The sequence below is a fragment of the Phyllostomus hastatus genome, unplaced genomic scaffold, assembly GCF_019186645.2.
Source record: "Phyllostomus hastatus isolate PE091 unplaced genomic scaffold, TTU_PhHast_1.1 phas_contig_81, whole genome shotgun sequence".
Classification (NCBI taxonomy): Eukaryota; Metazoa; Chordata; class Mammalia; order Chiroptera; family Phyllostomidae; genus Phyllostomus; species Phyllostomus hastatus.
Window position 1 is genome coordinate 893,470 of NW_025333962.1, and position 50,822 is coordinate 944,291.

The following is a 50,822-nucleotide window of genomic DNA, read 5'->3' on the forward strand; positions in this document are numbered from 1 at the left end:
AGTAACATAAAATTGATTGTATTGGATAGGAAACTAGGAGTCCATACATAAATCCAAAGCTTGATATGTTAGTTTCAAAGTGACTCTCTACAAAGCACTTAGTAATTACAACAGGGAAAAGGGTACTGCTTTGTGCAGTGGTTAAGCAGGGACTCAGGGGTCTACCTGCCTGAGGTCTAACTCCCAGCCCTATCACTTATAAACTGTGTGACCCCAGAAAGTTGCTTGTCCTCTCTGTTTCTGTTCCCTCAATAACTGTACCTTTTTCATAGGGTTATTGTGAGAATTGTTAGTGCTCCTCAAAGATCACCAAGAGCACACCTGTGGTGTTTTATTTGTTGCAGCGAGGGAGAACACATAGCACAGGGTGCTGGGGGCACATGGGCTAAGTGTTATTACTACTGAGTATTTATCATGGGGGTAGGAAATTCATACCCATTACTAGTGCACTGTATTAGACCTCACAATAACAATCAGAGGGAGAGTAATTGTTCCATGTTACTGCTGAGGAAACTGAGGCTCTGATAAGGTGGAATTGAAGGTCCCACTACTGGGTAGGGATTGGAGCAGCGCCTTCTGGCGCTAGTGTTCACTGCAAAGCTTCTGCCAACCCCCAAATGACTTGTCTCATAGCTGTGTCAGGCATTTCATTTCTACCCCCTACTTTCTTGAGAGGAAGTGATGTCCCCACGTAGGTTCCTTGTTCTTCTTCCTGAGTTTTGGAAGAACAGAGGAGGGGCTGCTGAGGGCAATACATGAGGCTATAAAAACCACAGGCTAGAGCAGAGTGGGACAGAACAGGGAAGGGAAGAGAATGGCGGAGATGTGTGTCCCCAAGGAGCCAGATGGCCTTGATGAGGCTGAGCCCCCTTTCTGGCGTGATGGTGGGGAGGGCAGGGCTCCAGGGTCCTGGGGGTTCCAGGTCTGGCCTCCAGCCTGCAAGCAGGGGAGAGGGTCTGGTCTCCAGCAGGGCTTAGCAGGCTTTGAAGTTCAGCTAAATGTATTCTGTCCTGTTTAGAGGAGAGGGAGGTATTCCAAAGCAAGAGATCAGCAGAGAAAGACCCTGGGCTACCCAGGATCTTAAGAAGCTTGCCAGGTACTGGGGTGGGTGGCTCAGGAGCAGGTACTTGGGGAACAGGGCAGCTGGGTGGCCCCTTCCAGCATGGGTGGGTGGGGCAGGGTCTGGCTCTAGCACCCAGCTCTGCTTTTTGTGCAGGATGTCTGACCCAGGCTCCTCTGCTTCTGATGCTGCTTCTCATCTCTTTGGGTCTCTTCATGCTCATGCTGATCACCCTGGTTCAAGGTGAGTCAGGGGCTGGGGCCAGGAGTCCTGAGTCCTTTGGGGTTTTCCTTCTGGGATGGTCTTTGCCCTTTTCTAGTCCTCAGAACCACTAGGGCAGGGATGTTGGGATGCTGTCACCTCATGTGTGACTGTGGGCTGATTATTACCTCTCCGATTCTGTCTCTTCATCTGTGAAATGCAGCTCATCTTCTTCCTGGTGGGTTTGTGGGATGGGCTAGGTTCTCAGAGACCTTGCAACTGAACTGGGTGCAGGATCAGGTATACAGTGGGCACGCATAAAGGAGGAACTCTCTGCTCTGTTGTAGTCTCCAGGATCCAACAATCCTTGCCAAGAGAGATGGAGCATCAGGGGAGCTGCAGCCCGGGTGAGGTTGGAGGCTGGGTTCTGTAGTGGGAGAGAGGGCTCTGAGTTGTGTGACCTTGGACGAAACACTGCTGTGGGACAAAGGAGGGCAGATAAAGTGGGGGAGGGGACTGGATACTTGTGTGAGGTCCTGGGGGCCTGCAATGTTGGGCAAGTCACTCCCTAAGGTTGTTTTCTCATTTGTATAATGGGCTGCCATGGTCACTATGAGAGGGAGAGATGAGGCACTCTCTGCACCAAACACACAGGAAATGCTTAATAACTGAAGTCTTCTTCATCCAGGAGTTGTTCTGCAGGAGCCAATGAAATCAGATCTGGAGGAGATTCACCAGCAGCTGGCCTGGATGAATGACACTTTAAGTAAGGTTCACACACCAAGAAGGGAGCTGTGGGGTCACAGGTAGCCCTGAGGCTCACCTTCCATGGCTACCAGTCCGGAATCTGCAGAGTGGGGATGGGAACTTTCTTGTGGCTTTCTTGGGGGCTGAGCTGACAGGCTGCACAAAGGGGCCTGACTGCAGATCTGATGCTGGTGTTGGGGGCCTAGGAGCCTACTGGCCCATCTCCCCAGCTGGTGAACCCAACCCTGCCCCTGCTCCTCAGCTGGCCTGTGCCGTCCCTGCCCCTGGAACTGGGACTTCTTCCAGGGAAACTGCTACGCCTTCTCCCAGACCCAAAGAACCTGGAAATCTTCTGTCTCTGCCTGTCAGGATATGAATGCCAAGCTGGTGGTTGTCAACAATGCTGAAGAGCAGGTATACTGGGCCTGGTTCCTGTCTGGGGCTGGGCCAGGCAACTGGTCAACAAAAAACTTCCTGTTGCCCTCATTTGCTCCCTGAGAGATGGAGGTGCAGGGGGAGATGAAGTCAAGGAAGGCTTCCTGGGTGAGGAATCATGATGGACTTAGGAAGGTCATGTGAAAGGAGCCCATGTATGGAAAGAAAGGAAACTCAGAGTAATCCCTCCTTTGACACATAAATGGACTGAGACATAAGTTGACACATTCCCACACATTCACAGCATTAATGTACATGTGAACACATACAATTTATGTAGGGGCTACAGGCTAGACCACAGAAAGGCTTCTGTGGGAGGCAGGGGACCACAGGAATGTGGGCAGACATAGAATGGGAGGCCTTCACAAAACTTCCTCCCGATATCCTCCCCCCCTAGAAATTCCTGCAATTTTGGAATATCAGAAACGATAAGCCTGCTTGGATTGGCCTCACTGACCACCACAATGAAGGGTCCTGGAAATGGGTGGATAACAGTTCCCTTCTTCTCAGGTGACCTCCCAGCAACAATGGCCTGGGAGGGGAAGGGTAGGGAAGAGATTTGTACCCCAAACCAAGGGTGCTCAGGTTCTGGGATTGAAAAGCATCACCTGAGAAAGTGAATTGAGATGCAGAGTCCTGCATCTACCTGTGGTGGGGTGGCAGGGTCGGGGAGGGGGTGGTTCTGACTCTCTAAGTTTATGTACGGGCCCAGGAATCTTTATTTTCATTTTGCCAGAGCTGATTGAGGGAGGTGGTGTTTGAACCCACATTTTGAAAATCCTACCTCTGAATTCACCATCCTCTGGCTGGTTCTTGGAAATTTGCCATCAAAAGCCATGGACTAGTGGGTTTGGGGATGGGTTCTGGGTGGGGGAGGGGACTCATGTTTCTGAATGTGTTCACAGCTTCTGGAAACAAGGGGAACCTAACAATCAAGGAGATGAAGATTGTGTGGAATTGTACAATGATGGCTGGAATGATAAGAAATGTAATGCAGAAGTCTTCTGGATCTGTGAGAAGCCCTCAGGGCTGTGCCCAGGCCTTAGAGGGCCTCTGTCCCCTACCCAACCCATGCCCCTGGATGGTCCCCAGTGATCAAGCAATTTGGGCATGCACTCTGCTAGCCCTTCTCTGGCCCCCCACGCATGTCCCCCCCACTCCCACAGGAACTGAGGTTTTTCAGATACTGAGATTCTGAGACCCTCTTCTCCCTGAAGGTCCCTCCCTCCGTAGGCTATAGACCATCTGTCTTCTTCTATTGATAATCTTAGTGCTCCCATTTAGCCCCTATGACCTCCTCTTAATAAAGTCACACACTGCATGATACTTTCCATTGAACTTATTGTATATTCTTTTGCCATTGTTTCAATTACTATAGTCCTATAATATGGCTGACAAACACTAGGACATTGTCTTCTCTCAATGTTTCCCTCTACTACTGTGCATTTTATTTCCCAGATATAGTTTTGAATCAGTTTGTAATTTTGGTTGGGAATATACACATGCATGTATATATCTATCTACTCATGCATTCATGAGCCAGTTATTTATTCAGGCACCTTTAAAATGTCCTTCAGCAAAGTTTTATGATTTTGTCCATATACATTTTGAAAAGACATTACTTTGGGTGTGTGTATTCATTTTTGATTGATGCTGTAACAAATTACCACAAACTTACCGGCTTGAAGCAACCCAAATTTATTATCTTAACAGTTCTGGAAGTCAGACCCAAGATGGGTCTCATTGGGCTGAAATCAAGGTGTTGGCAGGTCTGCATTCCTTTCTGGAGGTTCTAGGGGACAATCTGTTTTCTTGCTTTTCCAAGCTTCCAAAGGCTGTCTGCACTTCTTGGCCAGTGGCTCCTTCCTCCAGCTTCAAAACGACCACCAACATGAATCTTTCCCCCTTTGCATTGCTCAAACTCTAACCTTTCTGCTTCCTCTTTCACATTTAAAGGGCCTTTTTGATTACATTGGGACCACCAGATAATTCTATATGATTTTACTATTTTTAAGGGCAGTGAGTTAGGAACCCTATTTCTATCTTTAGCCTTCACTCTCGTGTTTCCATGCAGCACAGCCCACACATAGGTTCTGGGGATTAGGATATGGACATCTTTAGGGGGCATTATTCTGCCCACCATGTGGTGTTATATTTATTATTGTTGTGCTGAACGGAATACATTTTAATGACAGAGGTGTGTTAGGGGCAATAACCCAACACTGCTCTTGACCTAGACCATTGACGCATATTCCATATGATTGCTCAGAGGTCAGCAGTGGACTGAACCCCAGCTGCCTTCAGCAGCCACCTGCTCAGCAGCACCAACTTTTTCTAATGGTGTCCTTTCCTTCCCTGTGTCACTTTCCTGCTTCCCTCCTAGTGTTATTTGAGGATGACACACCTTGCATTCAAATCCTTGTCTCAGGGTGTCTTCCTAGCAGAACTGAACCAAATTCAGGTTGTGTTGATGTGACTCACTCTGAATGGTGGGCTGGAACCACACCTGATAAGTTGATGGGCTAAGACTGGATCAACCATGCCAGTTTGTGTGTGTGTGTATGTATGTATGTATTTTTTTTCTTTTCAGTTTATTACATGAAGGAGTTACACTAATCCAAGTTAACAGCAGACCCCAAATTGTTACATTATACAAGCTGTGAGGTTTTTAAACTGATAACAAAGGATAAAAGGGAAATTCTACTCATTGCAAGGAAAATCCATATCAAGTTTCAGTGAGCCAAAAGTACATAAAATCCATGAACCTTTAGCTGGTCATCCTTAGCCAGTCCAGTCTCCACAAGGAAATAGCATATGTTCTTGCACTGGTCACCCTGTAGCTGAATTACTTCTCCAGATTCTAGATGTTCAATTACAGTACCATTGCAGGCAAATTTCTTTCTTTTTTTTTTAAAAATGTTGTTTTATTTCTTTTTTCTTATTGTTGTTCTATTGCAGTTGTTTTAAATTTCCCCCATTGTTCTCCCCTGCCCTTCCCACCCACCCTCCTTGCTCCCACTGTCAATTCCCATGCTGTTGTCCATGTCCATGGGTCATTCCTACATGTTCTTTAACTAGGTCCTCCTCCTTCTTTCCCCCATTATCCTCCTCCCTACTCTCCTCTGGCCCCTGTCAGTCTTGTTCTTTATTTTCATGTCTCTGGTAATATTTTTCTTGTTTGTTTGATTAGGTTTGGTGTCTCTTGTTCTGTTGATTAGATTACACTTATAAGTGAAATCATATGGTATTTGTCTTTCATTGCCTGGCTTATTTCACTTAGCATACTACTCTCCAGTTCCATCCATGCTGTTGCAAAGGGTAGGGGCTCCTTCTTTTTTCTGCTGAGTAGTATTGCACTGTGTAAATGTACCATAGTTTTTGATCTACTCATTTACTGATGGGCACTTAGGCTGTTTCCAGCACTTGGCTATTGTAAATAACACTACTATGACAGAGGGATGCATAGGTTCTTTTGAATGGTGTTTCAGGATTCTTAGGGTTTATTCCCAGCAGTGGAATCACTGGATCAAAAGGCAGTCCCATCTTTAGTTTTCTGAGGAAATTCCATACTGTTTTCCACAGTGGCTGCACCAGTCTGCATTCCCACCAATATTGCACTAGGGTTCCCTTTTCTCCACATCCTTGCCAGCACTTATTGTTTGTTGATTTGTTTATGATGACCATTCTGACCGCTGTGAAGTGATATCTCATTGTGGTTTTAATTTGCATCTCTCTGATGGCTAGTGATGCTGAACATCCTTTCATATGTCTTTGGGCCCTCTGTATGTCCTCCTTTGAGAAGTGTCTGTCAGGTCCTTTCCCCATTTTTAAATTTTTTTTTTGTCTTCCTGGAGTGGAGTCATGTGAGTTCTTTATATATTTTAGATATCAAACCCTTGTCTGAGATATCATTTGAAAATATATTTTCCCTTATGGTTGGTTCCCTTTTCATTTTGCTGACGTTTTCTTTAGCCATGCAGAATCTTTTAATTTTATTTTATATTTTTAGAGTTTGTTTTTTTATTGTTGTTCACTTACAGTTGTCACCATTTTCCCCTTATTAATCTCCCTCATCCTACCCACCCCCACCTCCCACATTCAATCCTCAACCCCCATTGTCTTTGTCCATGGGTCCTTTATACATATTCCTTGATGGTCCTTCCCCTTTTTTCCCATGTAAGCCTCCTCCTCCTTTCCCTTTGGTAAGTGTCAGTTTGTTCTTTATTTCCATGTCTCTGGTTCTATTATGCTCATTTGTTTGTTTTGTTGATTAGGTTCCACTTATAGGTGAGATCATACAGTATTTGTCTTTCACTGCCTGGCTTATTTCGTTTAGCATAATACTCTCCAGTTCCATCCATACTGTCCTGAAGGGTAGGAGTTCCTTGCAGAAGCCTTTTAATTTGATGTAGTCCCATTTGTTTTTTTCCCCTTTATTTCACTTGTCCTAGAGGATGTATCACCGAAAATGTTGCTGCATGGGATATCTGAAATTTTACTGTCTATGTTTTCCTTTAGGACTTTTATAGTGTTGGGGCTTCTGTTTAAGTCTTTTGTCTATTTTGAATGTATTCTGGTATGTGATGTAAGTTGGTGGTCTAGTTTCTTTTTGCATGTAGTATTCCAGGTTTCCCAGCACCATTTGTTGTAGATGCTATTTTTACTCCATTTTATGCTTCTGCCCCCTTTGACAAATATTAATTAACCATAAGATATGGGTGTATTTCTGGACTCTATTCTGTTCCATTGACCTACGTGTCTGTTCTTATACCAGTACCAGACTGTTTTGATTACAGTGGCCTTGTAGTATAATTTGATATCAGGTACTGTGATCCCTCCTACTTTGTTCTTTTTTCTCAAGATTACTGTGGCTATCTGGGTTTGATTCTGGTTCCATATCAATCTTTGAAATATATGCTCTAAATCTGTGAAATATGTCATTGGTATTTTAATAGGGATTGTGTTGAATCTATAGATTGCTTTGGGTAGTATGGACATTTTAATGATGTTGATTCCTGCAATCCATGAACACAGTATATGCTTCCATTTGTTTGTGTCTTCCTTAATTTCTTTCTTCAGTGTTCTATAGTTTTCCAAGTACAGATTTTTTTGCTTCCTTGGTTATATTTATTCCTAGGTACTTTATTTTTCTTGTTGCTATAGTAAGTGGGATTTTTTTCCTAGATTCTGTTTCTGATATATCATTGTTTGTGTACAATAATAACTTTGATTTCTGAATATTGACTTTGTATCCCACTATTTTGCCAAAATCAATTATTGAGTAGTTTTTTTGGTGGAGCTGATTGGGTTTTCTATGTACACTATCATGTTGTCTGCAAATAATGACAGTTTTACTTCCTCCTTTCCAGTTTGGATGCCTTTTATTTCTTTTTCTTGTCTGATCACTGTGGATAGAACTTCCAACACTATGTTGAATAAAAGTGGTGAAAGTGGACTTCTTGGTCTGGTTCCTGATCTTAGAAAGTTTTTAGTTTTTGCCCATTGAGTATGATATATGGCCTTTATTTGTTGAAGAATGCCCCCTCTATTCCCACTTTGCTGAGTGTTTTTATCATAAATGGTGCTGTACTTTATCAAATGCTTTTTCAGCATCTATTGATATGATCGTGTGATTTTTGTCTTTAATTTCATTTATGTAGTTTTATTATGTTTATTGATTTGTGAATATTGTACCATCCTTGCATTCCTGGGATGAATGTCACTGGATCATGATGTATGATCTTTTTAATGTATTGCTGGATCTGCTTTGTCAATATTTTGTTGAGGACTCGAGCATCTATGTCCATTGGTGATATTGGTCTGTAGTTTTCTCTCATTGTTGTGTCTTTACCTGGTTTTGGAATTAAGATAATAGTAGTCTTATCAAAAGAGTCTGGGTATCTTCCCTCTTCTTGAATTTTTTTGGAATAGTTTGAGGACAGGAGTTAGCTCTTCCATAAATGTTGGGTAAAATTCACCTGTGAAACCTTTCAATACAGGGCTTTTGTGTGCTGGGAGTTTTTGATTACTGCTTCAATTTCACCAGCAGTTATCGGTCTGTTTAGACTTTTTGTTTCTTCTTGATGCAGTTTTGGGAAATTATATTTTTCTAGAAATTTGTCCATTTCACCCAGGTTTTCAAATTTCTTGGCATATAGTTGTTCACAGTAATTCCTTTTAATCCTTTGTATTTCTGTGGTATTGTTTGTAATTTCTCCTCTTTTATTTCTGATTTTATTTATTTAGGTCCTCTCTTTTTTTCTTGACTCTGGTTAAAGGCTTGTCAATTTTGTTTATCTTCTCAAAGAACCAGATCTTTGATTTATTGATCCTTTAAATTATTCCTTTAGTCTCTAGTCATTTAATTCTGCTCTGATCTTGATTATTTCCTTCTTCTACTCATTCTGGGCTTTGTTTGCTGTTCCTTTAGTTCTTGTAGGGTTAGGTTGTTTATTTGAAAATTTTCTACCTTTTTGCATGTAGGCCTGCATTACTATAAACTTCCCTTGCAGGATTGCCTTTGCTGGGTCCCATAGGTTTTGAGCTGTTGTGTGTTCATTTTCATTTGTCTCCAGAAACTTTTTGATTTTTTCCTTGATCTCACTGTTAACCCATCCATTATTTAATATCATGTTATTCAGTCTCCATGAATTTGAATGTCTTTGAATTTTTTCCTTGAGGTTGGTTTCTAGTTTCAAGCTGTTGTGATCCAAGAAGATGCTTGATATGATTCCAATTTTCTTGAATTTGTTGAGTTACGATGTGGTCTATCTTTGAAAATGTTCCATGTGCATTTGAAAAGAATGTATATTTTGCTTCTTTGGAGTGAAAGTTTCTGTATGTATCACTTAAGTCCATTTGATCTAGAGTTTTGTTCAATGCCACAATATCATTTTTGATTCTTTGCTTGGAAGATCTGACCGTTGTTGACAAGGGGGTGTTAAAATCCCCTACTACGAGTATGTTGCTGTCAATATTTTACTTGAAGTCCTCCAAGATTTTCCTTATATATTTTGGTGTTCCTATGTTGGGTGCATATATGTTTAAAAGGGTTATAACTTCTTGATGGATTGCTCCCTTAGATAGTATATATTTACATGGAATATATTTGTCTCTTTTTATGGTCAATATATAATAAATTTGTCTCTTTTATGGTTTTTGTTTTTGGAAATCTATTTTGTCTGATATAAGTATTGCTACCCCAGCTTTTTTTTCAGGTACACTGCTTAGAATATTTTTTTCCCATTCCTTCACTTTCAGCATGTGTAGATCTTTTGTTCTGAGGTGGGTCTCTTGTAGACAGCATTTATGCAGGTCATGTTTTCTTATCCATTCAACTACCCTATGCCTTTTGATTGGAGCATTTAATCCATTTACATTTAAGGTTATTATTTATAGGTACTTATCCATTGCCATTTTTCTTTTGCTCTTGTGTTCCTCTTTCTCTCTCTTTTTCTTCATCTTCTTAAAGCAGTCCCTTTAGCATCTTTTGCAATGTTGGTTTGGTGGAGATGTATTCTTTTAGCCTTTTTTGTATAGGAAGCTCCTTATTTCACCTTCCATTTTAAATGAGAGTCTTGCTGGGCAGAGTAGTCTTGGTTGCAGGTCTTTGCTTTTCCTTACATGGAGTATTTCTTGCCATTCCCTACTGGTCTGTAGCATTTCTGCTAAGTAATCAGCTGATAGCCTTATTGGGGCTCCCTTGATATGTTACTAGCTGTTTCTCCCTTTCTGCCTTTAATATTCTCTGTCTTTAATTTTTTCCATTTTTATTATGATGTGTCTTGGAGTGGGCCTCTTTGGATTCATCTTGATTGGGACCCTCTGTGCCTTCTGTACTTGTATGATTTTTTTCTATCATCATTTTAGGGAAGTTTTCTGTCATTACTTTTTCAAGCAGGTTTTCTATGCCTCGATCCCCTTCTTCTCCTTCTGATATTCCTATGATATGGATATTATTATGTTTCATGTTGCCCTTCAACTCCCTCAAATCCTCTTCATTCTTGTTGAGTCTTTTTTCACTCAACAAGAGTTCTGTTGAATTTTTGTTGTTCTGCCTGGGATTTTTTTCCCCTATGTTGTCTTCCATCTTGCTGCTTTGATCCTCTGCTTCACCTAATCTGCTTTTAATTCCTTCTACTGTGTTCTTTACTTCAGAAATTGTATTCTTCATTTCCTCCTGGCTCTTATTGATAGTTTCTATGTCATTTTTCATGGTGATGTTGTTTGCAGTAAGTTCCCTGAAGCTTCCCTGGAGTTCTTTGTAGTTCTTACTGAGCTCTTTGAACTTCCTTATAACAATTATTTTGAACTTAATGTCTGATAGTGTAATTGCCACTATTTCATTTATAACTTTTTCTGGGGATTCCTCCTTTCCTTTCAATTGTTGGTTGTTTCTTTGACTCCCCATTTTAGGGGAGACTCTTCTTGTTTGTTTCTACTTCTTAGATTGATTTACTTTGACTTCCTATCTTTGTGGCATTAACTTCTGTGGTAGCAAATCTGTGGGATTCAGTGGTGCAATTTCCTTGATCTCCTGAACTTGATGCTCTTGTGATGCCCTTTATGCTGTTTATATTGGCTCACTGGTTGTAGTTGGATTTTGATTTTTGTTGGGTCATTCTTTGGTGGCTCCTTTTCTCTGGCTGGTGACTGAGGGCCTCTCTGCTCACCATGTCATGTATGCTGTTGTACAGGTGAACTGTTTTTTTTTTCTTTTTCTTTCTGGATTCACCTCTGGGGATGTCAGGTGGTGTCCCAGTGTGGCACTAGGCAGACTGTTCAAGACTACCAGGGATCTGCCATCTGTGGCTGACTCCTTCAGTTGTGAATCTAGTCACTTTGTAATCAGCAGTCAGGTTTAAGTACCCCAAGTGGGGCAGAGCAATTTCTGTGGGCAGGGCTATTGCTTCCTCTGAGGCTGATGCCACTCAGAGGGGAGTGGTCTGCTGTGGCGGATCCTGGCTTTCAGGATCCATGTGTGTTGTTGCTGCTAGAGAACAAATACACATGGACTACAGAAGTCTTGTAGAGAAAAAGGGATGGCATGGACACTCTGAGAGAGAGAGAGTGAGAGGGCCAGAGCCCCCAATCCCTGCCTAGGCAGGCTTTTATTGCTTTTCTGGGTAAATTACATGGAGGGTAGTCCTCATTTACTATGCACAGTTCACTGCAGGGGATTACCTTTTACAAATAACAAAGGAAAGAATGTTGCTAATTACTTCAAAGAGAAGAATGTTGCAGACCAAGGGGAAAAGTGGTTGAACTGGTCACACTCCATACTTGGGAGGTTTAGCTCAGATTTTAGGAAGTCATAATAAGCCCTTGCTGCCTCAATCCAGGGTGAAGGAATTTTAGCAAAAGCATTTCTCATAGCAGCCTAGGTACAATGCAGGCCTTATTCCCCACAGGAAAACCTCCCCATGGGTGTGGTCCTATGTGCCACTTGTTCCCCACTGGTTTTCCACGTGAGTGCTGAGCTACATTTCCATGCCACATGAAACAGTTCCCTATAGTCTGCCTCAGCAAGATGGTTCCTGCAATATGGGAGATGACTTCGTACCAGGATCCTGTTGGCTGGTCTCTCAGTTCCCTCCTCCAAATCTCCAGTCCCAGTCTCTCCTCAGGCATCTCTAGTTCACTCTGCCCTCCCTTTGCTGAAGCCCAGGGTAAGTGGCTTCAAATGAAAATTTATGCATTGGCTCTTTAAAAGGCTATCTGCATCTCCAGCTGTCTGTTCTTGGCAGAGAGAAAACCTGTTACTTTTTGCAGTCAGATGTTATCTGGGTACATTTCGGGATCTGGTGCTGTTGGTGGGGAGCCCAGCTTGGGGTTTAGACCCTACGCTTCTCATGGGGTTCCCCTCAGCTGCTAAAATATTCCTCAGGCACTTCAACTGCTACCCTTGGGAACCCAGCCAACCCTCTCTTGTCTCCTCTGCACTCCATACCAGTCACGTTGTTGTGAAGCTGTTTCTTCTGTGTGATCATGGTTATGTCTTCTCTTCTGCTATTGTTCAGTTGTTTATTCCAGATGATTTCTCCACAATATTCTTCTAATTCCAGATTGGTCCTGGGAGGAGGTTATTGTAGCCTCAACTCACCCCTCTGCCATCTTGGATTTCTTGGTGAAATTCTTCTTAAATGCTTTCACTAGTTTCTTTTTATCATATTCATCAGCAATTCTTTGGAGAGTAGCAAGGGACTTCCTGCTTTTTCTCTATTGAATAGGACATGATCCTCAGTGCCAGCAGGAGCAGATCATCATCCTTACTTGAATCAGCAAAGGGGATGAAAGAGTGGTGTTCTGGGTAGCAGACATATGATATGATTCCTTTACCTCCATGGAAACAGCCTGTGGAAGGCTGAGGCACGGATAGAGCAGGTGAGGGGTACTGAGTGTCATGAAGTGAAGAGGGCTCTAGGGGGAGGTTGCTGAGTCCTCATCTGCAGCTCAATGAATGGGGCCTAGACTGGGACTTAAAAGTGAAAAGTCACCTCCCTGAATTCTCTTATGTTCACTCCCCTCCTGAAGTTCTGGAACAGCAGTAACTTGGGTGCAAGGTAGCTTTGCAGCAGTTTTGGCAAAAGTGTGTTTAGGCATTGACTCTGTCATCCTAATAGCTGAGACTTAAGGTGTGTTTCTTCCTGTGGCAGAATATAGCAGAGTCTTAATATCTTGCCTTCAAAGAAATTCCATAACTTCAGCTAACATCCACAGACTGGTGTGTGAAGGAGAGAACTCTTCCCAACTCAATTTAGGAGGCTTGCACTATTGATTTATTATTAGAAGTAATTCTAGGACTTCCAGTCAAGATGGCAGTAGGTAAATGTGGTACTTGGAACCTCCCAGAACTACATCAAAATTGCAACTAAATTATTGAACAACCATTATTTAGAATGCCTGAAATCTAGCAGAATAGAATCCTATAATTAAAGATATACAGAAGAAGTGACACTGAGCAAAAATGTGGAGGAGGCTGGTCTTGAATTAAAAATTGGGATGGATATCTTGGCTCTAGAGTCCCCCCTGAGGAGCAAGGGGTCCCAGCCCTAAATCAGAGTCCCCAGCCCAAGGTTCCAGTGCCAGGAAGAGAAGTACCCAAAGTGTCTGGCTATAAAAACCAGTGGAGATTGTGGCTGAGTGAGATGGAGACTTCTAGAGTCCCAGGTGTTTCTCTTAAAGGGCCCACAGATGGATTTATTCTGACACACTTGTTCAAAGCTCTAGTGCTAAGGCAGCAGTTCAAAAGGAAGTAGGGGCACAGGAGAGGAACTGAACTGTCTGGCTTCAGGGTGTGGGATGGGAGGTGAGCTTTCTCCCAGATAGAAGTGCTGACAGAGGCCATGGTTCCTTTTCTGAACACTCCCCCGCACAGAGCCAGCAGGTGGGCACCATATCTGAGTCTCCATCAACTTGGCTAGCCCTGTTCACCCCACCTTGGTGATTTCCTGTGATGCTGATCCACCCAAATTGTGGGTCTATCCAAGACATTTCCAGTGGCTTTTCAATACAAATGTTCTCTCCTGACTTGGTGTACAGCCTGATCTTTTCAACATGCCCAGTAGAGGGAGCCACATGCTGTGGATTGCTTACAGCTCCAAACAAGGTGCACAGGGCCAGTCACAGGCAGGGTCTGACATAGCTTCAAATCAGAGTCTTTGCTGATCTCCCTAATACATAGAAACAAACACAAAGAAACAGGCCCCAAATGAAAGAATGAGAGAATTTTACAGAGAAGAGATAAATGGAATGGAGGCAAGCAATTTATCAGATATAGAATTCAAAGGAATGATTGTGAGGATGCTCAACAGCCTGAAAAATGATATAAAAACCATAGAAAGGACCAGTCACAAGTAAAAAATGTAATATCTGAAATAAATAATACACTTGGGGGAATAAAAAGTAGGTTAGGTGAAGCAGAGGTTAGAATCAGTGATTTAGAAGACAAGGTAGGGAAAAACCCTCAATCAAAGCAGCAGCAGCAAAAAAAAAAAAAAAAAAGAAAGAATAAAAAAAATGAGAAGAGTTTAAGGGGCCTTTAGGACAACATTAAAGCTAATAATATCTGCATATAAGGTAAACCAGAAGGAGAAGAGAGAGAGTAAGGGATCAATAACTTATTTGATGACATAATGACTAATAACTACCTTAACCTGGTGAAGGGAAAAGACACACAAGTCCAGGAATCACTGAGTCCCAAACAAGATGAGCCCAAAGAGGCCAACACCATGACACATCATAATTAAAATGGCAAAGCTTAAAGACAAGGAGATAATCCTAAAAGTCATGAAAGAAAATCAGTGCCCTGACTGGTATTGGCTCAGTGAGTTGGGCACCATCTGGCAAACTGACAAATCACAAGTTTGATTCCAAGTCAGAGCACATGCCTGGATTGAAGGCCAGGTTTCCAGCTGAGGGCATGCAAGAGGCAACCAATTGATGTTTCCCTCACCTCGATGTTTCCTTCTCTTTCTCCCTCTCTCTAAAAATAAATAAATATTTAAAAAATGAAAAGCAGTCACTTACACAGGAGCTCCCATAGGACTGACATGTGATTTCTCAACAGAAACATTTCAGATCAGAAAGGTTGGCATGAAGTATTCAAAGTGATGAAAGTAAAACCCACAATCAAGGCTATTTCCCCAGCAAGGCTATCATTTAAATTGAAGGAGAAATAAAGAGCTTCCCATACAAGAAAAAGGTAAAGGAGTGTGTTGCCACTAAATAAGTATTGCAACAAATGTCAAAGAAGCCCTTTAAGAAGAAGAAAAGAAAAAAGAAAAAAATAACAGAGGAACATAGTTAAAAAATAAAATGGCAATAAAAACATATCTTTCAACAATCTCTTTAAATGTTCTAATTGAAAGACATTGGATAGCTGAATGGATAAGAAAACAAAACCCATATACATACTGTCTTCAAGAGACCCATCTCCGAATAAAAGATACACATAGACTAAAAGTAAAAGAGTGGAAAAAGATATTTCATGCTAATGGAAGGAAAAAAATCTGGGGTACCAATACATATATCTGACAAAATAGAATTTGAAACCAAGGCTGTATAGTAAGAGACAAAGAAAAATACTTAATGATAAAGGAAAAAATCTAACAAGAGGATATAACCATAGTAAACATTTAAGCATCCAACATATGAGCACCTAAATATGTAAAGTAAATCTTGATAATCATAAAAGAAGAGACTGAAGAGAACAATAAGAAGATGGTGGCTTTAAGTGACACAATAGATCAAATAGATTTAACTGGTATCTTCAGAGCATTTCATTCCAATGCAGCAGAACATACATTCTTTTAAGTGCACATAGAATGTTTTCTAGGAGAGACCACATGTTAGGACACAAAACAATCCTCAGTGAATTTAAGAAGATTGAAATCATATTAAGCATCTTCTCTGACCATTATGCTATGAAAACAGAAATTAGTCATGAGAAGAACACTTAAAAATACACAAACACACCCTGGCTGGCGTAGCTCAGTGGATTGAGCGCGGGCTGCGAACCAAAGTGTCGCAGGTTTGATTCCCAGCCAGGGTACATGCCTGGGTTACAGGCCATAACCCCCAGCAACTGCACATTGATGTTTCTCTGTTCCTCTCTCCCTCTCTCCCTCTCTCCCTCTCCCCCCCTCTAAGTGAATAAATAAATAAAAAAATCTTAAAAAATACACAAACACATGAAAGCAAAATAACATGTTATTAAACATGAATGGGATAACAATGAGATCAAGGAAGAAATCAAAAGATACTTGAAGCAAATGAAAATAAGAACAACCCAGAATCTGTGGGACACAGGGAAAGCAATCCTAGATAGAAATCCATAGCATTACAGGCCAATTTAAGAAACAAGGAAAAGCTCAAATGAACAATCTAACTTTACACTTAAAGGAACTGGAAAAAGAGCAACAGAAAAGCCTAAAGTGAGTAGGAGAAAGGAAATAATAAAAACAGAGCAGAGATAAACAAAATAGAGTCTAAGAAAACAATATAGATGATCAATAAATCCAAGAGCTAGTTCTTTGGAAAGATAAACAAGATTGACAAACTTTAACCAGGTTCATCAAGAAAAAAAGAGAGGAACCAAATAAATAAGAACAGAAATGAAAGAGGATAAGTAACAACTGACACCAAAGAAATACAAAGGATTGTAAGAAAATAACTAGAACAACTATATGCCAACAAATTGGGTAATGTGGATCAATGAATTAATTCCTATAAAGATACAATCTTCCAAAGCTAAATGAGGGAGACTCAGAGAATCTGAATAGAAAGATTATACATAGTGAAATTGAAGCAGTAATCTAAGAACTCCCAACAAACAAAAGCTCTGGACTGGATGGTGTCACAGGTGAATTTTACCAAATATCCTAAGAAGAACTAACACCTGTCTTTCTCAAACTATTATGAAAAATTGAAGAGGAGGAAAATCTTCAAAGCTCATTTCCAAGGCCAGTATTATTCTAATTCCAAAGCCAGATAAAGACATTACAAAGAAAGAAAAGTATAGACCAGTAGCCCTGAAGAATATAGATGCTAATTTCTACAACAAAATATTAGCAAATCAAATATAGCAATACATTAAACAGATCATACAGCACGATCAAATGGAATTTATTCCTGAGATGCAAGGCTGGTATGATATTCACAAATCAATAAATGTGCTACACCACATAAACTGATGAATGATAAAAATCACATGATCATATTAACAGATGCAGAAAAAGCATTTGATGAAATCCTGCATCCATTTATGATAAAAACTCTCAGCAAAGTGGGAAAAGAGGGAACATACCTAAACATAATAAATATGGCAAAACATATATATGAGAAATCCACTGCCAACATCATACTCAAGGGGCAAAAACTACAAGTGTTCCCCTTAAGACTGGAATAGCACAGGGATGTCTACTGTCACCACTATTACTCAACATAGCACTGGAAGTCCTAGCCACAACAATCAGAAAAGAAGAAGAAATAAAAGGCATCCAAATTGGAAGGAACAAGTAAAATTCTCATATGTGCAGATGACATATACTGTATATAGAGAATGCTAAGATTCCACCAAGAAACTACTCGAACTGATAAATAAATTCAGTAAAGTAGCAGGATACAAAATTAATATTCAGATATCAGTTTCATTTTTATACTCCAATAATGAACTATCAGAAAAGGAAATTAAGAAAATGACCCCATTCACAATTGCTTCAAAAAGAATATAACACCTAGAAATAAATTTAACCAAGAATGTTAAAGACCTATCTAAGTACAGGTCTTTTTTTTTTTAAGATTTTATTTACTTATTTTTAGAGAATGAAGGGAGGGAGATAGAAAGAGAGAGAAACATCAATGTGCAGTTGCTGGGGGTTATGGCCTGCAACCCAGGCATGTACCCTGACTGGGAATCGAACCTGCAACACTTTGGTTCACAGCCCACGCTCAATCCACTGAGCTACGCCAGCCAGGGCTTAAATAAATAAAATCTTAAAAAAAAGATGTCAATGGTATATTTCCAAACTATAGTAAATATTCAAAAAATTTATATGTAACCACAAAAGACCATGAATAACAACACCAATATAGAGAAAGAAGAACAAAGTTGGAGTAATCATGCTACCTAATAGCAAACAATACTATAAGGCCATAGTAATCAAAACAGCATAATACTGACATAAAAATGGACATATAGAACAATGGAATATAATATAGAGCCCAGATATAAGTCTATGCCTTCATAGTCAATAAACACTTGACAGAGGAGTCATAAACATACAATGGGCTAAGGATAGTTTATTCAGTACATGGTTTGGAAAAACTGGACAGACATATGCAGAAAAATAAACTAGACCACTTTATTTTTTAAAAAAGATATATATTTTCTTTAGTTTTAGGGAGAATGGGAGGAAGAAAGAGAGGGAGAGAAACATCAATGTATCATCAATATCGATGCCTCTCACGTGGTCCCCATGGGGACCTGGCCCACAACCCAGGCTTGTGCCCTGCCTGGGAAATGAACCAATGACCCTTTGATTCACAGCCTGTGCTCAGTCCACTGAGCTACACTAGCCAGGGCTAGACCACTTTCTTATGTCACACAGGAATAAATTCAAAATGGATTAAAGACTTAAATGTTAGACTAAAACCCATAAAAATCCTAGAAGAAAACATAAGCAGTAAAGAGGAGGTTGGTGGGTGGTGGAGGGATTGAACAAAATGGAAAAGAATTTTTGGACATGAACAACTGTGGTAATGGCCATGCGGAGGTGGGTGAGGGTAGAAGAAGGTATGGGGTGATAGCTGCTAATGAAAAAATACAATAAGAATTAAACTATTTAAAAGAAAAAAGCAGGTCCCCAAGGAAAGAAAATGAGAAATCTTCAGAAAAAGAATTCTATGAAAAGGAGGCAAGCAAACTACCAGATACAGAGTTCAGAACAATGGTTATAAAACTGTTCAAGGTAGCCCTGGTTGGAGTAGCTCAGTGGATTGAGCACAGGCTGTGAATCAAAGTGTCGCAGGCTCAATTCCCAGTCAGGGCACATGCCTGGCCACGATCCCCAGCAACCGCACATTGATGTTTCTCTCTCTCTCTCTTTCTCCCTCCCTTCTTTCTCTAAAAAATAATAAATAAAATCTTAAAAAAAAGCTTTAAAAAAAACTGTTCAAGGAACTTAGTGAGAACCTCAACAGCATACAAAAGGACATGGAAACTATGAAAAGAACCAGACAGAAATGAAGGATACACTAACTGAAATAAATGTTACAGAAAATCAGCAGTAGAGTAGATAAAGCAAGGAATCAAAAACAGTGATTTAAAATATATGGAAGCAGAATACAGCCTTTTAGAGCAGCAAAAAGGGAAAAAAATGAGGATAGTGTAAGGAGCCTCTGCAACAATTTCAAACATACCTATATTTGTATCATGGGGTTACCAGAAGGAGAAGAGAGAGAGCAAGAAATTGAACACCTATTTGAAAAAATAATGAAAGAAAACTTTCCTAACCTGGTGAAGGAAACAGACATACAAGTCCAGGAAACACAAAGAGTCCCAAACAAGATGACCCTATAGAGGCCCACATAAAGACATATCATAATTAAAATGCTAAAGGCTAATGGCAAAGAGAAAATCTTAAAAGCAGGAAGAGAAAAGCAGTTAGTTACCTGCAAGGGAGCTCCCATAAGACTGTCACCTGATTTCTCAAAAGAAACTTTGAAGGCCAGAAGTGATTGGCATGAAATATTCAAAGTGATGAAAAGCAAGGACCTACAACCAAGATCACTCTACCCAGCAAAGCTATCATTTAGAATTGAAGGACAGATAAAGAAGTTCACATACATGAAAATACTAGAGTTCATCAACATCAACCAGTACCCAACCATTAAGTAATCTTTCTTTCCTCTGCCCTCTCTCTTTCCTCCCTCCTCCCTCCCTCCCTCCCTCCCTCCCTTCCTTTCTTCTTTCTTTCTTTCTTTCTTTCTTTCTTTCTTTCTTTCTTTCTTTCTTTCTTTCTTTCTTTCCTTCCTTCCTTCCTTCCTTCCTTCCTTCCTTCCTTCCTTCCTTCCTTCCTTCCTTCCACAGAAGGGAATGGAAGGAGAAAGAGAGGGAGAAAAACACCAATGTGTGGTTGCCTCTTATGTGCCCCCTACTGGGGACCTGGCCCAAATCTAGGCATGTAACCGGATTGGGGATAAAACCCACAACCATTTGGTTCACAGGCCAGTGCTCAATCCACTGAGCCACACCAGCCAGGGCTAAAGGGTCTTCTTTAAGAAGAAGAAAGAGATAAAATAAGAGTAATAAAATGGCAATAAATATCTGTCAACAATTACTTTAAATGAAAATGGATTAAATGCTACATTTAAAATACATACAGTGACTAAATGGATTACACAATAAGACCCTTACATATGCTGTCTACAAGAGACTCACTTCAGATTGAAAGACACATACAGGCTAAAGTAAAAGGATGGAAAAAGATATCTCATGAAAATGGAAACAAAACCAAAAAAGCTGGGAATATTAATACTTATAACAGCCAAAATAGATTTCAAAACAAAATCTATAGCCCTGACCAGGTAGCTCAGTTGGTTAGAGCATTGTTCCAATATGCCAACTTTGTGGGTTCAATCCCTGGTCAAGGCACACAGAGAAATCAAACAATGTCCCTGACCAGTGTAGCTCAGTTAGTTGAGCATTATTCCACAAAGCTAATGGTCACCAGTTCAATCCCTAGTCAGGACACATGCCTGGGTTGTAGGCTTATTCCCTGGTTGGCATGCATATAAGAAACAACCAATCAATGTTTCTCTCCCTTTCTTTCTCCCTCCCTTCCTTTCCCTCTCTCTAAAAATAAATAAATATAATCTTTTACAAACGGGAATCAAGCAATGAATGCATAAATAATTGAAACAACCAATCAATGTTTCCTTCTCTCCCTCTTCCTCTCTCTAAAATCAGCAAATAAAAATTAAAACAATAACAACAACAACAACAAAACAAAGACTATAGTGAAAGATAAAGAAGGAACTCCAGCAACTCTACTTCCGGCAAGTCTACTTTTAGGTATTTATCTGAAGAAACCCAAAACACATATGTTGGTTGCAGCATTATTTACAATAGCCATGATATAGAAGCAACATAAGTGTCCATCGATAGATGATTGGATGAAAAAGTGGTGCATATATGCAATGGAATATGATTCTTCCATAAAAAAGAATGAAATTTTGCCATCTGCAACATGATGGACCCAGAGAGTATGCACCGGGTTATTTTGTTAATATGTGGAATCTAGAAAATAAAATAGACAACAAGCAGAACAAAAGCAGACTCATAGATGCAGGAAGCATTTTGATGTTTGTCAGATGGGAGAAGAGTTGGGAACATGGGTGAAAGAAGTGAAGAAATTCATATGTTAGATCATACAATATTTGTCTTTCTCTGTCTGACATTTCTTTTAACATAATGCCTTCAAGTTCTATCCATGTTATTGCAAATGGTAAGATTTTCTCATTTTAATGGCTGAATTATATTCCATTGGAGGAATAGATACATAGATACATGGATAGATAATCTCACAACTTCTTTATACATCCATCCATTGATGGACAGTTAGGTTTCTTCTGTATCTTGGCCATTATATCTAAATCAAACCATCATGCTGTATTTCTTAAACTTATACAGTGACGTATGTCCATTATTTCTCAATAAAACTAAAAAAATTGTTCTATAGTTAAAAAAAGAAATGAAGAAATTCAGAAGTGTAAATTAGTGGTTGAAAAATTACTAGGGTGATGTAGATTACAGCATAGAAAATACACGTACAGTTAATAATATTGTAGTGACTGTATGGTGTCTGATGGGCTCTGGTTTTATCAGGTGATCACATTGTAGATTATATAAATGTCTAACTACAGGGTTGTACACCTAAAACTAATATAATATTGTACATCAACCATAGCTTAAAAATAAAAAATAAAAGGATTCCAATGAATAAAAAAGGAAAAAAATAAAACTGCTTAACTCTACTGAAAAGAGAAAGAACCCAGGAATCATTTGGATCAATTCAGTTAATGTTGGAAAGGCTTTTCCCAACACAAATTCTTCTGGTAATTATGACCATTCCAATGATCAGTTTGTGTTTGTAAATATGGAATTAAGATATCCCCATTATAACTTCCAGCCTAGATGGATTTACTCTCCTGCTTGAAGCAAGTAACAATCAAACCAGATAAAATGTCTGAAGCATTATTTCAGACACTGGAAATCAGTGCCATTCTGTGGTCCTTGAAGGAGAAATGGTGGAGGAACCACTCAGGCACAGACTCAGTAGAGACTCTGCATCGAGTAAGAGAAAATCTTTGAGTTAGGAAAGTGCTGGGATGCTTCTATTTCACTTTGTACTGTGAAATAATTTTAGAATTATGAAAATGTTGGGAAAATAGTCCAAGAGTTCTTATACACTTCCTCCAATGATAACATTTTACAAACAGTCCAATGATCAAAACTAGGAAACTCACATCGATACACTATTATTAACCAAATTACAGACCTTTGTTTACCATTTTTCTGGTCCAGGACACTACATTTAGTGGTCACATGCCTTAGTCTTCTGAGATCTGTGATAGGTCAGCCTGTTTGTATATTTTATGTCCTTATTATTTTTGATGAGTATCAGTCAATTATCTGTACATAGGCCTTTAATTTACCTGATATTTCCCCCCCTGATGATTAGACTGAGGTTATCCTTTTTGGCAAAAGCACCACAGAAGTGATGTTATGTCCTTCCCAGTGCCACATCTCAAGGGCTACATGATGTCAATATGTCTTATTATTGGTGATGTTAATAGTTATTAAGGTGGTATTTGCCAGGTTACTCCATTGCATGGAGTAAGTTAATGTTTTCCATTTGGTAATGAATAAATATCTTGTAAGGAGATATTTTGAGATTTAGAAAATAATCCATTTCTCATCAAAATTTCATGCATGAATTTTGGCATCTATCAATGCATCTTGCCTGCGGCAATTGTAGTGTGTTTTTTTTTTTAATGATGACTTTCTATTTCTCTCATTTATTGTACATTTATTAATTGAAATTCTTCTGTAAGGAAGAATGCCCCTTCTCTCTCATTTATTTATATGTTCAGTTATTTATTTAAATCAGTATGTACTCAAGATATTTATTTAATTCCATCAGTTATAATCCAATACAACAATTATTTATTTATTTTGCTCGAATTGTTCCAGGTTTGGCCCTTAAAAATTTCCTCAAGTTGACTACTGTGTCTATTTAAAATGCTCCCATTACAAGATGGTCTAATTTCATTTTGTGTTTTTCCTGTCGCAGCTCTGGATCAACCAGTTCTTTAATGAGCTCTGGTTTCTTTATTAGAAGACATACTGAGAACATTGTTTTGTTTTACCATTTTAAAATGTACAGTTTAGGACCATTAGAAACCAAGACCAGTAGGCTAATTAATGTTTCTTTTAGCATTTTATTTTATTCTTTCCTTTTCATTGAATTTATTAGGATGACACTGGTTAACAAAATTATATAGGTTTCAGGTGCACAATTCTATAATATGTCATCTGTACACTATATTGTGTATTCACCACCCCAGGTCAAGTCTCCGTCCATCAACATTTATTCCCTCCCCCATATACTCTTTTCAATCCCTCTACCCCATACTCAGTTCCCTCCCTGACAGTTGTCATCCTGGTCTCTGTCTATGAGTCTGTCTAAATTTTGCTTGTTAATTCATTTTGTTCATTAGATTCCACATATGAGTGAAATCATATGGGTTTCTCTGACTGGCTTAGTTCACTTAACATAATGTTTTCCAGGTCAATCCATTATGTTGCAAAGGGTAAGAGTTCCTTCTTTTTAATGGCTGTATAGTATTCCATTGTGTAAATGTACCATGGTACATTTTATCTGCTCATTTACTGATGGACACTTTGGCTGTTACCAAATCTTTGCTATTGTAAATAGTGCTGCAATGAACATAAGGGTGCATATGTGTTTTTTGAATTAGTGTTTCAGGTTTTTTCAGATGCATTCTCAGAAGTACAATCACTGGGTCATAAGAAAGTTCCATTTTTAAGTATTTAAAATATTTTATTTATTTTTAGACAGTGAGGAAGGGAGGGAGAAATGGAGGGAGAGAAACATCAATGTGAGAGAAAAACATCAATCAGTTGCCTCTTGTATGTGCCTTCATTGGGCACCGAACCTACAAACCAGCACGTACCTTGATTGGAAATTGAACCCATGACCTTTCACTTTGCAGGTTGACACCCAACTAACTGAGCCACACTGGTCAGAGCCATTTTTTATTTTTTTAAAAAATATTTTATTTATTTATTTTTAGAGAGAGGGGAAGGGAAGGAAAAAGAGAGGGAGAGAAACATCAGTGTGTGGTTGTGTCTTGCATGCCCCTCACTGGGGACCTGGCTTCCAGCCCAGGCATATGCCCCAACTGGGAATTGAACCAGAGACTCTTTTGTTCACAGGCCAGCACTCAGTCCCCTGAACCACACCATCCAGGGCTATTTTTAATTTTTTGAGGTAACTCCCTACAGTATTCCATAGTGGCTACACAATTCTGCATTTCCACCAACAGTGCACAAGGGTTTCCTTTTCTCCTCATACTTGCCAGGACTTGTTTGTTGATTTATTGATGATGGTCATTCTGACAGGTTTGAGGTGGGATCTCATAGTGGTTTCAGTTTATATTTCTCTCATGATTAATGACATTGAGCATCTTTTCATATGCTTATTGGCCATCTGTATGTCCTCTTTGGAGAAGTGTTTATTCTGGTCCTTTCCTAATTTTTTTAAAGTATATTTTATTGGTTATGCTATTACAGTTCTATTTTTCTCCCCTTTATCACCTGTGACCCTGTACCCCCCTTCCTCATTCCTCCACCTTAGTTCATGTCCATGGGTCATACATATAAGTTCTTTGGCTTCTGCATTTCCTATACTGTTCTTAACCTCCCCCTGTTTATTTTCTACCTATCATTTGTGCTTCTTATTCCTTATACATTTTCCCCCATTCTCCTTCTTCCCCCTCCCCACTGATAACCCTTCATGTGATCTCCATTTCTGTGATTCTGTTCCTGTTCTAGTTATTTGCTTAGTTTGTTTTTTATTTTATTTTTTAAATGTACAGTTGTTGATGGTTGTGAGTTTATTGTCATTTTAATGTTCATAGTGAGTTTTGATCTTCTTCTTTTTATTAAATAAATCCCTTTAACATTTCATATATTAAGGGCTCAGTGATGATGAGCTCCTTTAACTTGACCTTATCTAGGAAGCACTTTATCTGCCCTTCCATTCTAAATGATAGCTTTGCTGGATAGAGTAATCTTGGATGTAGGTCCTTACCTTTTATGACTTCAAATATTTCTTTCCAGCCCCTTCTTGCCTGCAAGGTTTTTTTTGAGAAATCACCTGACAGTCTTATGGGAACTTCTTTGTAGGTAACTGTCTCCTTTTGCTGCTTTTAAGATTCTCTCCTTATCTTTAATCCTGGGTAATGTAATTATGATGTACCTTGGTGTGTATTTCCTTGGGTCCAACTTCTTTGGGATTCTCTGAGCTTCCTGGACTTCCTAGAAGTCTATTTCCTTTGTCAGATTGGGGAAGTTTTGCTTTCATTATTTTTCAAATAAGTTTCCAATTTCTTGGTCTTCCTCTTCTCCTTCTGGCACCCCTATGATTCGGATGTTGGGATGTTTAAAGATGTCCTGGAGGTTCCTAAGCCTCTCATCATTTTTTTGAATTCTTGTTTCTTCATTCTGTTCTGGCTGAATGTTCCTTTCTTCCTTCTGCTGCAAATCATTGGTTTGAGTCCCAGTTTTCTTCCTCTCACTCTTGCTTCCTTGTATAATTTTCTTTATTTCACTTTGCATAGCCTTCACTTCTTCCTCTGTTTTTTTAACCATACTCAATCATTTCTGTGAGCATCCTGATTACCGGTGTTTTGAACTCTGCATCTGATATAGTTTGGCTACCTCCTCATCCCTCAGTTTTATTTTTGGAGCTTTGATATTGTCTTTCATTTGGGCCATATTTCTTTGTCTTGGAGAACCTATAACATTGTAAGGGGTAGAGCCTTAGGTATTTGCCAGGGTAGGGCAACCCGTTCAGCTGAGTTTTGGCACTGTATGTGGAAGAGGGATCCAAGAGGGAAAAAGGCCGCGTACCTGGTTCTCTGCCGGCTTTCAGTCACTTCGCTCACTACCCAAAAGCAAATTGGGCTCTTCTGGTGCTGATTCCAAGGTGGGTGTGTTTGTGTACATCTCCAATGAACTTTCCTGTGAGTCTGAGAGTTTCTTCTGCCCCTGCAAGCCCCAGAGGTTTTTTAGTCAGAGGTTTTGAGGCTTTCTTTTCCTGCACTGGAAGCCTGGGTTTCTCTGTCTGTCTTACTCCCAGGTGATCTTTCCAGTTTATCCACACCCACATGTGGGAATGCCTGGTCCTCCAGCCACCGCCTTGCTGTGTGTCCTCTTTGCCTCAGCTGCCCATCTCTGTCTTGGTGAATGTTTTTTTCTTTAACTCCTTGGTTTTTGAGACTTCCATATGGTTAGATTTTCTGGTGGTTCTGAGTGTTTTTTTTTTTTAATTTGTTTTTGTCCTTCTTTAGGTTGTGTGAGGAGGCACAGTGTACCTACCTCCGCCTCTATCTTGGCCAGAAGTCTTAAACCCATATTTTATCTCATGTAAGTATTGTTTCCCTTCTTTTTAAAAAATGTCATTTGCATACAATATTTAAAAAAATCTTTTTACTTCTAGTGTGTGTGTATCTTTTGTTTTGAGGTGGGTCTGTTGTAGACAGTATATATATATGGGTGTTATTTTATTGTTCATTTAGGTATCCTATGTCTTTTGATTAGAGCATTTAAGCTATTTACACTAGAGTGATTATTAATAAGTACATATTTATTCACATTTTATTCTTTATACCTATTCCTCTAGTTTTTTTCTTCTTCTTAAGGAAGAGCCTTTAACATATTTTGTAATATTGGTTTGGTGGTAATGAAGTCTTTTGCTTTTTTTTTTTTATGGGAAATCTCTTTGTTTTTTTTCTGCAATTTTAAATAATAGTCTTGTTAGGTAAATGTCTTTCTTGTAGGTGCTTGCTTTTTATCACTTTTAATATTTCATGCCAGGTCTATCTGTCCTGAAATGTTCCTGTAGAAAAAATCAGCTGACATTCTTATGGGAGCTCCCTTGTAGGCAACTGTCTTTCTCTAGTTGCTTTTAAGATTCTGTCTTTATATTTAACCTTTGCTATTTTAATTATGATGTGTCTTTGTGTGAGATTTTTTGGGTTGATCTTATTTGGGACTCTCTTCACTTCTTGGTCCTATGTGTCATTTTCCTTCACCAGGTTAGGAAAGTTTTCAGTCATTATTTCTTCAGATAGGTTCTCAATCCCTTGCTTTCTCTCTTTTCCTTCTGGTATTCCTATCATGTGGATGTTGTTACAATTTATGTTGTCCCAAAGGTCCCTGACACTATCCTTAAATTTTTAAATTCTTTTTTCTTATTGCTTCTCTGATTGGGTGTGTTCTGTTACTTTGTCTTCCAAATTTCTGTTTTGATTCTCTGCTTTATCCTACCCACTGCTTATTCCTTTTAGTGTATTTTTCACTTTATTTTACTTTTTATTGTATACTTCATATCTGATTGGTTATTATCATTTCTATGTTCTTTTTCATGCTGTTGAATTTCTCACTAAGTTCTTTGAACATCCTTATAACTACTGTTTTTTTGAACTCTTTATCTGGTGGATTGCTACATTTTATTTAGCTCTTTTTCTGGAGATTTCTTCTGTTCTTTCATCTGGGGCATGTTTCTTTGTCTCTCCATTTTGGCTGCCTCTTTGTGTTTGTTTCTTATAGATCTGCTATGTCTTCCAGTTTTGGTAGGGTGGTCTGTTGTAGTAGGTGTCCTTTGGGACCCAGTGGTGCAATCTCCTTGAGCATCTGAGTTGAGTGCTTTAGGAATGTCCCTTGTGCATGTTATGTGGGCCCTCCTGTTGTAACTGAGTCTTGATAGCACTTGACCCATTCATGTATGGGCTCAACCTTCACTCTAGCTGATGGTGAGGATCAACTTCAACCACAATTTATGAGTTGTTGTGTAGATGCTGACCACCTGAAGTGGAATTTGACTCAGCAGGGTCTGGTGCCTGCCAAAATCTCCCTTTGGATTTTCAGTTTGTGAAGCTAATTGAATCCTGCTCTTATGTTTTCTGAAGCTCATCACTAGGTGTTTGGTTCTGGGGCCTCTTGGTAGGAACTCTGTTGCAGGCCAATGTCACACACTGCCTGTAACTGGCCCTGGTAACATATTTAGAGGTACAAAATGGCCCAAAGTGTGTGGCTGCCTCTGCTGGCCCTGCGTGTGTATGCAAAGGGCCAAGCTGTGCACCAAGGCCTGCTCACATTAGCACCACACCTGAGGGCTAGTCAGTAAAACGCTCATGGCACTCCAAGATCTGCCTCCGCTTGCCTCTGCCTACTGGCTCCCTGTTAGTGTCTTTCACTAAAAGTGCCTCTGGTGGTGATCAAGATGCATGAGGAAGAGTCTCAGTGAGTCACCAGGTGGGGTGGGTGGCATTCTTCAGATTGATACAAGTTCAAACTTGGAGTCAGTACTGGCTCTGAGGCCACTCTGCAAAAGTCATGCAGTACACCAAGGCTAGCTGCACATGCCAGGTGCCCACAGATACTCATGGTGTGGAAGGGTCTCAGGGAGTCTTCAGAGTGAGACCAGCAGGGTTTATCAGGCCCATTCTGACCAAGATTTGGCTGTGTGATAGGAGGGTTCTGCACCAATTGGGCATGTGAGAGAAAAATGGTTCCAGTCCCAGAGCCACAAAACTCACAGTGTCCCTGATTCTTCCTGGATCTCCTGGAAAGCTCAACTATGGCAGGGCAAGGCTACCAGGAGTCTGGAGGGTGAAATAGTGGGTCTCCTGTGAGGGGGAGGTGCTGGTCAGGCTCACAGGAAGGTGCATGAATGACTTGTGCTCCAGAGCCACACAGCTCAATCCTGACCTTCCTTCAGTCTGCTGGACCTCTACACCCTGGGCCCTGACAGCTGACTCCTTCTTAGGTTGTGAGTTTTGCAAGGTAGTGCAATAAAGAGGGTGGAGTCACTGCATTTCCCAAGGCTGATGCTGTGTGGAGGGGAGTCCTCCGCCCAACAAAGTTAGCATTTGCAGGGTGAAAGAGGGACTCAGCACAGGGACCCTGGCAGCTGTCTCTTCAGCTATCTCTCCAGAGCCACAAACCCAGTCTTTCCTTACAGGACTCTATTCAGTTCTACCCTCCCTCTCCCCGAGCACAGGGTGAGTGACTGCCAATGAGATTCTGTGTGCTGGCTCTTTAAAAGGGTGACAGGGTTTCTAGCAGATTCTGTCTCTCCCTGGTAGACAGAACCCTGGCTGACTTTCATAGCCAGATGCTATGTGGGTGCTTCTTCCCTATTCTGGTGCTCCAGGCTGGGGAGCTCTCATGGGGTTGAGACCCCTCATGCCCCTCAGGGGGTGCCCTTTGCAGCTGAGATAGCTCTCTGGATTCTCAGCCACTGCTCACTGCTCATGGGAGTGGGACCAGCCCTTTTCATGTCTCTACCTTACTTGACAGTTTTTATGTGGCTTCTTCTGTATCTTTGATTATAAACTTCTGTTCAGGTAGTCTTCAGTTAGTTATTTAGGATGATTGTTCTGTATTTCAGTTGTAATTCTAATTTGGTCCTGGGCAGAGGTGAATACTACGTCCACCTATTCTGCCACCATCTTGGATCCTTGGAGAGGGATTTTTAAATAATAGAATATGATGTGCAACTCTGTGCTGAGATTTTTGAAAATCTCAGTGAAATTGAGCTTTCTACAAATATATATGTTACAGACATTGACTCAGGAAAGAATAGAACACCTGAATGAATAAATAAATAATAAAAGAAAAAACTAAAGATATTATCCAAAATAATCTCTCCCCAAATGGTCAATTCCTAATGGTTATGCCATTTTTCAACTTCAAAAGTTCAAGAAATAGGCGAATATTTCTAAAATAGATGGAAAATCTTCTGATCATTCTATAAACATTCCAACTCTAATATGAAAGCTGACAATCTAGAAAACACTTAAAGGCCAACTTCACAAAACATAGAGCAAAAATAATAAATAAAATCAAAGTTCACAAAATTTATCCATAATTCTGAAAATCAAAGTTCTGCAAATTGAATTTTTTGGGTATGGTTAGCACCAAAAATAGGTTGATAACTAAGTTTACTCAAAATAATGTGAGCTTCTTTATAGTATTTAGTAAATATTAGAATAGTGAACATTAGAGCATTTTTGCTGCTGAAAAATTGATGTGCTTGATTACAAGGCTCTACAAGCCCCATTAAGGGTGTTAAGTGACAGTACAGTATATACCCTGTGTTGTGTATTGTGTATGTATGTGTGCATATTAAAGAAATAATTCACCATGCCTTTAAAGGTTTATGTCAGGAATGCAAGTATGAATCAGTGTTGGCAGCTGGGCCACAAGATCCAACAGAGTTGATCCCTTCCCATCTCCTCATTAAACGATGTCAAATTGATAGCTTGAAATCAGTCATAGGAATGTTTAAACCTCAGAAATTGGTAAAAGCTCCAAGACATTTTTCTTTCCATTTCCAGTACTCTACTGAACATTTAGAAGTCTTTTAAACAAAATTTAGTAAATGAAAGAAAAAATAGTACACTTTTATCTCTAAAAAAGGCAGAAAGTTCTTTGATAAACTCTTGACCTATCCCTGTTATCAAAACTAAGTTAGTAGTGGAAGGATGTTTTTATTGTCTAGGAGCAAACAGTAAACACACAGGGTCACAAGTTCTATAACATACATTTAAATCCTGATTCTTCCATGGCTTTTTGGGGGGGGTTCTTTGAGCCCAAGTTTCTTCCTATGTAAATGTCAATTACCACAGCACCTACCAATGAGGGATTTTTGAAAGAATTAAGTGAAACAATTTTGTAAAATGCTTAGAAGAGTGACTAGCAGATAGTAAGAATCCAGTAAATGTCAGACATTGCTATTAATTATTAAGTGTGAAAAAATCATACTTTCCTAATAATTAGTCATTTTTCCTCAGCCATTGCACTATGGTTAACATGAAAACACAATTAAGGAAAGAATATGTTGACATTATTAGAATACCTGTTGTCATTGTTAGTTAACACTTAGATCTTCTACCTATCACAATATAACAAGAAAAAATTAGAACAATAAGTATCATGAGAAAAGGAGATTAAATTATCTATATTTATGATGATAACCTTATTTATTTTAGAAAATCTAGCTGAAAAACCATTAGAGTTAGTAGAAATTCAGGAAGGTAATAGGATACAACATAAGTACATAAATACTAATAGCTTTCCTATAGGCCAGCATTTGCCAGAAAATATAACCAGGAAATGACTCATTTTATAATGTCAACCCAAACTGTGTATAATGTAGAAATAAAATTGATAATAACTGTAAAGGGTTAATATGAATGAAATAATACATTTTTAAAGGGATACTAAGAAATAAACAGATAAGTTTTCCTGGATGGGAAGAATATTATGACAATATCATCATTGTACAGATAACAAAAAAGATAGATTTAGAATAAGAAACAAAAATCTTTAAACAAACTCAAATATAGTTATTTTGTATTTATAAGTGAGGACCCTCAGTCCTGGCTGGTGTGGCTTGGTGGATTGAGCAGTAGACTGTGAATCAAAGGGTCACTAGTTTGATTCTCAGTCAGAACACATGCCTGGGTTGCAAGCTAGGTCCCCAATTGGAGGTGCTTGAGAGGCAACCACACACTGATGTTTCTCTCCCTCTCTTTCTCCCTCCCTTCCCCTCTCTAAAAATAAATAAATAAAATCTTAAAAAAAATAAATGAGGACCCTCAAATCTGAATGTAAACAGCTGCTTATTCAGTAAATGGATCTGGAACAACTGGCTACTCATTTGGAAAAAAAACGTTTTGATCTTCACTTCAACCCTTACAACCAAATTCCAGATGGATAAAAAAGTTCAATGTAAAAAGCCTGGAATAGCATACCACTAGAAGAAAATAAAGATGAATATTTACCAAAGGAGACAACATCATACTCAATGGGCAGAAACTAAAAGCTTTCCCACTGAGATCAGAAACAAGACAAGGATGTCCGCTTTCACCACTTCTATTCAACATAGTATTGGAGGTCCTAGCCACAGAGATCAGACAAGAAAAATAAATAAATAGCATCCACATTGGAAAGGAGGAAGTAAAACCGTCATTGTTTGCAGATGACATGATAGTGTACATAGCAAACCCTATAGACTCCACCAAAAAACTACTTGACCTAATAAGTGAATTTGGCAAAGCAGCAGGATACAAAGTCAATATTCATAAATGAAAGGCATTTTTGTATACCAACAATGAAATATCAGAAACAAAAATCAGGAAAAAATCCCATTTGCTACAGCAACAAGAAAAATAAAGTACTTAAGAATAAACCTAACCAAGGAGATAAAAGACCTGTGCTTAGAAAACTACCAACACTGAAGAAAGAAATTAAGGAAGATACAAACAAATGGAAACATATCCTATGTTCATGGACTGGAAGAATTAACATCATCAAAATGTACATACTACCCAAAGCAATTTATAGATTCAATGCAATCCCTATTAAAATATCAATGACATATTTACTAAAGATATCAATAATTTCCTGTTTTAGTTTTTTGTTTTGGGGTTTAAAAAATATTTTCAACCCTTGGTAGTAAAAACAGCCTTGTAAATTCCTTCAAAGATTTTTATTAGTTTTGTTTTGTTTTACACTTTATCTTTAGCTCATCTTGAAATTTTGTTTCTTCAGCACAAAAATGTTTCACTGAACCACACCTCTATCTGTGTCCCACACCCACATCCCTCACTAACTCAGACCATGGCCTGCCCTCTTAGGCAGCAGGGTGCTTGGTTCCTGGCCTGGTTTTTCTGTTTTTGTTGTTGTTATTATTGTTGTTGTTTTTGGTTTGTTTTTTTGACCTGTGGTTTTAGCTTGGCCTGAGAAGTCTTGGAAAAGCTGTGCCCTCTGGTGGCCATTGTGGTAATAGCAGTTACAATCTGAAGAAAAAGCCATTTTTTAGCTTAAAATTCTCTAGGGGTATATACCCAAAAGGATTGAAATCAAAGACTTGAACAGATATTTGCATACTCATATTCATAGCAGCATAATTCACAATTTCCAAAAGGTGGAAACCACCCAAGTGTCCATCAACACATTCAGGGGTAAATAAATGAGGTCTGTCGATACAATGGAATATCATTATTTTTTAAAGAAATCCTGATACCTTCTACAATGTGGATGAAAATTAGGGACACTATAGTCAGTAAAAACAAAACAAAACAAAACAACAAACAGACACAAAAAGACAAATACATGATTCCACTAATAGGAGGTCCTACAGGAGTCAGATTTATAGAGACAGAAGATATATATGGTGGGTACCAGGGGCTGTGGGAGGCCATGGGAACAGAGCATCAATTTGGGAAGATGAGAAAGTTCTGGAGGTAGATGGTAGGGATGGCTGCACAGCATCATCAATGTGCTTAATGCCACTAAGCATTATGGTCCATCTCAGCACTTAATTTATACCTGGTAGTATATGAGAAATTTATTACTCTGTTTATTGACTCTTTCCCCTTGCCAAGGTTAAAGTAAACAAGGGGCAGTGACTTTAAGTTTACTTCTGAATCAGAAATTTACTACTCAGTTAGGCACATGATTGGTGCGCTATAAACGAAATTAAAAAATTTACCTTCAAACTGGGCCAACTTGAGTAATAAAAGAGACAGAATTAATAATTATGCCAAGACAAGAGAAATAAAATGAAACTTATGGTCACCTTTCTGAAAACACCTGCTGAGGACAAAAATGAAAGATTTGGAAGGAAAGGCAGAAACGGGGCTCGGCCAGCACCAGAGGCGGGACAGGCTCTGCAGGCAGGGCACTGCCTTAGCTCTCCTAAGCTCCGGAAGGCTGGATCCCATTCCTCCTTTCCTCCCCCACTATTGGGTCCTCCCTCCGCCAGGGCACCAGCAGACTTTATGTCGTGAGTGGACTGCGTGGGGCAGCAGCACGCCCCGGGTCCCAGTGAGCACAGCCGTGGGATGGGGCTCTCCCAGGTTAGCGGCGGCGGCTGCTGCTGTGGTCCCCACAAGCGACTGTCGCCCTAAGGCTCCCTGCCTCCGCCAACAGGGTGGGGACTCCACCGCCCCCCCCCCCCCGCCTGCCCCTCTGGAAGCCGTCTCAGGACCCCAGCCACCTCTAAACCACCCCAACTTGGAATCAGGAATGAGAGCCCTAAGCTGAATCCCAGGACTTCATTTCTTCTGGGAGCTGAGTGACAGCATACCTTTTCAAAAAATTTTTTTAATTGAATTTATTGGCAGACATTGGTTAATAAAATTATACAGGTTTCACGTGTACACATCATCTGTGTATTGCATTGTGCCGTTCATCACTCCAAGTCTCCTTCCGACACCAGTGATTCCTGCCCACCCCACCTTCCCTCTGGTAATCACCACACTGTTGTCTGTGCTTAATCCCTTCACCTTTCACACCCAGCCCTCCCAACAACCCTCCCCTCTGACAGCTGTCAGTATGTTCTCTATGAGTCTGTTCTATTTCGTTTGTTAGTTTGTATTCATTACAGTCCACATATGAGTGAAATCATATGGTACTTGTCTTGCTCTGACTGGCTTTTCTCACTTAGCAACTTAGGTTCCTAATGATAAACAAATGATAAAGGAAATGTGAGACATATATACAAAGGAAAGAAGAATGAAATCTTGCCACTTGAGATAACATGGATGGAGGGTATTATGCTCAGTGAAATAGAGAAACACAAATATTGTATGATTTCACTTATCTGTGAAATCTAAAAACAAAATAAACAAACAAACCAGAAACAAATTCATAGGTACAGAGCACAAACTGATGGTAGGAGGATGCATGGAAAAGGTAAAGAGGATTAAGAAGTACCAACTGTTAGTTACAAAATTAGTCACAAGGATGTAAAATGTAGCATAGGGAACATAAGCCAATAACATTGTAATAATTATGTATGGTGCAGGTGGGGACTAGACTTATCAGGGTGATCACTTTGTAAGGTATATAAATATCTAATACTATACTGAATATGTGAAACTAATATATTATATGTCAACATACATTTTTTTAGAAAAATGGAATTTGATTTATTGTAAGAAATATACTTGCAGTCAAAGTTTATTAGGTAAAGATTTCACTGAGGTATGTTATTTGATAGTAATTAAGCAAAACAAAGCAAGGCCAAAATACCCAGCAGCCACATCTGGATTATTCATTTAAATTCAGTTGCACAAGAGCACCTGCTTCAGATCTCATGTGTATTCTTAGCTACATACTAAAGTTTACAACCAACTTAACTGTGAACTTTGCTAATATTTTTTAACAAATAGATTTATTGGATAATATAAGCTGTAGAATACTTTAGTTTCATTTTACAAGATGATTGATATAAAAATGTAAATGTTATAATTATGTGAAAATAATGAGTAAGGTTTTTTATATTTTTCAATTACAGTTTACATTCAATGTTATTCTGTATTAGTTTCAGATATATGGCATAGGGGTTAGACAGTTAAGACTGTACTTTACAGAGTGTTCCTCCAACATTTCAAGTACAACCTGGCCCCATACATAGTCAATATAGTCATCACAATATTATTGAATATATTCTTATGCTGTAACTTACATCTCTGTGGCTATTTTGTAACTTCCAATTTGTACTTCTTTTTAAAAAAAGATTTTAAACAGAAGGGAAGAGAAGAAAGAGGAGGAGAGAAACATCAATGTGTGGTTTCCTCCCTCATACCCCCTACTGGGGACCTGGCCTGCAACCCAGGCATGTGTGCTGACTGCGAATTGAACCAGGACCCTTTGGTTCACAGGCCCAAGCTCAATCCATTGAGCCACACAAGCCAGGGCCCAATTTGTACTTCTTAATCCCTTCACCTTTTTCACACAGTCCCCCAACTCCCCTACCCTTTGTCAACCTATTGACTGTTCTCTGTACCTATGAATCCGTTTCTATTTTGTTTGTTGGTATATTTTGTTCTTCAAGTTCCACATATAGATGCTATTTGCCTTTCTCTATATGACTTATTTCATTTAGCATAATACCCTCTAAGTCCATCCATGCTGTCACAAAAGGTAAAATTTCATTCTTTTTTTATGGCTGTGTAGTGTTCCATTATGTAAATGTACCACAGCTTTTTTATCCACTTGTCTATTGATGGGCACTTAGGTTGCTTCCATACCTTGGCTATTGTAAATAATGGTTTAATGAACATAGAGGGGCATATGTTCTTTTAAATTAGTGTTTTGGGTTTCTTCTATATAGTCCCACAAGTGGAATTGCTGCATCATAAGGCAATTCCATTTTTAATTTTTTTAAAGATTTTATTTATTCATTTTTAGAGAGGAAAGGGAGGGAGAAGGAGAGAGAGAGAGAGAGAGAGAGAGAAAGAAACACCAATGTGCGGTTGCTGGGGACCATGGCCTGCAACCCAGGCATGTGCCCTGACTGGGAATCGAACCTGAGACACTTTGTTTCCCAGCCCGCGCTCAATCCACTGAGCTATGCCAGCCAGGGCTCATTTTTAATTTTTTGAGGAACTTCCACAATGTTTTCCATACTGGCTGTACCAGTCTGCATTCCAACCAACAGTTTACTAGGGTTCCCTTTTCTCCACCTCCTCACCAACACTTGTTGTTTGATGATTTATTGGCAGTAGTCATTCTGACAGGTGCGAGATGGTACCTTATTGTGGTTTTAATTTGTATTTCTCTGATAATTAGTGACATTGAGAATCGTTTAATTTGTTTATTGGCCATCTGTGTATCCTATTTGGAGAATTATCTATTGAGGTCTTTTGCCTATTTTTAAATAGGATTATTTGTCTTTTTTGAGTTCCTTATGTCTTTTGGATATTAACCCATCAATGGACATTATCACTAGAAAATATCTTCCCCATTCAGTAGGTTATCATTTTGTTTTGTGGATGGTTTCCCTTGCTGTACAAAAACTTTTTGGTTTGATGTAGTACCATTTGTTTATTTTTATTTTGTTTCCCATGCTTGAGAAGATATGTCAGAAAAAATATTGCTGAGTTTCAGCCAATATGGAGGTGTAGGTAGAAGCACTGCACTTCCTTGCACAACCAAAAGAAGGATAACAACCAATTTTAAAACAATAAAAAAGCCAGAAGTGTCAGAAAATCAAACAGCGTGGAACTCCAACAACCAAGGAGTTAAAGAAACACTCACCCAGACCAGTAGGAGAGATAGAGATAGGAGATGGGCAGCCAAGCAGAGAGGACACATGGCAAAGTGGTGGATCATGTGAGCGAGGTGGGGCTGGCTGAAAGGGAAACTAAAGAATCAAAGCTGGCTGTAAAATACTGAGGCAGTTGCCACAGAGGGAGAAACTCCCAGTCTCACAGGAGAGTTTATTGAAAATTGGGGTTAGAGCAGAGCAAATGAGTGGCATTGTTCTCTCTCTGACCTCTCCTCGACAGACAGAGTCACAACACAGCAAAGAGGGTTGCCCCACTCTGGTGAATACCTAAGGCTCCACCCCCTTACAACATAGCATGTATGCCGAGACAAAGAAATATGGCCCAAATTAAAGAACAGATCAAAGCTTCAGAAAAAGAGCTAAGTGATGAGGAGACAGAAAACCCATCTGATGTGGAGTTCAAAACACTTGTAATCAGGATGCTCACAGAATTGATCGAGCTCGCTTGCAAAATGAAGGAAGAAATGAAGGCTATGCAAGCTGAAATAAAGCAAAATATATAGGGAACCAAGACTGAAAGAAAGAAAACTGGGACTTAAATCAATGATTCAGAACTAAAAGAAGAAATAAACATCCAATTGGAACAGAATGAAGAAACAAGAATTCAAAAAAAAATGAGGAGCGGCTTAGTAACCTATGGGACAACTTTAAGTGCTCTAACATCTGAATCATAGGGGTGCCAGGAGAAAAGGAAGACCAAGAAGTTGAAAACTTATTTGAACAAATAATGAAGGAAAAGTCCCCCAGTCTGGCAAAGGAAATAGACTTACAGGAAGTTCAGGAAGGCCAGAGAGTCCCAAAGAAATTGGACCCAAGGAGGAACACACCAAGGCACATCATCATTAAATTACCAAAGATTAAAGATAAAGAGAGAATCTCAAATGCAGCAAAATTAAAGACTTACCTGCACGGGAGTGCCCATAATACTATAAGCTTATTTCTCAAAAGAAATCTGACAGGCAAGAAGGGGCTGGAAAGAAGTATATGAAGTCATGAAAGGCAAGGACCTACATAGAAGGTTATTCTATCCAGCAAAGCTATCATTTAGAATGATAAGGGCAGATAAAGTGCTTCCCAGATAAGGTCAAGTTAAAGGAGTTCATCATCACCAAGCCCTTATTATATGAAATGTCAAAAGGACTTATCTAAGAAATAGGGAATCAAGAACTATGAACAGCAAAATGACAACAAACTCATAAATATCAACAACTGAACCTAAAAAAACAAAAGCAAACTAAGCAAACAACTAGAACAGGAACAGAACCAGGGAAATGGAGATCACATGGAGGGTTTTCAGTGGGGATGGGCATGGGAAGAATAGAAGGGGGAATAGTACAGGGAATAGGAAGCATAAATGGTAGGCAAATAGATGGGGAGAGGTTAAAATGGCATAGGAAACAGAGAAGCCAAAAAACTTACATGTACAACCCATAGACATGAACTAAGGCAGGGGCAGGGGGTAGGCTGGAGGGCTGGGGGCTGCAGGGCAGAGGGGGGATAAAGGGGAGAAAAAATTAGGAAAACTGTAGTACCATAATCAGTAAAATAAAAGAAAAAAGAAAAAACTGCTAAGAGGAATGTCAGAGATTTTACTGCCTTTGTTTTCTTCTAGGAGTTTTATGGTTGTGTGACTTACATTTAAATTCTTTAATCCATCTTGAGTTTATTCTTGTATATAGTGTAAGGAGGTGGTCTAGTTCCACTTTTTGCAAGTATCTGTCCAATTTCCCAACATCATTTATTGAATAGACTATCTTTACCTCAGTGTATGTTCCTGCTTCTTTTGTCATAGATTGGTTGACCATACAGGTATGGATTTATTTCTGGGCTCTCTATTTGGTTTCATAGATCTGTGTGTCTGTTTTAATGCCAGTACCATGCTGTTTTGATTACTGTAACCTTGTAGTATATTTTAAAGTGTATTTTTTTGGTTATGCTATTAGCTGTCCCAATTTTGCTCCTTTTGTCCCCCTCTACCTGGTACCTCCTTTTCCCTCCAGCAATCTCCCCACTTAGTTCATGTTCATAGACCGTGCATCTAAGTTTTTTGGCTTCTCCACTTACTATTTTATTCTTAACACCCCCTGTCTATTTTGTAGCTACTAATTATGCTTCTTAACCCCTGTACCTTTTCCCCATTCTCCTCTTCCCCCTCCCAACTGATAACCCTCCAAATGATCTACACATCTATGATTCTGTTTCTGTTCTAGTTGTCTGCTTAGTTTTGTTTTTGCTTTTTATTTCTTAAAATATATTTTATTGATTGTGCTATTACAGTTGTCCCATTCCCTCCCTTTACTCCCCTCTGCCCAGTACACCCCTTCCATCCACATTCCCCCCTACCTTCATGTCCATGGGTTCATGTCCATGGGTTACACATACAAGTTCTTTGGCTTCTCCATTTCCTATACTATTCTTAACCTCCCCCTGTCTATTTTCTATCTACCATTTATGCTACTTATTCCATGACCTTTTCCCCGATTCCCCCCTCCTCTTCCCCACTGATAACCCTCCATGTGATCTCCAGTTCTGTGATTCTGTTCCTGTTCTACTTGTTGATAGTTGTGAGTTTATTGTAATTTTAATATTCATATTTTTATCTTCTTTTTCTTAGATAAGTCCCTTTAACATTTCATAGAATAAGAACTTGGTTAAGATGAACTCTGTTAACTTCACCTTATTTGGGAAGCACTTTATCTGCCCTTACCATTCTAAATGATAGCTTTGCTGGATAGAGTAACCTTGGATGTAGGTCCTTGACTTTCATGACTTCAAATACTTCTTTCCAGCCCCTTCTTGCCTGTCAGATTTCTTTTGAGAAATCAGTTTATAGTCTTATGGGAACTCCTTTGTAGGTAACTGTCTCCTTTTCTCCTGTTGCTTTTAGGATTCTCTCCTTATCTTTAATCCTGGGTAATGCAATTATGATGTGCCTTGGTGTGTATTTTCTCAGGTCCAACTTGTTTGGGACTCTCTGAGCTTCCAGGACTTCCTGGATGTCTATTTCCTTTGCCAGACTGGGGGAGTTCCCCTTAATTATTTTTCAAGTGAGTTTTCAATTTCTTGGTCTTCTACTTCTCCTGGCACCCCTATAATTCAGATGTTGGAACATTTGAAGTTGTACCAGGGGTTACTAAGCCTCTCCTCATTTTTTTGAATTCTTATTTCTTCATTCTTTTCTGGTTAATGTTCATTTCTTCCTTCTAGTCCAAACCATTGATTTGAGTCCCAGTTTCCTTCCAATCACTGTTGGTTCCCTGTACATTTTTCTTTACTTCTCTTTTCATAGCCTTCACTTTTTCCTGTATTTTTTTTTTACCATACTCAACCAGTTCTGTGAGCATCCTGATTACCAGTGTTTTCAGCTCTGCATGTGGTAGGTTGGCTATCTCTTTGTTGCTTAGTTGTATTCTTTTCTATAGCTTTGATCTGTTCTTTCATTTCAGTCTTTATTTACTTTTTTGTCTCAGTGTGCCTGTTATGCATTAAGGGGCAGAGCCTTAGGTATTCACTAGGGCAGGGCTACCCACATTGCTAGGTTGTTGCACTGTATGTGGGGGAGGGGTCTGAGAGGGAGCAAACTTGGTTGCTCAGCTCTCCGGCAGCTTTCAGTCACTTCTGCCACCATTAACAAGCAAATTGGGCCTTTCTGGTACTGATTCCTGGGTGGGGTGGTTTTATGTACATTCTAGGTCCCTGTGGGCTCTCCAGTGAACTCCCCTGTGAGGCTGGGGGTTTCTCCTGCCTCCTCAACCTCCACAGGTTTTTTTTCAGTCAGAGGTTTTGAAGCTTTATTTCCCTGTGTTGGAATCTTGGGTTGTGTGGTTTATCTTGCTCCTAAGTTATTCCTCCTGGTTTATCTGCAGGTTAATGTAGGACCACTGGCTCCGCCAACCACCACCTTGTCATGAGTCCTCTATGCCTGGCTGCCTGTCTTCGCCCCTCCTACCAGTCTGGATGAATGTTTCTTCTTTAACTCCTTGGTTGTCATACTTCCATACAGTTCAATTTCTGTCAGTTCTGGTTGTTTTTTATTTTTAAATTTGTCGTTGTTCTTCTTTTGGTTGTGCAAGGAAGCACAGTGTATCTACCTGCCTGTTTTTGCTGTTCAGATTCCGTTGTTGATATTTGTGAGTTTGTTGTCATTTTACTATTCATAATTTTGGTCTTCTTTTTCTTAAATAAGTCCCTTTAACATATCATACAATAAGGGCTTGGTGGTCATGAACTTCTTTAGCTTTATATGCTGTCTGGGAAGCGCTTTATCTGCCCTTTCATTCTAAATGATAGCTTTGCTGGATAGACTATTCTTGAATGTAAGTACTTGCTTTTCATCACGTTGAATAATTCTTGCCATTCCCTTTTGCCTGCAAAGTTTCCTTTGAGAAATCAGTTGATAGTCCTATGGGAACTCCTTCACAGATAAACTCTCCACTTTTCTTTTGCTACTTTTAAGATTCTCTCTTTATCTTTAATCTTTGGCATTTTACTTATGAAATGTCTTGGTGTGGTCTTCTTTGGGTCCAACTTGTTTGGTACTCTCTGCTTCCTGGAGTTGTATGTGTACATACAACTTTTTGTACGTGCCAAATTTGGGAAGTTTTTTGTATCTCATTATTTTATCAAATAAGTTTTCAAGTTCTTCCTCTTCTCCTTCTGGCATACCTATGATTCAGATATTGGCACTTTTGGAGATGTCCCAGAGTTTTCTTATACACTCCTCATATTTTTGAATTCTTGTTTCTTCATTCATTTCTGGTTGAATATTTATTTCTTCCTTATGTTCCAAATTGTTGATTTGAATCCTATCTTCCTTCCCTTCACTGTTGGTTTCCTGTAGATTTGTCTTTGTTTCATTTTTTAGAGTCTTCATTTCTTTCTTTATGCCTTTGCTGTACTCAGTGAGTTCTTTGAGCCTCCTTATCACCAGTGTTTTGTTGAACTCTGCATCTGATAGGTTGACTATCTCTGTTTTGTTTAGTTCTTTTTCTGTGGTTTTATTCTGTTCTTTCATTGAGCCATATTTCTTTGCCTCCTCAATTTGGCAGCCTCCGTGTTTTATTTCTGTGTATTAGGTAGAGCTGCTTTGACTCCCTATTTTACTGCATCTGTTAAGTTGCAAGGGACAGAGCTTTAGGTAGCCACTAGGGTAGGGTTGTCTGCTTCACCACTTTGTGGCTCTGGGTGTGGAGGAGGGGTCAGAGAGGGGACAGTTCTGCTCTTTGGCTTCTGGAACATTGTCCAGCACTGGCCCCATTTCCAATCACTTTTCCCACTTCCCATACATGACTGGCGCCTTTGTAGCAGTTGCCCCGGTGCTGTTTCCCAGAGTGGGTGGGTATGCATACATTCTAGGTTCATATGGGCCCTTTAAACAGATTTTCCTGAAGAAGTAGCAGTTTTTCACAGCCCCAACCCACTCTGGCTTTTACAGCCATAAGTTATGAGGCTTTATTTTCCTGGTGATGGAACCCTGGGCTGTGCAGTGTAGCCTGGGCCTGGAATCGCTCACTCCCTCTCAAGGTATCCCTCCTGATTTTTATCCACCATACATGAATGTGGGACTGTCCATTCTGTCACCCCTCTTGTGCCTCACTGTGTCCTCTCCACCCCAGCTCCCCAACTCTGCCCTACCCATCTGGATGAATATGGCTTCTTTAAAACCTCGGTTGTTGAACTTCCATACAGTTTGATTTTCTGGTAGTTCTCGTTGTTTTTTGTTTTGAGGTTAGTTGTGATTCTTCTTGTGGTTGTGTGAGGAGGCAAAGCAAGTCTGCCTATGACTTCTTCTTGACCAGAAGTTCATCTTGTAGTATAGTTTGATATCAGGTTTTATGATACCTCCCACTTGATTCCTTTTCAAAATTTCTGTCACTATTCAGGGCCTTTTATGTTTCTAAATAAATTTTTGGATTATTTGTTCTAGTCCTTTGAAATACACATTGGTATTCAGAAAGGAATTGTGTTAAATCTACAGATTACTTTGGATAATATGAACACTTAAAAATAGTTCATTCTTCTTATTCATGTGCATAGTATATGCTTCCATTTATTAGTATCTCATTCAGTTTTTTTCTTCAATGTCTTAGAATTTTCTGGTTAAATTTTATTCCCAGGTATTTTATTTTTTTGATGCAACTGTAAATGAGATTGTTTCTTACACTCCCTTTCTGATAGTTCATTATTGGTATATAAAAATTCAGCCAATTCTGAATATTAATTTTATATTCTGCTACTTTACGAAATTCATTTACTGTCAATTCTAGTAGTTTTTTGATGGAATCTTTAGGGTTCTCTCTCTATATAGTATAATGTCATGTATAAATAATGACAGTTTTATATCTTCCTTCCCAGTTTGTATGTCTTTTATTTTTTCTTCTTGCCTGATTGCTATGGCTAGGACTTCCAGTAGTATACTGAATAAGAGTGGTAAAAATGGACATCCCTGTCTTGTTCCTGATCTTAAGGGAAACACTTTTTTCCTTGTTGAGTATGAGATTGGCTGTGGGTTTGTCTTATCTGGCCTTTATTATGTTGTAATGTGTTCCCTCTATTCTTACTTTGCTAAGAGTTTTTTAAAAATATATTTTACTGGTTATGCTATTATAGTTGTCCCATTTCCCCTCTTTATCCCCCTCCACCCTGCACATCTCCTCCAACCCACATTCCCCCCCTTTAGTTCATGTCCATGTGTCATACATATAAGTTCTTTAGCTTCTACATTTCCTATACTATTCTTACCCTCCCCCTGTCTATTTTCTACCTACCATCTATGCTACTTGTTTCCTCCTCTTTCCCCCTCCTACTCCCCTGTTGCTAACCCTCCATGTGATCTCCATTTCTGTGGTTCTGTTCCTGTTCTAGTTGTTTGCTTAGTTTGCTCTTGTTTTTGTTTTAGGTATGGTTGTTAATAATTGTGAGTTTGCTGTCATTTTACTGTTCATATTTTTTATCTTTTTTCTTAGATAAATCCCTTTAACATTTCACATAATAAGGGCTTGGTGATGATGAACTCCTTTAACTTGAACTTATCTGAGAAGCACTTTATCTGCCCTTCCACTCTAAATGAAAGCTTTGCTGGATAGAGCAATCTTGAGTGTAGGTCCTTACCTTTCATGACTTGGAATACTTCTTTCCAGCCCCTTCTTGCTACAAGGTTTCTTTTCAGAAACCACCTGACAGTCTGGAGGGAACTCCTTTGTAGGTAACTGTCTCCTTATCTCTTGCTGCTTCTAAGATTCTCTCCTTCATTTTAATCTTGGCTAATGTAATTATGATGTGCCTTGGTGTGTTCCTCCTTGGGTCCAACTTCTTTGCGACTCTCTGAGCTTGCTGGACTTCCTGGAAGTTTATTTCCTTTGCCAGATTAGGGGGGTTCTCCTTCATTATTTGTTCAAATAACTTTTCCACTTGTTGCTCTTCCTCTTCCCCTTCTGGTACCCCCTATAATTCACATGTTGGAACATTTAAAGATGTCCTGGAGGTTCCTAAGCCTCTCCTCATTTTTTTGAATTCTTGTTTCTTCATTCTCTTCTGACTGGATGTTTCTTTCTTCCTTCTGGTCCACACTGTTAATTTGAGTCCCAGTTTCCTTCCCATCACTATTGGTTTCCTGTACATTTTCCTTTATTTCACTTAGCATAGCCTTCGTTTCTTAATCTAATTTACAACAATATTCTACCATTTCTGTGAGCATCCTGATTACCAGTGTTTTAAACTGTGCATCTGATAGGTTGGCTATCTCTTCGTCGCTTAGTTGTATTTTTTCTGGAGTTTTGATCTGTTCTTTTGTTTGGGCCATTTGTTTTGTCTTGGTAAGCCTGTTACATAGTAAGGGGCAGAGCCTTAGGTGTTCCCCAGGGCAGGGCCACCTGTGTCACTGTGTTGTGACACCATATGTGGTGAAGGGGTCCAAGAGGGAACAATGGCACTTGCTCCACTCTCTGCCACATTTCAGTCACTTCCCTGCTTCTCACAAGCAACTTGGGCCCTTATGGTGCTGATTCCCACATGGGTGGGCTTGTGTACATTCTAGGACCCTGTGGGTCTCTCCAATGAACTCTGGGAGGCTGGGAGTTCCTGTGAGGCTTGGAGTTTCTTCCACTGCTGCCTCAACCTCGACAGGTGTTTTCAATCTGTGGTTTGAGGCTTTATTTCCTGGTGCTGGGGCCCTGGGTTGCACAGTTCATCACGTTCCCCAGTTGTTTCTCCCAGTTAATCTGCGTGCGATTGTGGGGCTGCCTGCGCCACCTTGCTGACTAGCTGCAGCCTTGCTAGGAGTCCTCTCCACCCAGCTGCCCATCTCTGCCCCTCCTACCTCTCTGGATGAATATGTCTTCTTTAGCTCCTTGGTTGTTGGACTTCCATACAGTTCAATTTTTGTCAGTTCTGGTCAGCTTTTTGTTTTAAAATTGTTGTTGTTCTTCTTTTGGTTGTGCGAGGAGGCACAGTGTGTCTACCTATGCCTCCATCTTGGCCAGAAGTCCTGACACTCCTTTATTAACTAAGTTTATGTAATATTCTAAATCCTTTGTTGTAGTTTTAACATTCTTCCTAGCATCTTCACCAGGAGTAGATTCCATTTCAAGAAACCACTTTCTTTGCTCATCCATAAGAGGCTCCTCCGTTATCCATTACAGTTTTATCACAAGATTGCAGCAAATCAGCCATATCTTCAGGCTCCACTTGTAATTCTATTTCTCTTACTATTTCCACCATATTTGTAGTTACTTCCTCTGTGAAAGTCTTGGATCCCTAAAATTCACCCATGAAGGTTGAAGTCAACTTCTTCCAGATTTCTGTTAATGTTGATGTTTTGACCTCTTCCCATGAATCATGAATACTCTTAATAACATCTAGAATGGTGAATCCTTTCCAGAAGGTTTTCGATTTATTTTACCCAGATCCATCAGAGGAATTACTATCTATGGAAGCCATAGCCTTAAAAAATGTGTTTCTTAAATAACACTTGAAAGTCAAAGTTACTCTTTGATCCATGGACTGGAGAATGGATGTTGTGCTAGCACATATGGAAACAACTTCATCAGTGGGCTTAAAATATTCAGTAAATGTTGTAAAGAGAGCTCTGTCATGCAGGGGTTTTTTTTTGTTTCATTTACAGAGCACAGGCATAGCAGATTTAGCATAATTCTTAAGGTCCCCACGATTTTCAGATGGTAAATGAGCACTGGGTTCAACATAGTCATCAGCTACATAAGCCCTTAACAAGAGAGTTGGCTTATCCTTCGAAGCATTGAAGCCAGTAATTAACTTCTCTAGCTATGAAAGTCCTATATGACATTTTCTTCCAATATGTCTCTGCTATATTGAAAGCCCATTTAGTGTCACCACCTTCATTATTGTCCTAGCTAGATCTTCTGGATAATTTGTTGCAGCTTCTACATCAGTAATTGCTGCTTCACCTTGCATTTTTCTGGAGATGGCTTCTTTCCATAGACCTCAGCTAGCTTCAAACTTCTCTTCTGCAGCTTCCTCACCTCTCTCAGCTTTCACAGTATTGAAGGGAGTTAGGGTCTTGCTCTGTTTTAGGCTTTGGCTTAAGGCAGTGATTTTCAACCTTTTTTATCTCATGGCATACATAAACTAATTACTAAAATTCTACATTACACCAAAAAGTATATATTTTTTGGCCAATCTGACAAAAAGTAGGTATAATTTTGACTTACAAAAATAATAATAATTAAATACTTTTTAAAATTCAAAGTGGTTTTTTAAAAAATCAGGTGCCTAAACTTGTATGTAAGGATTTCTGGTACCAAGAATTAACTAATCAGACCCAACCTTATCATGTGGCATGACCAATATGTTACAACTCTCTTATGTGACCTATTATTTATGGTTCAAAACAGGGTAGCCACACTGAACTGCTAATGTTGTGTTGGCTATTATCATTTTTTAACTTGACAATCGAAGGGAAAAGAGGTCAGTGACTTAATAGTCAGGTATCACTTGTTTTAAATATTCTTGCAGCACATCAGTTGAAAATCACTGGCTTATGAGAATGTTGTGGCTGGTTTGGGCTTGCATCCAGACCACTCAAACTTTCTCCATATCAGCAATAAGGGCTTCACTTTCTTACCATCTGTGTGTTTACTGGAGCAGGACCTTTAATTTCCTTCAAGTTCTTTTCCTTTGCATTCACAACTTGGCAGACTGGTACAAGAGGCCTAGAGTTCAGCCTTTCTCAGCTTTCCACATGCTTTCCTCACTAAGCTTAATCATTTCTGGCTTTTCATTTAAAGTGAGAGATGTGCAACTCTCCCTTTTAATTAAACACTTAGAAGCCACTGTAGGATTATTAATTGCCCTGATTTCAATATTATTGTATCTCAGGGAACAGGGAGGCCTGAGGAGAGGGAGAGAGACAGGGGGACTGCCAGTTGGTGGAGCAGTCAGAACACATTTGTCGATTAAGTTTGTAGTCTTATATAGCTGTGGTCTGTGGCACCCCCCCAAAATTACAATCATAACATCAAAGATTGCTGATTAGCATAACAAATAAAATAATGAAAAAGTTTAAAATATTGGAAGAATTACCAAAATGTGACACAGACATGAAGTGAGCAAATACTGTTGGAAAAACGGTACCTGCAGACTTGTTTGATGCAGGGTTGCCACAGACCCTCAATTTGTAAATAACTTCAATATCTGCAAAGTGCAACAACGTGCAGCACAATAAAACAAGGTGTGGCTGTATGGGAAATCTCTGTATTCTCCTTTCAATTTTGCTGCGAACCTAAAACTGCTCTAAGAGAATAAAGTCTTAAAAAATAAACTAGTCTTTGCAGACGGGTTCTGTGCTACAGCAGTCCTTCACTAATTAATGCTAGTTTGACAGCCTAGGGACCAGATGAAGGAGAAAAACCTAAGATCTTCTTAGTCTTTTGTGAACATGCATCTTGGTTAGACCTTATGTTGCTTTTTCAGCTGCTTTTAAATGTCTTGATTTCCAAGAGTCTCACTGCAGCCTCTCGTCAGGGCTGTTGCTGGTCTATTTTATGTTTGTACCTTAATTTCTCATTGCAGGTGTCAGTGGAAGTGTAGTTTAGTACAACTTTCTAGAGCAGTGCTTCTCCCCACCTGAGATCCCAGTTAAGCAAGACAGAGTCCAATATTTTTGGCAGCCCCCAGGCAGGCTAGCATTTTACATATAAAGGCTGCTCTGTCCTCTCCCTGTTGGAGAGAGGGAATTGGGAATTCAGCTGCCTCCTCTCCAGACCAAGATCTGTGTGGAGGAAGAAGTGGAGCAAGGGAACATGAAAATGCCACAAAATTTCCCACAATTTCATATGTGGTTTGTACTTTGAGTGTTTGTTTGGCTGCTGTTTGTCTTTTATTGTTTTCCAGAGCTTTTCAAAGGTAACCTTAGTTAGTTGCTCATTGTTTTTGATGTTTCCAAGGAGAGCTGAGAAGTTGGAACTCTTCACTTTGCCATTTTGCTGATGGTCCTCTATTTTGACTAGAAATTATAGACCACTCAATATGGTGATTACTGGAAAGGAAATATATATACAAAAGAAGTAAAACTGTCATTCATATGTTATATGATATTACATAAAAAATCCAAAACAATTCATTATTGGAACTTAGACTTTAGGCAGCATGCCGTATACAAACCCAGTACTTTATAAATTAAATTTAAAAAGAGATATCATTTACAATAGCTTAAAAAACAGGAAACATCTACAAATAAAACTAACAATATGCGATACTATGGGAAAATATATGGAGAGTTACTTCATCTAAATAAAAGGTGAGATATACTATGGTAATGGAGTGTTAGAATCAATATCACAAAGGTATCAATTTTCCCCAAGCTGATTTATAGAGTCAATGAATCCAGTCTCTGCATATTTACTTACAGGTTGGCATAGTGATGGGTTATTCATGTCAGTTGATTATAGCCAAGATACTTCAACAGAACTGATGGAAGGATATTGATTCTACCTTATCAAGATTTGGTTTGATAAGGTATCACTATCTGGTATTTGTGACCCTATTCCTTACTGCAACCTGACTGCACACCTCAGCCAGATACTTCTGATCCTGCTCTTCTTTGGCTTTCCCCTCAAACACTAATCTTCCAAAATGCCTTGTAATTACATCCTTGGTTTATTGTCTGCTCTCTATCCCACCCCTTTTTCATCATTGACATATTTCCAACATTTTACAACAGAACTTAGCACATAGTGTGGGATCGATAGTTTAGTTTAATGATTTAAAGAGAATTTGGTTTATTCTTAGCAATCGCCTACTTGCCGTACTGTCATTCATTCGGATGTGGAGCTACGAGATACCATACCGACCGCCCTTGGTGAACTTCCTTTTCCTTCACGATGAACGGAGGAACCTAGGGGCCTACAGTAGCTGCAGGGAGGCTATCCTTTAAAAAGTCAGGTCTAGGTTTGAGCATGTGAGAGTCACCCGCGGACAGCACCCCCAACCCCAGCCGCATCCCCACCCGCCTCATAGATGATCGCAGAGAACTACACTTCCCAGAATCCTCAGGTCCTCGCATGGACTTCATTTCCCACAGGCATTAGTGCAGCCCCTAATCCCCTGCTCCCCCCGGACTTCTGTAGAGCACGGTGGGTGTGGGTGTGGGGGTTGCGGCCTTTGCGAGCAGGGTGCAGGTCCGAATCCTGACCCGAGGCTGTGGTCTGGCTTGGCAGTCCTGGAGCCTCCCTCCTGCAGAGTGTGCCTGGTGGAGGCACGCCTCCCGGATCCTCCAAGCCTGGGCCACTTAAGCGGCGGAGGATCGTTAGGATTGGGGCCTCGGGAGGATGCGCGGTACAGGCCGGGTCTGCGCGAGTGATTTGTGGGCGCAGGCGGGCCAAGGGCCAAGGACACCTGGGCTTTGTCCGCCTGTGTCCCAGGAGCCGCTCCACAGTCGTGCACTTGTACGCTGCACTTCATCCTTGTTGCCCCAAGGCCCAGTCCCCTTCTGACTTCCTCCCGACCATGCCCAGCGTGCTCTCTGTCCGGCCCCTGCCGGCCTTTGAGTCCGCTGCCTGCCCTCAGTGAAGGAGAGGAAAGGTGTTTCCTCCCCTCCCGGCTGCCACCACTGCCCTCTGGAGTTTGTGGGGGTGGGGACCGGGCATTAGTGCAGCCCCTAATCCCCCCGCCACTATTCTTCTCATCTGGGCAGAATGAGGAGTTGCTGGCTTTCCGCAATGGCAGAGTCAGGACCTTGACCCGGATCTTTGTTTCCTGTGCCCACTCCTCAGAGAGCTCCGCCCCCCCCATGTCTCCACCTTAGCAAAGCGGATGTTTACCCTTTTCAAAGCAGTTTTCTCTAAATGTCTGGAAATTGATTCCTTGACGGAGACGGGGGGTGGAGGTGGGGTGTTGGGTGGGAAAAGCTTGCGGTGGAGAAAGTTGTCACAAGTGCTCAGTGAGGC

At 39.9% G+C, this 50,822-nt stretch overlaps 1 protein-coding gene and 1 pseudogene across 2 annotated transcripts; one reads left to right on the plus strand and one right to left on the minus strand.

Moving 5' to 3' along the window:
• Window positions 1-766: 766 nt before the first annotated feature.
• Window positions 767-3,769, plus strand: LOC123826568 (CD209 antigen-like protein 2). 2 transcript variants are annotated; one of them, XM_045850552.1, is made up of 8 exons: window positions 767-884; window positions 1,019-1,096; window positions 1,217-1,303; window positions 1,609-1,668; window positions 1,950-2,027; window positions 2,271-2,422; window positions 2,841-2,953; window positions 3,349-3,769. In XM_045850552.1, exons 1-8 carry the CDS (start codon window positions 815-817, stop codon window positions 3,536-3,538), a joined length of 828 nt encoding a protein of 275 aa, XP_045706508.1. In that variant the 5' UTR covers window positions 767-814; the 3' UTR covers window positions 3,539-3,769. The 2 variants fall into 2 exon arrangements, with proteins under 2 accessions (XP_045706508.1, XP_045706509.1); XM_045850553.1 differs by lacking the exon at window positions 1,019-1,096 and having other exon boundaries at window positions 801-884.
• Window positions 3,770-5,175: 1,406 nt separating this feature from the next.
• On the minus strand, window positions 5,176-12,763 carry LOC123826544 (annotated as a pseudogene).
• Between the last annotated feature and the right edge of the window lie 38,059 nt (window positions 12,764-50,822).

Coding starts and splice junctions, on each gene's coding strand:
- LOC123826568 (XM_045850552.1), top strand. CDS start 815: ATGGCGGAGATGTGTGTCCCCAAGGAGCCAGATGGCCTTGATGAGGCT. Junction 885..1,018: donor GCCCCCTTTCTGGCGTGATG/GTGGGGAGGGCA, acceptor TGTCCTGTTTAG/AGGAGAGGGAGGTATTCCAA. Junction 2,954..3,348: donor AACAGTTCCCTTCTTCTCAG/GTGACCTCCCAG, acceptor ATGTGTTCACAG/CTTCTGGAAACAAGGGGAAC.